The sequence below is a fragment of the Mustela nigripes genome, chromosome 18 (assembly GCF_022355385.1).
Source record: "Mustela nigripes isolate SB6536 chromosome 18, MUSNIG.SB6536, whole genome shotgun sequence".
Lineage (NCBI taxonomy): Eukaryota > Metazoa > Chordata > Mammalia > Carnivora > Mustelidae > Mustela > Mustela nigripes.
The window spans coordinates 37,065,821-37,129,811 of record NC_081574.1 but is presented as its reverse complement, the minus strand read 5'-3'; the positions used below and the strand labels follow the sequence as shown (position 1 = coordinate 37,129,811).

The following is a 63,991-nucleotide window of genomic DNA, read 5'->3' as shown; positions in this document are numbered from 1 at the left end:
CTGGAGCACTTCGAAACATCACCGCCGTCTAATGAGCTACAGCTTATCATTGCCCTCGTTTTACAGCAGAGGAAACTTGAGTCACAGAGAGTGTAACAGGACTAGGGAAATCGGCAAAGACAGAATATGAACTCAGGCAACCTGGCTGGCTTCGGAGTTCCTGTTCTTACCCACTATGCCCTGTGATCACTCTAAATAAAAGGTCGCCGAGTGAGTGGGAAGCTTCCAGAGCTGAGATGAGAGAAATGACAAGGAGCCAGGGTTATCACGGAGGCTTCCTGGAGGAGAGGTATTGAGGCTGGTGAGCAGAGCTTCAGCAGAAAGCAGACTGACGCCATCCGTGAGGGGAGGGCCTCGAACAAAGCAGGAAGCTGACGGGCACCGTGTGTTCGGAAGGCTTGGGGGAGACCAGCCTTCCCATAGAGAAGCCCAGGCAGGGATGAAAGAGTCGTGCCCTCTGGGGTGACAGCTGTTTTGGGCCACAGCAGCAGCAGAAGTCCTGGTGTTGCGCTGTGTGGCAAGGAGCCTAGCTCGGCCTTCCCATCAACGGAGAACCACTCAGAGTTGATATGACCTCAACCCCCTCCAGCTTCCTCCATAACCGTGTCACCTGCAGGGCCAGGGACAGCTCCCTGTCTGGGGACTGCTCTGTCAAGGCATGAGTTTCTGCCTTTCTCTGTCATTTCCTACCCCACCCAGGAGACTGTCCTCTCCTCTTCATTTCAGGGTGCTCCTTTCCCCCATCTGTCCCAAGGTCCTGCAGGCAGAATCCTGAGTGGCTAGTCATGGAAACATGGAGTGCTCACCCCAGGGTGGAGGAGAAGGAGGAGGCACCATGGGGGGGTGGGGGCTGGAGCCGTGTCTCTGTGAATTCCAGGCTGCAGAAAGTGGACTTCACTCTGCAGGCAGAGCTGCTGTTCTCCAGCCTAAGATACATAATATCCTAGGGAGAATGTACCTGTTTTGTTTTTTGTTTTGTTTTTTCCCAAGATCTCTTTTAAAAAAAAGAAAATCATCTTTTTGCCGCTGCAGAGGTTGTCCATCCCCAGGACATGGGGAGAGGAGCCAAAGGCACTTGACCGTAAGAGTTTGTAGACCAGAGCCAAAGAGGGACTGCTGTCCCTTGAGGCTGTGATCACGTCTGCTCCATCTCTGGGTCCCCAGGGCTGGCACTGACAGACATCATCAATGCATGTTGGTTGAACTAAAATGAAAAAGTGAAGGGCACCGCTCCCTTTTTTAGCACATGCCCTGGCTTATGTACTTGACCCCTTGCCCAGGTCCCAGGATCTACTCAAGGGGATTTCTCCCCAAGCAACCGCAGGCGTGGGAGCCTCCTGCCTCCTCTCTGAGGCCCAGAGCGCATGCACAGGAGGGTTTTCTGGGGGGCTCGTCCCCCTGGTTGGGGGATCCAGGCAGGCTTGAGCAGCCACCCCTGAGAGGGAGCCTCTGGGCTGGGGAGCGGGAGAAGGCTGGCTGGGGGTTCAGGAAGGTCAGGGGCTCTGCGCTCAGTCTTTCACTTCCTTACCTTGCTTGGGGAGGCTGCTTTGCCTGAATCCCACCCTGCCTCAGCCCCCGGGGCAGAACTCAGGAGCTGGGGGTTTTGCTGGGAGTTGGACCTTTAAATCCTAAGTAACCCCTTCTCTCTCTGTGTCCCTCAGGATCACACCTCGACACCCAACCCTTGAACTCCACACACTCTGCCATGCACACAGGAGGAGAGCTGGAGCGGAGGGCTCGGAAGTGGCGCATCTGTTCCTCTAGGCTAACGGCATGATCTCTGTAAGGGACTTCCTTTAGTCTCCTATTCGCATGAACGACTGACTGTAGACGCATGACCTATAGTCCTCAATCCTGCCTCTAGCAACGATGGATCTCTGTTGGGAATCAGGACAAACGTCTCAAGAAGGGGGGTGGGGAGAGAGAGGGATAGAAAACCAGCACGGGAGAGCGCGTGAACGCGAAAGTGAACAAGGGCTCTTTTTGTGCTTGGGGATGATCTATGTTTTAAAATCATTTTAATTTTGACTTGTTACAGGGTACTTTGTTTTCAACCTCATCTGTAGGAAATCCATGTGGGTTTCCTGGAAAGGAAAAAAAAAAGAAAGAAAAGAAAAGAAAACTAGGCACAAAATCAGTTCGGCACCTTAATCCCATGTCCTCATCTGCCAGTCTTCCCCACCGACACACACCTCCATTCCATTTGTGACCTGCCATCCCACTCCCCAGGGGGCCACTCCTCCCAGATCGTTCTACACATTCAGGACATGCGCATAGGCACACACACGCACACACAAGCACCTCTCCCCTCTCCTCAGTATAGACACAGATTTTACTGTGACGTCTGAAGCTGGATAGACTTTCCTGTGGACAAACTGGAATTTTTTTATGTTGTCTCTCTCTCTCTGCCAGTTTCAGTATTAATCATCTTCCAATGGAAAATCATTACCTTGAGAGTGCATTCGGGGTTCCTTGTGTTAGGGACTTAAGAATCTGAGGCGAGGACACCCCCCCCCCCAGGCTCAGCTGTAGGGCTCCAAGGGAGCCATGCCCCCTCTGAAAGGGTGTCCTCTCAGCTGGGGGCGGGCCGGTGGCTGCTGTCCCAGGATCGCACCAGCATGTTCAATAGAGAAGAGGTTTCCTATATCTTCAAGCACTTCTATCATAGTCTGTGTTCAAAGTGTAAACTGTACAGTTATCAGCCTTGTGTAAATGAAAAAACAATAAATACTATGCAAACCAATAGAAACACTTTAGCAGTATGTACAAAGCACTAACAGCTCAGCTCCTGAGGACTTCTCCAGGCTGCGGGAGAAGGAGCTACAGCCTGTCTTTCAGTGAAAGAGGAAGGAAGTGAGTAGGGCTAGTGAATGTATCTGCCAGTTCTTAGAAGTCAGCCACCCCCCCCCCCCCCCCAAAAAAAGGTCTCCCAGAGCCAACTTGGTGCTCTAAGTCCACGCAGCCCACAGGATGGGGGGCCAAGGCCCGACAGCCTCAGTGCCCCGACTCTGACCAAGCCCCTCTGCCCTACTCAGAGAGGCGGGCGAGGGCCCCACTCCCGACCACAGCGCAGGGAGGGCTTGCCGGGGAGAAGAGAGCAGCTGGCCACCTGGAGGCCCAGGCGAGGAAGGAGCTCCTCCTAGGCCAGGCCCTCGGTCAGGTCAGGAAGGAGGCCGGTGGCTGGCTGTTCCTCTGTTCCTCGCCTCGGTGCCACCAGGGGACAGCCTTAAAGTGACAGTGGCGCCTCCGGCAGAGCGAGGCCCGAATCAGCACAATCCGCCCAGCCCGGCCCGGCGGGCGGCCTCTAGGGCCAGGAGAGAGACCGACCGGCGGGCTCGGGTCGCTCGTGAGAGCCTTTGTTCCTGGACGTCCGGCCGCCTTCCTCCCCGGGGGCCGCGGACACATGAGACCTTCCGAGTAGCACAGAAGCCCCCCACGACCGCGCGCCGCGGCCCTGGTGCCCGTCACCAGCGCACTGCTCTCCCGGCGGAGGCCACGGGACCCGCGCGCCCGGGGGCGGCCTGGGCGGCCGGGCGGCTGGCGCTCCGCCTTCCGAGGGGCAGGCCGGGGCGCGGAGGCCAAGCGGGCGCCCAGGGCTGCGGCCCCGGCCCCCGCCCGAGCGCCGCGCTCCTCCGCGTCGGGCCGGGTCGGAGGGGCGCGCCTGCCGGAGCCGGCGCGCTCGGAAGGGAGTTGGGGGTCGGGGAGTGGGGCGCCGGGGGCGGGGGCGCGGCGCTCCGGAGTCCCGTCGCGGGAAGACAGGCGCAGGGCCCGCCTCCTCCCCTCCACCCCGCGCCGTCCCCCCAGGCCGCCGCCGCAGCCCACCGCACTAGCCCTCGTAGAGCCCCCGCGGGGCTCCCGCGGCTCCAGTCTATGCTTTGGCACCTTCCGCTGCGTCTGGCATGGCTGCTTGGCCCGCCGGCCCCAGGCCCTGGGCGGCATGGCTGCGCGCTCCAGTTGCTAGTAGGAGCTGTTAGAGGAGGAGTTTGGGGTCTCCACACGATGCCTAGAGAATGCTGCAGTCTGCACCTTAGACGCTTTTTAGAAGTTTTGGAATTACCTTGATTTTTTTAATTGTTATGAAAAATGACTCTTTTCTTGACTCTCCCCAATGCTCTGTTATTGGGAGGGAATCCCCCCAGCCAATCGGATGTATAGACCATTCTCCCTACACCAGCTGAACAAATGTCAAAATTAATAAAGAAATGGACTCACAGCACCGGACTCCATCTCTCCTTCCTGGCTCTGCCCTGGGGGAATGGGGGGGGGGGTGGGGTGGGGGCTGGGGCAGGAGTGAAGCTGGGGTTGGGGCCTGAAGGGGTCTGGAAGTGGGATCAGTCAGCAGGGAGGCCTGCATCGCCTGGGGGTGGGGGGCGCTTCTGGAAACCTGGGCAGTCCCTTCGTCAGACCACGCACCCTGGGAGAAGCTACCAAACCTCTGGGCTTGGTGGGAGATTTCTGTCTCCTAAGGATTACCGTGATGTGGGGGCAAGTCCAAGGTGGGTGGAGGAGGGCAACACACCTCAGGGTGCATGACTGACCCACAGCAGACACTAAGGGGGACCCCCCCAGTCCCCGCCCCTTGTGAAGGGCCTCCGTGCCCCTCAATGTCATTCAAAGTTCAAGAACTTCTGAGAAGATTGCCCTGTTCCTTCATAGTTCCTAACACCTCATGAGGCTGGTCACCCAGCTGGCCTAAGTTTTCTCATCTGTCAAATAGAGAAATGGATTAAACAATTGCTAAGGTCTCTTCCATATTTCATCCTGGGAATCCCAAATGTGAATGCCTTTGTCAAGCTTGGCATTAAATAGGAATCAAATCATTTGCTGCAGCTTTTCTTCCTCATAAGTTCCCATCCTTAGGGGCTGACCGAGTCATAGTCGCAGGATCCTCAACTGCATGGCCCAGGGGGGTTTCAAAAGCTCAGTTTCAGGATCACAGTTGCCTGGGGTGGGGTCAGGCGGCCAAATCAGAATTAAGTGTCCCAAACAATTGTGATGGGCAGCCTAGTAGCCCAGTCAACTCAGAGGTGTAAGATCCCTTTTTCCGGTTTTTAGTCTAAACTTCTAGAGAAATCATCTCCACAGCCTGTGTAAGGTCTTTCGTGCATTAACCTACCTCCTGTACACTACAGAGAACATGGCTCAGAGCAACCTGTTCCCCAGGAACATAACAGCCGCATGGGGAGAGGCAGGCTCTGTGTGAGAGGGGGGCCCTCCCCAAGTTCTGGGTCCAGATCTCCAACTAGAAGCCGAGGAGAAGGTCAGCGAAGGGCCCCTCTTTTCTCCCACCTGCCACACAGTGGGACCACAGCGTGTTGAGACTGCCGAGGAGCCCACAGCCTGCTCAGGAAAGACTTTGGAACTGCCCGGCAGAGGAGGGACAGAAGTCCGTCTGCCTGACAGTCCCTAATGTCCTGTCATTTTACATGTTCAGACCAGGGGCATGCTGGTTTCCACTTTAAAAAACAAAAACAAGAACTGCCCATACAAAATCAACAGAGTATTCCCCACAGCTTCCCTGTTTGTAAAGTGGAAGATGGCCCCCAGTAGAGCCTTGCATGTTGTAAAAATCCATTAGAAAGAAAGGCATATGGGTGTCCCACCATCAAATAATGACTGTGCACCAACCAAATGCCTGCCAGGGGGACCCACCACTGACTCAACAGCGGTCTCAGTCATCAGAGCTTTCCAACCCAGCTGCCGAGCCAGACAGAACATGGCCCTGGCTCCAGCAGAGGCACACATGATTCCTCGGAGGAGTTAGATGGAAGAACAGAGGGCATCAGGAAAGGCTGCTCAGAGGCAGAGGTGGGAAGAACACAGGCACAGCAGGGGCAGGCTCCACTCCCCCACCACACCCCACCTCCCACTCCCAGGCTCTCAGGCCAGGGGCAGAGATTCACATCCCCACCCCCCACCACCCTGGGCCAAAGCCCAGCCTCCCCACTTACCCATCCCAGCTCAGAGGAAGGAAGAGAAGCATCCACACTCAGACTCCATACTCCTCCGCTGGCTTGGGTACTGCACATAAAGGGGTCTGGGCACCCTGGGACAGTGCCTCCTGAGCCTGGCCTCCTCACCCTCAGGGGAGCAGCTGCAGGAGCTGTAACTTCCAGCTGCCTCGGGAGCCTCCGGGGGCCCCAGATACCCTCCTTTCCCTAGATGCTGCGCTTGGGGGACCAGGAGCCTGTAGACCCTCTGAGAAGGAACAGAGCTTCCAGAGCTCATCCTCTCTCTCTCTCTCTCTCTCTCTCTCTCTCACACACACACACACACACACACACACCCTGGCTGATTTTACAGTCAATCTTTCAAAGTGCAATTTGTCTTGGAAAAGCCAATGTGAGGCCTGTGTGGGTTTCGACCAATGGCGCCGCGCCTCTCACCGCTCAGCCAGTCTCGGGTCTGTATTCTAATGGGCCATATCTTTATCAGGGAAATGTTGCTTCCCTGAACTTAAAACTTCTCATGGAGGGTCCGCAGACTTACAGGCAGAGGAGGGGTCTGAGCTAAGGCTTGGGGAGCCACCCTTCTCCAGGAGGGACAGGGACAGAGCCAAGGGGCGCCGGCGAGGCCTCTCACCTGCTCCAGGAGCACCTGACTTCCGAGTCGCTGACGTAGGTGCTGGTCCCCCGGAGCCAGGGCCGGGCCGGATGCCTTAGGTAGGAGGGCAGTCTGGGGATCGGGCCGCTTTTGACCCTCCAAACCTGCCATGGGCTTCTGGGTCAGAGCTCGGGGTCTCTGGCTTTAGGGGGCCTGGATTTGGGCTTCTGACCTTCCCTCACCCTGACCCGAGGATCATGGAGTCCAACCTGCAGGGGACGTTCCTGCTGAACAACACTCCACTGGCTCAGTTCTCTGAGATGAAGGCCCCCGTGTGCCAGTACTCCGTGCAGAACTCCTTCTACAAGCTCAGCCCTCCGGGGCTGGGCCCCCAGCTGGCCGCCGGCACCCCCCACGGGATCACGGACATCCTGAGCAGGCCCGTGGCCACGCCGAACAGCAGCCTCCTCTCCAGCTACCCCCACGTGGCAGGCTTTGGTGGACTCAGCTCCCAGGGGGTCTACTATGGACCCCAGGTGGGGAATTTTCCCAAGGCTGGCAATGAGTACCCCACCCGGACCCGGAACTGCTGGGCGGACACGGGCCAGGACTGGCGAGGCGGGAGGCAGTGCAGCAACAGTGAGTACAGGGCAAGGCTCCGTCCCCCCCCCCCCCGGCCCCCAGGTCCTCCCCACCCCCACCACCCACAGGATCTGGGGAGGAGGAGGTGTGGGAAGCAAAGGGAAGGCTCCCAGGGCAGTCCTTACCTGCCATCCACCTCTCCTCAGCCACCTGGATCCAGGGCTCACGGGGGCACATGACTGAATACTCCCCTTCCGGATCCACCCCAGCTCTACCTGGACAGGTGTCTTGCCCCTCACTCCCCACCCTTACCAGCGGCCGCCTCAGCTGCTTTCCCTGAAAACCCGGGGGTCTCCTGGGCTGGAGAAGACCACATAACCCACATTTGCCCGATGTAGGGTCCACCTGGCCACCCAGGTTCCTTCTCCCACCCAGAACCCATGTCACATCTTCACCTAAAGTGGGCCAGTGCTGTTCCCTGTGAGAAGCGGCCCCAGCGTCACCTTCCCAGAGAGCCCATTCCTGCCCTGACACCATTTAGGGCCACGGCATGCACGGCGCCTCCATCTTGGCCCTGCCCGCCATCAAGGGGGCAGCTTCCCACCATCCTCCTCGGGCCTTATGGCAGCAGGAGCAGTGATGACCGCCCAGCCTCCACGAGCAGCTGCCGAGTCCAGTCAGACTTGGTCCTAGCTGTTGGAGAGGGGGGTGTCACCCTACCCTACCTTGCCCAAATCTGTTTTCAGAGAATGGGTGTGGGCACCCCAGGGCTCCAGGCAGGGCCCAGAGATGGTGGCAGGTCGTGCACGGGCAGGTGAGGCTCACCGGGGAGGCAGGGAAGTGACCGGAATTGCAGGAGTCATCCCCGTGCCAGGGAGGCCCAGCCAGGAGCAGGCCGGGGCAGAGGCGGAGGGCACTTCCGCTTCTCTCTGACCTCGGGGCTGCCCCACTGCAATAGGGGCAGTCCCCTATTTGGGGTTTCCCACCAAGGAAACCCCAAATCACGCCTGCCTCCCCATCTGCTGTGCTGCTCGGGGTGGTCACACTGCCTGACAGCACACCCCTCACTCAGCCTGAAGCATGGCGGGTTCCACGCAGGTGAAGACCTCCTCTCTGAGAACTGGTTTTGGGGGTGCTCTGGGCCTTGGTCTCTCTCACCTCCATCTCCCCCTCCCCGCCACCACACACACACTCTCTCCACACTCCTACTCTTCAATCCCAAGTGCACGGCCACACACAGGAAAGTATTTGAATTGACTCAAAGGGACAGAGGACTGCAGAGGACAGTCTTTTGGGAAGGTTCTGCCCCAACCAGTGCCTCAGTTTCCTACTCTGTAACATGAGGAGACAGAACATGAGCTGCTGGGCTGCACAGAACAAGGCCCAACAGGTGGGCCTTCGGCCTCCCCGGAGCCCTGCTGCCCTCCAGCCCTGCTCCTGCCTGAGCAGCTGTCCTAGCCAAGCAGGAGGCAGGGTCCTAGTTCTTTGTGGTTAGGGTCACATGACCTCTAGGCCTGGTGACAAGGGAGTGCAGTAACTTGGGGCCTAAAGCTCTGGTTTTGCCAGGAACCTGGAAAATGGGACCCCAAGAACAAGGGATTAGGCGGGGAAGGAACTCCCAGATCCCCGGGGCCCTGACTGTTGGTGGAAGGTCCCTAGTCTGTGTCTTGGTGAGAAAACTGAGAAGACCGAGAAGAGCCTCCTGGTGTTGTCCCTGGAGAGAAGGCAGCATCACTGAGTAGGAAAAACATTACAGAGTGAAGGAGCCCAGGGCAGGCTTCAAGCACCGTCTCCCCCTAAATAGCTCTTATCTGGGCCAGGTGCCCTCTCGGGGGTCCCTGTCCATCCAGACAGGGCAGAGATCACGGTCACTACTGTCTGAACGCCAGGAATGCTGCTTGTTAGCGGTGTCACAATGCCCCCACAATCTCAGTGGCTTCTCTGTAGGAGGGAGCTGGCCCCAAGGGAAATGCAGGATAGGGCTGGTACCCTACTCATCCTGCTAACCACACGTTTTCCTCCTCCTGCCAGCCCCAGATCCCCTGAGCGACAGCATCCACAAGAAAAAGCACACCCGGCCCACCTTCACGGGCCACCAGATCTTTGCCCTGGAGAAGACCTTTGAGCAGACCAAGTACTTGGCTGGCCCTGAGAGGGCACGGCTGGCATACTCACTGGGGATGACTGAGTCACAGGTCAAGGTGAGTTTCTGCAGGAGAAGGTGTCTGCCCTACAGGGAGCAGCCAGCCAGTGGAGGAAAGGCAGCTTTGCTCTCTGGTGGCGGTGGTGGGGGTAAGAGGGGCGACTCTGGCTCTCACTGGGAAGCTGTCCTGCTGTCTGGGCACGGCCTGCCCACCTCGCCCCAGAGACGGCAATAATGTCCATAACCCAAAAGATGGCTGTCAGTACTGCTATCTGTCTGTTGGGAGAACTTTGATTTCAGGAGCTCATTTAAAGCCTCCCAGCAACCTGGAGGTGGGGAGTCTTATCGCTCAGGGTCACCTGGCTGGTAAGTGCAGAGCTGGGGCTCAAAGCCAGATCTGTGCGACATCCACCTAATGCTTTCCCCTCCTCTGCACGGTGTTGGCCAGAAATTCCGAGGGCTGGTGGCGGCCTCTGGCCCGTATCAGGAGTCAGTCTCGGGGCCATATTGGAACTGAATTTATAGGCTTGTTGCACCAGCAGGCGGGAGGGGCCGGCCTTGGTTTGCCAATAAGGTGAAGATAACACCTCCTTCCAGGTCCATCCAAATGAAGCTCGGATGGGGTGCGGGGGTAGGCAGCCTCCACCCGGCAGGCAAGGGCGACAGCCACGGAGCCTGGAATCAGTGATGGGACTTCTCCCTCCAGGCTCCCAGATGCCATCCTGATGCTAGATCTCTCTTGAGACACTTTGGGTGGGCGGCCTCCCAAAAGAACGCTATGACCGAACTGCCCAGCTCTGTGACATGGTGACAGGTTCAAGGGTAGAAGATGGAAGCACGAGGGCGGGTTGGGACCACCTCTGGGCAGGGCCAGCATCACGAGCCACCTGCCCCCGCAGACTTCGGATCTGCTGAATGTGAGTGGAAGGAAGCGAGGGCCCCCTTCCATACTTTTCTGCTTCTTTAGGTACTTTTCTGCATTCTTCAACTATCTTAAGCAATGAAAATACGTTACTTTTATAATTGGGGGAAATTACTCATGAAGTTCAGGGAAGGTCCATGGAGCTGAAGAAGGGACGACCCTTGAGCACCTACTGAAGGCCCCACCTGGGCATTCCGGCATCTTCCATCCCAGTGCCCCGGGGGGCAAAAGAGAAGATCCACCGCGAGGAGGGTCTGGCTTAGCAGAAAGGGCTGCGGCACTGACCCGCGTTCGTTTTTACTTTACCCGCCACCTTCCGCCGCACAAACGGCGTGAGTATTACCACCCGGTCTATCACTGAGCCACTTACTTTACTATAAAAGTAAGGATCGACGGTCCTTGCCGCCCGGTGGGGTCACCCTCCTAAAGGGGGTCCCCGCGTGCGCTGTGGGCGCACCATCCTCAGCCTCCTTCTCCACCCAGGTGTGGTTCCAGAACCGAAGGACCAAGTGGCGGAAGAAGAGCGCCCTGGAGCCGTCGTCCTCCACGCCCCGGGCCCCGGGCGGCGCGGGAGCGGGCGGGGAGCGCGCCGCCTCGGAGAACGAGGACGACGAGTACAACAAGCCGCTGGACCCCGACTCGGACGACGAGAAGATCCGGCTGCTGCTCCGCAAGCACCGCGCCGCCTTCTCGGTGCTCAGCTTGGGCGCCCACAGCGTCTGACGCCCGCCCCCATCCCCGCCCCCGTCCCCGTCCCGGTCCCCGTCCCGGTCCCTGTGCCCCGGCTGCAGCCCCTCCGCTGCCCCGCACGGCGGAGGAGGAGGAGGTGGAGGCGGAGGCTGGGGGAGGGCGAGAGGGAGGAGGCCAAGGGGCGCGGGCCGGGGCGGCGGCGGTGGGGCCAGCCCCGCTGAGGGAGGAGGGAGTGGGGAGGGAGGTCCAAGCCGCGTAAGACGCGCCCCTGGGCCGACGATCCCGCTCCTCTGGGGCCCAGGCCTCGGCCTGCCCGCTCCGCAAACGCGTTGAGTGCACAGGTAGATGCAAATGACCAGGTTCTGCCACCAGGAAAGTGGCTGGGGGTTCCGGACGTGCCATTGGGATCCAGCTGCTGCAGGGGGCCCACCCCTCGGAGGAATTGATAGCCTACTGGGGGAAAAGGTCCATTTGGGGAAGTAGGTACCAGAAAGAACAGCTGCGGGGAGGGGGGGCAGAATAAAAGCACTAATGTTAATTGAACACCCCTACTAAATTCTCCCACGTGGAAGGCCTGAATGACCTTACTTGACCTCACAAGGAACTTTAAGAGGTAGGTATTATGCTTGTCGCCCAGATGAGGGAAGTAGGGCTCTGAAGGTACCTAAGCCAAGTCCCAGAAGTGGGAAGGTGACAAAACTGAGAGCGGATTCCAAGGCTCTCTCGTGCCAGGGCAGAGGTCTCCCTTCTGGTCTGGGAGCTGAGGACCAGGGTGCTGGGTCCGAGTGGGCTCTTGGCTGACCGCAGAAGAAAAGAGGGCATGTCCAGGTACCCTCCTCCGACCTTGGCGTAGGAGGGATCCCCCTGGAGGGTCCAGAACGAATGACAGAACCCGGGCTGGAGGAAATCCACCTCAGTGAGGGGAAGTGGGTCCCAGGGAAGGAGAAACGCTCCTGACACCCTAACTCCAGGGTCACAACTCGCTCAAGGGCCAAGTCCTCCCAGACCCCTTTCTTCCTCCATTCTGCCCTCAGCAGGGATTCCCCAGAAAGAGACAAGACAGCGTGTCCCCTCCCCACCCCACCACCCCCCCGCCACGTTCCGTTGGGCTGAGAAAAAGGGAGGTTGGAGGCAGAGAAAGATGAGAGGATCTGAGGGGCGGATGCTGCCTCCTCCAGAGCTGCCCACCTAGGGTTCCCTCCGTGCTGATACAATGGACAAGATTACCTGGAGAGAGGGGAGCTTGGCACAGCTGGAAGGGACCTCAGAACCCCCTGCTTTGCCAACTGGGGCCCACATAGGAAAGGGGAGGACCCTGCAGGGACGGGCCGCACCCAGGGCCTGCATGGACTCCTGCTCCAGGTCCGTCCTTTCCTTAGACTGCCCGCAGCCTGGCAGTGGGGGTGGTGCGTGCTGGACACTGGCTGGGTGGCATTTTTTAGCCCAGGTGACTCGTAGTGGCTGGCAGGTGGGAGGGGTGAGGGAGGCGGGTGAGGACTGGCAACCCAAAAGGGACGCAGCGTTTGCCCACCTTTACTGGCTTTGACAATATAAAGAATAAAAATAAAAGTCCCAGAAACTTCCCCATGGCTGCTGTGCTTCTGTGAAACTGGCTGAGGAATCCCAGCCATGGGGACTATGAGGGGCCCTGGCTGGGGGTGGGGGGTGGGCGCAGTGGGCAGGCTTCTCCACTCCCAGGATGGGCGGGTCTGAGCTTGAGCTCAGGGAGTCTGGGAACCTGGCTTCACACTGGTCAAGTTGAAATCTCATGGCTCAATGCCAGGCACTGTCATAGGTGCTGAGAAACCCAAGACTGGAACAGGGTTCCTGACCTCCAGGAATTGATAGCCTACTGGGGGAAAAGGTCCATTTGGGGAAGTAGGTACCAGAAAGAACAGCTGCGGGGAGGGGGGGCAGAATAAAAGCACTAATGTTAATTGAACACCCCTACTAAATTCTCCCACGTGGAAGGCCTGAATGACCTTACTTGACCTCACAAGGAACTTTAAGAGGTAGGTATTGTGCTTGTCGCCCAGATGAGGGAAGTAGGGCTCTGAAGGTACCTAAGCCAAGTCCCAGAAGTGGGAAGGTGACAAAACTGAGAGCGGATTCCAAGGCTCTCACGTCTTCTTGCTCCAGAAGCAGCTCCTCAAAGCCTTTTCTGTAAAATGAGAGGCAAAACAAGCTGTGATTTCAGAACCTTCCAACTTGAATGATCCTGGCAAACACCAGCATGGCCTGAGTTCCCTTTGCTGTCCCAGGTCCTCCAGTCCGTCCCTTAGGCCCCCAGGGTGGGAGAACTTGGCCCCGGGGAATCAGCCTGGAGTGGGAACAGGGCAGGAGGAAGACCCCAGCTTGTGCCTCTTGGAGACCGAGGCACCAAACTGTCCCCAGAGGACAGGAGTGACAGACAAGAAAACATGGAATGCTTTTAAGCTCTAACCCTCAACCAAACCGATGCCCACACTCAGTGTCCCTGGAGGTGAGGTGGGAGACAAGAAGGAGACAAGAAGACAGCTGGGAAGAACGGGGCGTCATCTCTGGAAACTCCTGGTCACAGGCGGTTTTTTTTTTTTTTTAATTTTTTTAAAAGATTTTATTTATTTATTTGACAGAGAGAAATCACAAGTAGGCAGAGAGGCAGGCAGAGAGAGAGAGGAGGAAGCAGGCTCCCCGCTGAGCAGAGAGCCTGATGCGGGACTCGATCCCAGGACCCTGAGATCATGACCTGAGCCGAAGGCAGCGGCTTAACCCACTGAGCCACCCAGGCGCCCCTCACAGGCGGTTTTGAGGAGCCCTCCACTGACACGTGGGACCTGCGGGGAGGTGGAGCGGGGGGGATGGAAGGGGCCTCAGCCAGGCTGGGGCAGGTGGGACAGCAGCCTGGGAGCTCCTGGGGAGTCACAACACAGTCCCCAAGATGAAAAACCTCCATGGGCCCTGGGAGCCGAGTGCGGCCTGGTGTCTCCCCGAGCACTTGGAGGAGAGCATGGAACCTGCGGGCTGGGAGGAGGCTGCTAACATGATCAGGTAGAGTCAGGAAGCAGGTATAGAAGAGGAGGCCAGTGACCGCCCCCAAACAGAGCTTGTCTCCGTCTTTTGTAAGTGTATTATAATCCCAACTGCTCTCTTAGAGCTGTGATTCCTGCATGTCTGATTCTAGTCATTTGGGGTCAGTATTAAATCAAGCCTGGGGGAAGTTTTTCCCTGGGGAGACATTTGCTGAGCTAAACAAAATCTTCTCCAGTCTCAAAGTTCTGGGACACCTGCCATTGGGACCTCTGGCTCCAAGACTCCACCCCTCCCCCCACCCCCCACCACCTGAGCACAGGCAGAGTTGGTGTCTCCCAGAGACCGCACCCACTGCAGGAGAAGAGCCTGAGGTGAATGTCCCAGATTCCTGAGGGTAATTGGAACAAGTCTGGTTCTCTGCAGATGGGCACCTGTGTGCATGTGTGTATGCGTGTGTGCACCTGTGTGCTTGTGTGCTTGTGTGCATGTGCGTGTGCTTGTGTGTTGCTGGGGAGAGCTCAAGGCTATGCCCTTCATCTCTCATACAGAAATCACAAGCCCTAGACATTTTATGCCTGGTTATCAAAGGGATTTCCTATACATCCTGAGTGCAGCAAAAATCCAAGTTATTTTGGCATTCCGTGCTTCTTGTGACTCCTCTCCTGCCGAATTGCAAACTTTTCAGGGATGAGACAAGAGGGAAGAAATCAAAGCCTGTGCTCCCAGTAGCCGTAGAGTCCTGCTCTGATGGGCAGCCCAGTAGGCTTGGACAGGCGCAGATTCTGCCACAGTCCCCATTATCGTGGCTGCCAGTGTTAGAAGGACACGAGACACGTCCGAGCTGGGCTGGGTGCGAGTCTGGGCGTGGCAGTGTTTTACCAGAGTAAGGATGGCCACATCCTGATGGTGACATTAAAGAGGAGACAGGGTATTGGAAATCCACTTCCAGCAGCCTTTCCCCATTACGCAGGTCCCTCTAGGGGTTGAAGCTGGACACCAGTTGACTCACTTGAGCCCTTTTCCTGCCACACAACATAGAGGACAGTGTTTGGTTCCATCCTGGCTCCACTGCCCTGTGGCCTGGGCTGGTCGTTCTGCTGCAGAGCCTCAGTGTACCCATCTTGGAGATAGGAATAATTACATAGACCTCGAGGGGGCTCAGTCAGATTAGAACTAATGAGACACCAGTGGGGTTATGGACTTTGGGGAGGGCATGTGCTATGGTGAGTGCTGTGAAGTGTGTAAACCTGGTGATTCACAGACCTGTACCCCTGGGGCTAAAAATACATTATATGTTTATAAAAAAATTTTAAAATTAAAAAAAAAAAAAGAACTAATGAGACACTCGGCCGGCTGCATCATTGAAGGACGGCTTTGAGGCTGTGAGTGAGTCCTCCTGTCACCAACTAGTAGCTGGGTCATGTGACCAAGCTAGTTAACCTCTTGAAATTCAGTCTCCTCATCTGTAAAATGGGGCTGACACCGCACTCCGCAAGACAGAGAAGGTGAAAGGAAATCTCTTAGAGTGAGCTGACCCGCGTGCGCACTAAAATATGAGAATGCTTCTGCTCTCTCCCTCCTCCTCAAGTTCTTGCCCTCAGGGAGTGTCAGAGCCAGACGGTTCTTCCCCGCCATGGACCAGCTCCCGGCTCCATCAGTGGTTTGGCCCCAGCAGTGTACCGGCTCTCCGCGCAGTTGTGGAGGGACTGGCACGTGTGACCCGGTTCCTTAACCTGTAAACTGCCTGAGGCTCAGGATCCCCCCAGTAGCTCTGGGTGCTACCAGACGTGGAGGGCTGCCTGTGGCCCGCAGATGTGTTTCTTCAAGGGCAGACTGTGCTTCCATAGAAATGTCAGCTGGGGCAGTGAGGGGTTCCCACAACTTCCAGGGGCACTTCCGCCTACCTGGGTTCCATGAGGCTGCCTGGCCCACCTTCCCCTGAGGCGTCTGGATCTGTCTCTTCTGCATGGAAGCCTTGCTACTCTGGCACCTGATTTGGGTCCCAGCAGTGGCCTCACCTGGGAACTTACTAGAAACACAGACCCGCAGGTTCCAGATCTGCATTTTAACCAGGTCCCCATCCAGCTCCCAGGCTTACCATTCACCATGCGACAGGGGCCAGAGGGGGTCTGGCTGTGTGAATGTGTGTGGGTAACCCTTCTCCTCTCAGAGCAGAATCTGGCCTCAATAAAACGTTGTTCATCTGATACCGTTGAGCATAAAGACAGTCATAGTGTTTGTGACCACAGAAACATTTTTAAAAGTCTCGAGGACAAGAAAGCAGCTACCTGTACTGCTCTCCCAGGTGGCCAGAAGCCCTGGGGTACAAGACCAGAGGAAGAGGCCCAGAGCCTAGATGCAGGGTAGCTCAAGTGTGTGCAACAGCCCACAAGGACAAAGAGGAAGCCCAGCGCATAGCCCTCTCCGGGCGTTTGGTAACCGGACTGAAAACCCGACATAGGTCAGAGGTATTTGAAGACAGTACTGTGGTTAGTGTTCACAATGATGTCCTAGAGATTGTCTCAGAAAGATTAAACCCTGTCCTTTGTCCTCTGCGTAAGGTGCCGGAAGAGCGTACTTTAGAAAGCTTTTCACTGGGAAATTATTTTGCTTAGAACAATTAACTCTCTGATGATGCTTGGATAAATGAAATGGTATCAAATAAAAGAAATGTGCTGTTCTATCAGATCATGTCGTTTCAACCTGGTTCAGAGGATGGATTGGGAGTTTATGGAGGAATTTAGTACAAACCTGTGGTGGGAAGGACTTCTTTCATTTAGGAGGCAGAGGTCATGGGAATGAGGCTAAGGGAACCCCTCTGATCACCTTGACTCCAGGCCAAGAGCTCTGGCATCAGGCCAGAATGCCAAAGAGGCATTCGTCTGTTCCTTATACGGCACAAGAAGAATCCAGCACCTTCTATGAAAGTGACTTCTTCCAAATGCTTTACTCACACCCACTCATTTGTCTTCCAAAAGCCATATAGGATTTAGTGTCCCCATTTTCCAGATGAAGAAACTGAGGTAGAGAAATGAACTGATATTAGTCTGACCCCAAGTCCATGGATATACAGTATTGATTCTGCTCGACTTCAGAGTCATGCTGTCCACTCACTGCACCAATTGCATCTACCACGTCTCCTTGCTTTTCACACACATTCATTAAATACTCACTGGGCCCTGCCTGGTTCCATAGACTTCTCTCATTTCATTTTCAGAAACATCCCACATAAAATAAGCACCAATATGATACCCATTTTATAGCCAAAGACACTGGGACACAGGTTAAGTAACCTGCCCTATGTCACACAGCTCAACCAATCTGACTTTGGAGCTTCTGCTTCTAACTACCCTAAAAGGGGAAAGAGAGAGGAATCATTTGAATGAGGGCTGGACTATGAACTGTTTAAAAAGAAAATCAGGATTATATGTATCAATAAATTAAGAATCCATGCTGTCAACATCTGGGGTCTGCTTTCTGCCTGGCACCATGCTTGTTCCTGGGCATCTGAACAGAGGACAAGCTGCATACCCTCCTGATGATCACAATCTAGAAGGAGACCAGCTGCCAAGAAAGAACAGGAACACAACACTATTGGTGCTGTAAGGAATGTCTTCACAAGGAACAGAGGGATCCCCGGGAGGCAGTGGTTAAGGATTAGAGAGGCCTTAATGAATGGCAATGTCCATTAACAAAAACGCAATTCCCTGTGGTTCCATGCGATACCACATCTCAACAAAAGCATTATATCCTGTGTCGTATAAGAAGGAGCACTATAGAATAAAGGCAACTTTCATTAGTAAGAATCCGTGTCTATGTGACCTAACCATTAGACTTTATAGGATTTGCTGGTTGCCTGGGTGGCTCAGTTGTTAAGCCTCTACCTTCAGCTCAGGTCATGATCCTAGAGCCCTGGGATGGAGCCCCGGGCTCCTTGCTCGGTGGGAAGCCTGCTTCTCCCTCTCCCTCTGCTGCTCCTCCTGCTTGTGTTCCCTCTATCACTGCATCTCTCTTTGTCAAATCAATAAATAATCTCAAAAAAAAAAAAAAAGAATTTATAGAGTTTGTATGAAAAGCGATGCCTGAAAGCTCCTATGAAACGGCCATACCATCCTCACTACGGCCTTCCGTACCCTTCCACAACATGCTTTCATTCGATTCTCCGATAGACTGGCCATCGGATGTTGGCCCCAGCTTGCGCATGAGGAAACTGAGATCTATGCAAGTTCAGAACTCCTTGTCTTGAAGTCCGGGCTGCGTCTCCTCCGCGGACGTGCAGAGACCTGAAAGGTACAGAGGACAGCAGAGGACCGGATCAAGTCCTCTAATCAAAGACACACGGATCAAACGCGGTGTAGCCCACGACTACAGCCGACTCCACGTTTCTCGGCCTGGTCTCTGCTGCTTTGCCATTGACCGCAGGTGGCTCCGGACGGAGCAGAGACGCCACAGCCGGAGGGGATGTTCAGAGGCAGTTGCCCCGGCTCGCCCGACCCGTGATTTCTCCGGCATCCGGATGCCCAGGGCCCCTCGGATCGGCGGGCTCCGTTGGGCAAGCGGGACAGGGCCCCAGGGCACCGGAGTGGACAAATTTGGCTAATAGTGACGTCAGAAGCCCGACTCGATGTAAACCCACAGTTCTGGCTCTCCCGGCCGGGCTCGGAGTTGTTCACAAGGGCCTGGATCGGGTTCCGCAGGGTTTCCTTCTTCCGCGGCTGCCCCAGACTCACACAGGGAAGGCAGCCGCGACGGAAGCAACGCAGCATGGGCTGTGGGTCTCCCAGTGAGGGAGGGCGAGAAGCCGGACGCTCCGGGCCTCCCGCTGCCCAGTCAGCCCTGTGGCTGTGATGCTCGCGAGAAGGTCCTTCAAGGGCTCCGGGGAGAGACCCTGCTCTGCAGACGCGCTAAACCCCCGCCGCTGTGTCTTGGAAACGAAAGTGACGCCGGCCTTGCCGGTCCCACACGGCTTCCGCTGGGGCCAGCACGCGGCCGGGGGAAGGAGCCAGCCCCAGCGGGGTCGTCGGCAGCGTGCGGGGTCACTGTGAAGTACTGCGCCTTGCTCGGGAAATGGCAGCGTCTACACTCGCTGAGAGTTGTCAAAGCGCGCAGCGCATGTCTGCGGCTTGGGCCGGCCTGGCCCCGACCCTTGCTACCTTGCGACCCTTCGGCTACCGCCGCCCTCATTTTCCTCAGGGTGGAAAAACAACCCTCCCGCCTCTTTTGATTGACTGAGTTTGGGCGGGCTGACCCCACCCCCCAGGAGGCATGAGTGACACTGTCCTGAGCCAAACATCGGAGACCACCTCTCCGGTCACGTGCTACGTTGGCTCTGGGATTGGTTCGGGGCTCAGCTGCAGCCAATGAGCAAAGACCGAGGTTGTGCTCGGGGCTCCCGTCCTACCTCTCCACGGGGCGCGCTTCCGGGTGCCGCGCAGCCTGGCCGCGGGGGGGCTGCGCCCGCCGGAGCAGGGAGCCAACCCCTGAGCGGTCCGGCTGGAGACGGAGGGAGAGCAGGGTTGCATGAGGGCCGCCGGTTCAGGCCAAACTCCTTCGGGCCCAGTGCGGTCCCAGCCCTTTCAGGACATAATACCCTTTTGTCTTGAGGCTGGTCGAATTGGGTTTCTGTCATTTATAACAGGAAGTACACGAACCACCCTGTTGTTTTCCTGCAGGCTGGTCCTGCCGGGGGCCTGCACCTGGGGTACACGGGCAGAGGGGGCCGCCCCGTGAGAATTCCCCAGCGTTCCTTCCCTCCCCCCCACACCGACCGCCGGCGGCTCCCCTTTTCCTCTCTCGACTTCCAGCTGCCCCCTCAGCTCAGATGGCCAGGCTGGAGGGACTGGACCCTCCTTAGTGACAGGACGGGGCTGCATTAAGCGATTCCTCCCCTCCTCGGTGTTGGTCAGTTCTGAGCCCTGCTCAGATTCCTGACGAGAGCAGCCCTGGCTCTCATGGGGGTGACACTTGAGCTCCTCGAGGGTCTGCGGCCGCGCGCTGCCTTGGCAGAGCTGGCTGGTCTACCCGAGCGGCCGGCGCCGTGAGGAAATCCACCTGCAGACCCTTCCCTCCTCATAGTGCATGGATTTGCAGCAGCCCTGACCGGAGGGCCTCGGTGCCTCCACAGCCTGCCACCACCATCCCCACCCCATCCACCTGGCTGTCCTGCCCAAGAAGGGTCAAGCCTTTAGGCTCCTTCTTGCCCTATTTAGGCTGTGCTGAGGCTGCAGAGTCGCAAACAGAAGCGGCTCAGATCAGGTCTAGTGACCATGTCAGTTACAGGAGTCTGCTCTCCTGGCGGCAGAGGGGGACATCCCCCTTGTCCTTACCCTCGTCCACCAGTGGTGACTCTTTAGAAGCTGATCTGGCCAATCGCATCTGTTGCTCTTCAGGCCCTGACCTTTGACACCCTCCCACCCCCCAGTGATGGCCCTCCCTCATCCCAGCGCAGATGGGAACCCCCCCCAACCCCACCAGAGCTTCAGGTGATAGGTGGGGGAGGGCCAACTGCAGCCCGGTGTTGGGGTGTTGAGAAGGTCTCCTTGTCAGTAGTAACCCCATGGGGGCAGGACCCAAAGAGCTCACATTCTTTAACCAATAATGCTTTCATCCTTGTTTCTTCCAGGAAAGGCCCCAGAGCCTGAACAGGGACGACAAGGACATTGGAAGTTGGGGGAGAGGCTGGCTCTCCTCGGTGTCGAGCCGTTTGCCAGCCTCTTCCTCCCAGAAGTCATGCCATTCAGAAACCCCTCATTAGGGCCTCTCTGAGCAGGCAAACAAACATCATTAATCTTGGCCAAGTGAGTGAAAGCACACTCACCTGTCCAAGCAAGAGAATTAATGTTGTGTCAATAGGAAATGAGTATTTACCTCTGGCCTTTATGTCTTCCCTTTGCTACAAAAAGCCCGGGGTGTACCTGCCCAAATGCAGGACCAAAGTCAGAGGAAAGAAAAAGAAAACCCCACAGCCCAGGGGCTGGCCTGGGACCAGGCTTGATGGGAGGCCAGGTGACAGAAGAGGCCTGGCTGGGAGTTCTCTGGTGCCGGGAAACTGTGGGAGATGTTGCCAGCCTCAGACAAGGTGAGTGGTGACCACAGTCACCACTGTGGGGCCAGAGATTGTCACTGGAGTGTGAGCCTTAAGGAGACAGGCACCCCTCACCCTGCATGGACAGACATGGCCTCGGGTGACTGTTTTGTCTCCAGTACACATGGCTGTGATCTCTCATGCCAGGCAGTCAGCGCTGTAGCTGCACAGGCTGAACGAGGTCTACGTTACTGGTCCAGGAGCTGCTGTTTACTGAATAGCTACTAAGTGCCAGATATTGTGTGTGGTGACTGACAGTGATTCTCTAAGAATCCTGCAAAAAGGTACCCTGCCTTTGTCTCAGAGATGATACTGCAGGCCAGAAAATCCAATAGGTTTACCTCAAGGCCACATAGAGGCAAGAAGTGGATTTGAGCCCAGGTCTGACCCTGAAGGCAGTGTTTCCCCCCAAGTAATGGTCACACACACTTTCACACCAGGAAGGATCCGCCCTCTGCGGGTGAGGTCAAGTGTAAAGACAGGAAGTCTCTGAGGAAGCCTTTGGGGTCATTCTGTGTTCCTCCTATCCCCAGGAATGCCTCACTGTTGGGGGATGGTGGGCCAGGGAGAGGCTGGGCTGGGCCGGCCAAGTTGAGAGTGCAAGGGTGTGTGCGTGCCTGTGTGCCCCAGGAAAAGAAACCAAACAAGCCGATAAGATCTCTCGTTTCCAGAGCAAAGCGCCAATTAAACACAGGGCAGATGTGAGCAAATAAAGCTGTGGCGTCCGGAGAGAAAATCAATACTAGATTATATGCCTGGCCCAATCATATACCAATTAATACAGAGCGGGTGGGGCTGGGTGCTGGGGGAGATAAGTCTGGCTGGCCAGCATGCAGCGGCTGACCGTGCCTGCCCCCAGAGTCCCGGCAACTTGGGGCTCCTGCCCTATTCCTCCTCAGGTGGGGGCTGCCAGCCCTGGTTCTGAGGGGCCTCGCCCAAAGGTTCGGGGGGGGGGGGGCTTGGGGGGGGGGGGGGGGGGGCGGGGGGGGGGGGGGGTGGGAAGAGCGGCCTTTAGTCCTGGGAGCAGAAGGAAGGAAGAAGGGCCTGGAGATGCTTTGGGAGGGCGGCACCCACTGGGAAGTCCCAGACAGCTCAGAACGTGCACTTGGGCTGCTGGATGTTTCGTTTGCCACATAAAAAATTAGGCGCTTGCTTCTGGAGAGTGATAGAAAGTCAGGCAAAAATGGCAACACCAGAAACCAAATTTCTACCCCCCAAGAAATGATACTGGAGCCCCTGGTTATTCTGTCCATGTTTTTATTTAATTCAGAAAGTACAGCCAAGCCGTTAATACTTTTCAAGAGGGGTGATAAAAGATAAATGGCCAAGGGTTTGCAACACAGGGCCAGGTGACCGTGGGGATGGAGCTGTCCCGAACATTCTGTGGAAAGGCTTCAGGTTCATTGCCAGGATGCGAGGGACAAGACAGTGTGACACACAGCCACCTGCCAACAGAGTTCTCCAAGTTTAGCAGGCCCCCTGCCCTAGGGAGGTGGCTTCGGCAACATCAGAAGGACACATCAAAGGTGCCGATGTCCCAGGGAGAGGAAATCTGGCTGTAGGTTGGGTGCCCTGCTGCAGGGACAGTTACAGACCATGAATTCCTGCCCTTGTGGGGGTCAGGGCACTTGGTCGCAGAACCAGTGCATCCTTCCACCACAACTGCCCAGCACTCTTGGAGAAAGGAGACCGAGCTGTGTGCGAAACAGAAAACAAATGTGGAAGGAAAGGTGGTAAATCGGTGCGGAAAAGGGCACCTGCTTCCATTTCCCCCATGGAAGCCTCTCTGGCCAGTTCCCTCTTGTTACCCTGAATACTCCCAGACGCAGGCCCCCAAGGCAGAAAGTCCTCTGCAGGTGGGAGCCCTGGGGGCCAAAGACTGTTGCATGCCCAAGAAAAACGAAATTTGCTAGCCGAATATTTTTTAGACATTTTGCAAGATGCACGGCCTCCCTGACAATTTTTAATGTACTAACTGCCTGGTCCAGTGAGCTGATTAATTGGTGCTGGAGAGATCAATAAAAAACAGAAAATTAAAACAATTTTAAAGTGATTAAGTAGTTTAACACCTGTCTCCCGTCACGTCAGCGCAAGAAGAAAAATAAAGCAGGTGTCGAAGGGGCCTCCTGAAGCAAGAGAAAACAGCGCCTGCCTCGCAGGAATGACAAATCACGGCTGGTGGATCAATCTGAGTGCAGGCGGTCCTTCCCCAAGCCTGGTGCAGCAGCGGTGGGAACTGGAGACCCCGGGAGGCCGGGCACCTCCCCCGGCTGCTCGCTCCTTCAGAACCACTCCTTAGCGAGGAAAACAGAGCAGAAGGGAGCATGAGGAGCCGAGGGCCATCTTGGCCTGGAATTCTGGATGGGATGAGATGGGAAGGCACCTGCTAACCTTCTCCTGACCTCACTTCCAGCCAGTCAGAGCTGAGTCTGTGCTATGTGGAGGGGTTCAAAGGCAATGCAAATGCATTTGGGGAGCTGTGGGGTCAAGGGAGGGAAACCCGTGGTCATAGCTCTCTAGGATTACCAAATCCTCCAATCTGGAAGCTTCAGGTCTCCCCCACTTCCTCTCCCAGCCTCCACTCCCCCCAGGCCTCTACTGCGCCTGGCTCTATCCACAAGTGCGCAGCTATGTTATGATGGCTCAGAAGCCCCTTGTGACTCCTCTGTGCCAGCCTCACACCCGCGCCCCCCAGCCAGCAGCTGCAGTGGAAGCTGCCCAGCAGCGAGTCACCCTGGGTTAGAGTTTAATGTACTGGATTCTGCATCACTGGAAGTAAACTCATGGAACTCAAGAAGCCCTAAGATGATTCTTCCCCAACTTCCCCATGGGAGTCCTTAAAACAGAGTCCAAAGAACATGGACAGGGGAAGTGAAGTGAGGGGCAATTAACAAAGGCTAACCCCTAAGTGATACATTTCACAGGTCTCCTGTTTTACCTTGAAAGTGGACTTGAGTCTTGCACACATAAAGTACAGAATATACTTAATGTTACTCGTGTTCTAGACAGCTAGATGCATGCTGCTCTGTGGCTTTCCTGCCCGGCACACCACTACACCTCCCCGGGGGTTGGGGTGAGGCTCAAGCCTTAGGCACAGGCTCTGAGCTACTTGGAAGGGGGAACTGGGCTCCTTGGCCAGCCTCCTGAGTGTGGAGTCAGAATGGGCCACAGCCCTGAAAACCTGCATTCATACTCACCTGCCTGGTGGGATGGTCACACATTTATTTTCTGCTCTCCAGCCTCCTGTTCACCTTTGAGGTTCCCTTGAAGCTTTTCCCGCCAAGACCAGGACTGAATAGGAACTCCAAGCAACCTTGCAGTGGGTTTAAGACAGTACATTTTAAAAGCATTTAAAAACGCGATTTAGACATTAAATAACCGAAAATGTTTAAAAACATTAAAGCCCTCACCTGGACTTCTTATTAGTAGTCCCTCCTTTGTACATCTTCCAGTTATCACCTGTCACACTGAACAGGGAGGGAAAAGGAGTCACAGAAGTATCCTGGATATGACCAGGGTCAGAGAGTTCCAACCGCGAGCTTTAATAAAAGCATTTCACAAGCCACATTTCCCCCCTTTCTCCTACGTCTGTCTGGGCTGGGAGTTCTGCTTCTGTATTCAGTGTTTGGGCCTCTGCGTACACAATCTGCGTGGGGCCCTATTGGTCTCAACAAGAAGTTGTCGACCCTTTACTGCAAATTGTATGCCAATGCCAATCTCTCAAGAGAAGACCTCCAGTCTTCGGCGATTGGCCCACTTTAAAAAATCATCCATACAGCCAGATCTCTACGTAAAATATAAACGGTCTCTTGGTGTTTCCTGCCACAAGATGGGACCTGGGAGACCTGGGATGGAAGCTAAAGGGTCCTGTCACCCAACTTTTCTCATGGGTCCCCAGTGCCGGCTTGTTGGGGTGGTCTGCTCAGGGGTGCAGCTCTCCACCAGAAAGGCTGGAGGGTGGGGTGGCCTGTGGGACCGTGCAGGCTCTGTGCCGCCCCTGGGTGTGCGCGCGTAGCCCGGCCAAGGTACCTCACTGCTCTCAGAAGCAAACAAAGTTCTTGACGCGGCGCCCTCTGGCCTGCGGCTGCTCCCTGTAGGGTAAGGATCAGACTGACGAAGATAAAGTTTCCCCGGGCCCAAGTTCCAAAGTCGGCTGTTTTGTTTCTGTTAAAATGCAATTGTTTTTCTCTGGAGTGTGCGGTGACTGCTCGGCGTCAGGAAGATGTATGAAAGCCTCCACTTCAATTCAGCATCCCTTTTCTCCCAGACAAACACGGTCGGATTTTAATAAATCAAAGAGCCACACTGTTTAATAAAAATTTATTGACTTACAAGTGATTATTTATCAAAAGACCATTAATAGCAGGTACTGAAATGATGTGTTACTGGGTGGTGCTGGGGAGACTAATAGGAAATCAATGCAGCTGGCCGGCCGGAATGCATATGAGAAGCCCACCCCCCCGACGGCTGGCGCAACTGCACCGGCAAAATACACCAGACGCCACCCCTGCTGCAATGAAAAGTCCCCCCTTTTTATTTATCGTTTACAAATGAAATGATCAATACTTTTAATCTAGAGCAAAATTTATTAACTTTCCCATCGGAGAGAGACATATTGACTGGGGGGAGAGGGGGGTGTTAGCGCCATGGAAGATGGATGGCCGCTTGGTCGTCTCTTAGCCTGTCCAAGAGCCAGTGTGCGTGCAGCTGCCCTTCCGGCCGGCGGGTCCCAGGCCACACAGCGTGCGTGCAATGGGAGAAATCGAGTCTGGCTGCCTGAGAGGTACAGCGGGCCCAGGGGACACGTACCACGGCGGACTCGCTCTCGCTGGTGTGTCACGGACGTGGAAGCAGCAATCCCAGAGGCCACGGTGTTTTTGGGCGATTCCCAAAAGGAACGGCGGGATCTCCAGACCCAGAACAGTTCTGCAGGACAGCAGGGCTCCCAGCTGCTGTTGGCGGGCTGCTGCCCCCAAGGGCTGGGCACGCAGGGCTCCGTGGGGCACTCGGTGCCCCCTCACAGCTAGCCTCTTCTCACCTGGGCAGGGCAGCAGCAGGGAGCCAGGGCTGACGCGGTCCAGAACCAGGCTCAAGAGCTAGTTCTACTGTTGGAAGGCCATCATCTCTAACTGCTCCATCAAGCCAAGCCTGCTGAGCTCTGGCCTGGCCCACAGCCGTCTACCGAGCTTCCTCTGACAGGGGAATCTCACTAGCCTTTCAAGAAAATTCCTTCTCTAACTAGCTGGACCAAAGATACCTCATGGTTGAGTGGAAACAGCTTTCCGAGATCCACATTCAAATCCACCCGGCCCCCCTTCACCTGAAACCTGGAAGCCCCCCCTTCATACAGGGACACCGTCTGGCGGAGTGTTCACTAGCTCTATGTTCTGGAGGAACAAAATGCATCCAAATCAGATCTGAACCAGATGACCTGGGAAATGAGAGCTAAAGTTAAAACCATGGTTTTAAAACTTACAGACATGGAAAGAGGTTTGGAGGCCATCTAGCCCAAGTCCTTAATTGTGGGTCAGGGAATGGAGAGAGAAAGTCAAAACAGCAAGTGAGTAGCCGGTTTAGAAGTGGGATTAGAGGTTGGCCAGGGCTCATCCCACCAACTGATGCCATTGGTTTTATTCCAGAACCATCCTCACTGCTGCTAGATCCTGAGTCTTCTGTACTTGGCTTTGCTTTACATGATTGTGTGGTTGGTCCTGCGTGTTGTAAGGCTTTACCACCCAAAACCTGTCCAGCTATCCCAAACCAAGCATCTGACTTAGGGGTAATGGGGGGCCCGCAGGTCCCCAATTTAAAAAGGTGGTGTAGTTTGATGAGTCTCCATACTTTAAACATGAACCAAATAAAAATTTTAGAAATTACTTTTCTGGTGGGGGGGCATAATTCACATCTCTTCTCTTTGTAAAACAGTACAATAACCCTTGCTTAGTTTCCACAAGTATTTCTTTACACAGTAGTTGATTCTAACCCAGGCTCTTGCAATACTCTGCTAGGTAACCGACAGGCATATTTTTAATATTTTTAGTTTTTTCACATTCTTTTCAGCATATTTATGAAAATCATGATGTAAACGTACTAAACAACAGAGAGCTTTTTAAAAAAGAACTTTTAAAAAAAGGGAACTTGAGCCTCGAAAACTGATTTTTAAAGATCATTCCGGATGGTTTTTAAACACTATATTGTCTCCTCTAAAAGCTGAAAACCACTGTTCACTCTTTGTAAAACCAGTTCTTAAGAGGCTGTTCCTTAACAGTCAAAACAGGGTTTTTATTGGAAAGAAAAATTGTTTCTCACTGGTTAGCAACAGGCCAGGTGAGAGCAAACGGGAGGCCAGTAAGGGAGGTCAAGGAACAGGAAGCAGTCAGGGCGGGGAAGACAAAGTGCTATCAAGTCAGGTCTCAGGAGCAGGGCTGCCCTCCTGCCTCAGCCCCCTGCACAGGCCCAGGGCAGCCTGGGAGAGGCGACGCTTACGGCGGCTGGTGCACATCCTGACAGGTGTCACAGCTGTGCCTTGCTGGATCCAGCGGCAGGAGTGGGAAGGGTTGGACGGATGGGCAGAGGGGGAGCGAGGTGGGGGCGTGAGACTGGTACACCCTGAGAGCCAGAACTGGTGTGGGTTGCTTGGCTTGGGATCCGCCTTCACAGTGACTGCAGCTGGGCACAGGAGACCCAGGAAGCTCCCAGCTTTCCTCCGGCTGTGTGGAAGCCCACGGTGCACCACCTGCCCATCCTGTCCCCTCACTAACCCTTCCAGAGCCTCTGTTCCTACCTTGCTGCTTCCCACAGTCCTTACATCTAGACTGCCCTATCCTTGTCCTCAACAAATGGCACCTCTTCACACGCCTCTTATCCCAGGCACCCATCAGTGGAGAACTCCACACCTGTCTGTGCTGGAAATTCTAAGCGCGTCAGAGAGACAGGCAAACATCTGATAGGCGGAGTAGCTTCTTCTGAACGGTACTATTCCTCATTCCAGAAGCCAAATGGATTCCCGACAGTCTCGGGGTTATGGTCAAGTCAGAGGACTGTAACTCTATGAAGCATGTTGCTTAGGGCTACTTATACGGGAAAAGAGTGAAGGGAAAACCCCTCAATTAATTGACCATCAGAGACAATTTTATTTACTCACAAAAACAAACTCAAAGCCCTTTGCAGCAGCTCTGAGTTCAGACCTTTCCTGCCACGTTTCATGGACCTATACTTTTAACACTGAGCAACTTGTCCTTCAAAGTAGCACTTCGATCCCCACAACAACCCTGTGAGGTAGGTATGACCACCTTCCCCTCCTGATCCAGGTAACAGATGGGGAAACTGAGGCACAAGTTAGCAGAGAGCAAGTCACACGGGAGTTCAGGATTAGCACTGGAGTCTGAACACAAAATGACTCTTGGTTCCCACCACGCCTTAGTCACTGGTCCACCTTGCTTCCTGCCACCCCCTTTGGTGATCCTGTGCTTCTGCTTGTGGGGAGGAGCACAGGATTTAAAACCCCATTTTGCCAAAAGCCCCCGCAGACAACAGTTTTCCTTTCACCCAGTCTGCAGAGCTCCGAGGCTCGGGGCGGCGGTTTGGGCTGAAGCAAGTCACACTGCCTTCTCTCCTCAGAAGCGGAGGGGGGGGGGCTTTCCTCAGCAAAGTCCCTGGCATATGGCATCTGTAACAGACTGACACCCTAACGTCCTGAACACGGGCACGTGGCCAAGGCTTCCCAACCACTCAGCCCCACACGTGCACAGGTGGAGAGCTGACTTTAATGGCATTCCTCCAATGGACTTAGTGTAAAAGAAACAAGAAGGCATCTCGTCCTGGGCAGCAACCCCCGGCAGTGCCCACTGCAGACGGTGCACCCAGGGACAGTTCTAAAGCAGCTGGAGTCCTGGGATCCAGAGCGGCCTGAAGAGCCCCGGAGTTGGAAAGGATGCAGCAGTGGGGGCAGCAGGGGCAGCGGCGGCAGCAACTCCAGCTGGCTCGCGGGTCAGGGTCTGCGAGCAGTGGCTCCCGCCAGCGCAAGGCGCGGGCTCAGGACCGGCTCCTGTCCTCGTGGTTCCCAACGATCATCTTGCTGTACAGTTTCTGCTGCTCCTCTTTGAACGTGTCTTTTACCTTCTCCCTCTTCAGACCACCATCCCTGATGAGAGAGAAGTCTGGTGTCACAGCAAAGAAGGCCTCCTCTCCACCCTTAGATCACAGCCCCTCGCTGCTCAAAACCCCAGAAGAACCCTTCAGAAACAAAAGCACTCCATGGCTCTCTCCCTCCTGGGGTGACCTCATATACTGACCTGGCCCTCCCCAATTTTACCACTTCTGACTTAAATCTTTCACTCCTGCCCTGGGGTCAGAAGTTGGTACTCACGTTCAGGGTACTTTGTCATTGCTCAAACCTACCTACCTAGGGGTTTACAATGCTTTCTACTCAAACGTTCACTCTCACCTTACTGAAGATAAAGGAGGCATTCTGGCATCATGGAAGGTGAGCCAGCTTTAAGAACGACTAAAACTGTAATGAATCTGTAAATCTGATCTGTGAAATGAAGTCTGTAAAATTCAGACCCAGAGATTCATGCCAACAATGAACATAAGGAGAACTGTGAGTCCTTACTTCTTCTGTGCTTGAGGGATGGTGCTGGAGAGGAATCCAAGTCACGCCCATACTCCTGTACTCACGGCCCCGGCGAGACTTCCCTCTGCTATCCCCACACTGGGATTTGTTTCCTCAAAGTCCCATTCCTACCTGACACCCCGACTGCTCGCCTTCATGTTAGAATTAGCATCACCTACCTTCAGTGACTAACAGAAACTCCAGTCCCTTTTCAGGATTTCTGCTACACCTGGACTTCCCCTTTGAGGTACGATGAAGCCCGCCCCCATCGCTGGACAGACCTGACACCCAATGCTCTTACATGTGCGATACCCTTTATGATCCACAGCAAAAGGCTCTCTTTTAAAGGGAGCCCCACTTGTCTTCCTGGGGCCCTGCGGCCAGGAAGTGTGGACTGACACTCCAGTTCGAGCAGCCTGTCAGACCTGAGTTCAGAATCTGGCTCCACTGATTACTCGGCGACTCTGGAAAACAGTCACCTGACCTCTTTGAGCTCTGGTGTCTCACTTGTGAAATGGGAGGGACAATCCCCATCCCGCATGGGTCTACGGCGAGGGCGGAGGAGGCCGTCCTCTCCGGCGCCAGCGGCACGGAGCCTGGCTCACAACGAGAGCTGGAGGAACGTGAGCTTTTTTAAAAGGCCATACCTGAGAATCCCCATGTCAGTTTAAAATTTGAATCTCTACATTCTTTTCCCTAAATGCCCACTTTAGTCAAGTGCCTAACAGAGCTGACCTTTGCGCTTCAAACAAAGGGTCCCGGAGGGTGGATGATCCCCCGAGCCAGCACTGCTCGCAACTCAGCCCATTATTCGGAGTGTCACTATCTCATACTCCAGTGTGCAGGGCCCCACCTATGACCCACGGGCCAAACCTAGCCTCACACCTGCCCTGAGAACATTTTACTGGGACCCAGCCACGCTCATGTGTTTCTGTATGCTGTCCGGCTGCTATCACTCTGCAGGGGCAGATTAAAGCAGCTGCAACAGCGGCCACACGATACACAAAGCCTAAAATATTTACCGACTCTTCACAGGGAGAGTCTGCCAACACCTGCTCTAGTAGGTTAACAAACTAAATGTAATAAATGAAACTTCCGCTTTTCTAAGGATGGCCCAGTTTTACCAAATATTCAAGATCAGAGGGACCAGTTAATGCAGCTTCCAGATCAGCATCCAGTCACCCCCACCTAAAGAGATAAGGACTGTCTGGGTGCCCTGGCAGATGGATACAAACCCCAGAAGGCACGAAGAATCAACTGCTTCAGGCCCAGCATTCTGGGCTCTGTGTCTCTAAGTGCATGGGGCACTTCTGAGCTGGAACTAGGAGAAAGCAGTCACACTGCTCATTCTCCAAGGCTGATGAGCTTAATTTTCCACACCAGGGAGAGGAGGATTCTTTGTAAAAGGAGTCAACAATTCAGCATCTACTTCAGAAATTCACATCCTGCTCGACTCTGCCAATAAAACCTGGCTCTGACTCACCACAGCAGGTCCACAAGCCCCCCCTGCCTGGCAATGGCGGATTTCACCCTATTGGCAAACTGGACGGCATCTTCATCTGTCTGTAAGAAAGCATAAATGAGACTACTCAACACAGGCTGGCGTCACACAGAAGGAAGCGAAGACCTGTGCATGGTGTCAGGGTGAGGACCTACCTCTCTGGTCATGGGAGGCAGGTACCAAACGCTGCAGACAATGGCCCAGCTGGTCATCATTCTCAGCAGGTATGTTACCATCCCGTATTTGCTGCTGTTCCAGAAGGCGTCACCAAATTGAGGGTCATACTGAAAAGCAGTGGAAAACTGGATGGTAAGAAGTCCGCAATTCTAACAAAACATGGGTGTCGACAGCAACTTGCGTGACTGCTCACCTGGGGCAGCATCAGTTCCAAAAAGCAGCTCCCAGACCCCCTCCATGAACACCTCTGAAGCCATTCTATGCTCGCGCAGTTCTGAACTCTAGCAACATGAGCCCCCCAAATGAACTCAAGATTTTGCTCCAGGTCACGAGGGAGGACTCCCCTACCTGCTTTTCTCAAAGAAGTGAGCCCCCTCTTTGACCCATTTCATGTCTTCCTCACTCACAGATTTAATTCTTTTTTTTTTTAAAGATTTTATTTATTTGACAGAGATCAAAAGTAGGCAGAGAGGCAGACAGAAAGAGACGGGGAAGCAGGCTCCCCGCTGAGCAGAGAGCCTGATACGGGGCTCAATCCAAGGACCCTGAGATCATGACCTGAGCAGAAGGCAGAGGCTTTAACCCACTGAGCGACCCAGGTGCCCACAGATGTAATTCTTAAAACATGTTCAAGCATATCCCAAACCAAAGAGAACAGGGTAAGATACTCTCATACCTCCATTCCCCAGATTTAACCTTTAGAACATTCCACCACAAGGCTTTGCCTATCGCCAACACTGCGTCGCTCACTCATCCCTGCTGCTACATGTACCTCACTCAAAGGCACCAACTTGTTAGTATTTCTGGTGCCCCTGACCAAGGAGAAAACGACAAAACTTCTGAGAGGCTTCTGTGACGACACCACTAACAAAGCTGACCGTGCGAGCAGGAGGCTCTGCTCTGACCGTGTCGCTGGCATTCCTCCTTGGCAAACGCGCGCACAACAGCTCCCGAGGTCTCCGCCACGCAGGTGCCGCGCTTCCCGCCAAGCAGCAGACCCACCACACTGTCCTTTGCCAGTGACTCTAATGGAAGCAGAGGCTGTACGTCAGTGGCATTCTGTGGGAAATGTGGCTGAAGCTGTGACCTGCAGTGTCACCCAACAGAAGAGAAGCTGAAGCAGCCGGTAAGCAAGGCGGGGGGAAAGGTGCTGGAGGAAGTTATGCAAGAAGCAACAAAAAGAACAGAGTCCTGGAGGAGAACACCTGGACGGAGTGTCCTGCAACCGCCAGCAAACGTCCGAAGTGCCACCACAGACATGACCTCAGGCTGTGACTGTAACGCAAAGAGAAGGACCAGAGTGTGGAAATGGGAAGAGACGATGAGTGAGTGACGCAGTGTTGGCGATAGGCAGAGTGATGGCGCAGGAGCAGGCTGCCGCTGGCGTCAGAAACGCTCACAGGCTTGGTGAGCCTCTCAGGCTGCTCCTCTCCCCGTGGAGCAGCCTGAGAGGAACCCCGGCGGGGATGCTGCAGGAGCCCCACGTGAGGGGTCGGGGCTGGGCGCGAACCGCAGGCCTTGCAGGCTCCTCAAGCCTAGATTTTATGATTCTCGAATAGAGACATGGACCTGACTACGCAGGAACGAAGACATTTAGACTGAATTTCGGACTAAATGAAGAAATTTAGATTCAACTATTACATAATAGCAAAGGGAAACTGGGGAGAAGAATGAGTTTTAAATAGAAACTAATGCCCATGTTTTGAAGAGGTGTTATCTCTGATAAAGCACTGTATGAATAAACTAGCTGACATCGTACGTGAGAGCCCTTCGTTTAGAGCGGAATCTCTGTTCCACGCTGAGAGAAAAATGAGGCAACTCAAAATCATGATAAGTTTCTCAAAATCAAATAATGGCTTAATTTCGGTGGAAATATAACAGCCTTGAAACTGCTAAGGTTATCTAATTTTGGTTACCAATGAAGGCTTCATAAAAACTAGCAAAGTTGTTGTAGAGAAGTTCTTAATCCTGCATGGGTTTTAATAAATCTGGACAGAATGAAATTACATGTAAAACTGACGGGACTTTTTGTCTGGAGAGGAGCCATAACTGTCCTAAGAGTCCATGTCTCAAAACTGTTTAAGACCCACTGCTCCACAGCAGGGCTCCCCAAGTGTTGTTCCCACCAGCCCATCCGTAGCACCCAGGAACGGGTCAGACACGCAAGTTGGGAAAGAGCCAGTAGTCTGTGTTTTCCTAGTCCCGCCAGGTGACACTGATACAGCTACAAAGAACTGATGTTCTGGAGTGAACACTGAGAAAGGGCTCTTCTCGTAATGTTTTTAATGCACATGGACAGGGAGCACTGGACACTGAATGCAAGATGGGATGCAGGTGACACGGACAGCAGTCCCCAGGCTCCCCTCCTCCGGCAGACACTGCTACCAGACTGCTTGCTTTCTTGCTGTTCTGGTAGACAGCACCCTCGACAGGTGGCTTGGGGAGTGCGATCCCATGGATCAGTCAGTTCTCCAGCCACTATGCATCTGGCACTCCTGTCCCAGCACTCTGCCTCCCTGGTAGAGGGGAGCGCGGGTGGGAAGCACTGGCTTTCCCAAGAGAAACACCCTGCCTCCCTTGCACTGTGCTAAGTGACGCTGATTCTTTCAACAGAAAGCTCTGCACATGGCACGCAGACCCCGTGAGAGGATGGACACTAAATGCTAAGTATAACGAGCACACACGTCCTTGCTGTTCTACCTAGCTGCGATCTCAGCTTAAGCACTAAACACACCCACAACAGCCTGTGCTGTGTAGACATAACAACGTGAGTAATAACATTCTTTTAGAAACAGCATGATGGGGGCGCCTGGGTGGCTCAGTGAGTTAAGCCTCTGCCTTCGGCTCAGGTCATGATCCCGGGGTCCGGATTGGGCTGTCTGCTCAGCAGGGAGCCTGCTTCCTCCTCTCTCTCTGCCTGCCTCTCTGCCTGCTTGTGATCTCTCTCTGTCAAATAAATAAATAAAATCTTAAAAAAAAAAAAAAAAGAAAAAAAAAGAAACAGCATGATGTCTGCCTTTGTAAAACCAGATGGATGTAAAGGCGGAGAGAGGAAGAAAAGAGGAAAATGACTGACCGAATCCCATCTTCCTAGTAAGTTTGAAGTACAAGCTCCGAAAAGTGGGGGACAGCCTAGACAAGCTCTTAATGTATTTCATCTTTATCAGTGGCTCCTGGTATTTACAGTGATACCAAAGCCCAAAGCTGTGCGGCTGCTTCTTCTTTCAGTATTAGGACATATCCACAGCCACACGTGCTCACCTCTCCACCAAACGTACACATCCAGCAGGGCCACACCCCTGCTCCCCGCAGCACGCCCCTCTGTAGCGGAGTACCTTACAGAGGCTTACAGAGTGGTCGTAAGTGGGGGACAACATGCGAGCTTGTGATCTGGTTGACGGTCCTCATTTGGACACTCCTGTCCCTTCTACCCCAGCGGATTCTGAACCATGAACATGTCCCTTCTCTTCCTCTGGAACACTCTGCCCACACTATCCTGGCCCAAGCCGCCCCACGGGAGGATCAACCTGCTGACTGCTGACGCCACCTTCTTCCTCCCCTTTCTCTTGCCGCGCCCCATCCACAGCAGATGCGACAATGACCCCATGCGCCCTCAGAGGTCTTGTACCTTGATAGCAACAGGGTAAACTGTGGCTCCAATTTCAAAACTTCCCTTTTTGAACATCATCACTGATGTATTATTGATGCAGGTTCCTAAAACACAGAAGAGAGTAAAATGCGATTTCTTTTGGTCCTTCACCTCAGAGTTTAGGAGTAAGAACTAAATATAGTAAGAAAAAGTCTTCAAATAGGATAATCTCCCTAGCTTAGGAATGAACACTTAACAGGGATAAGCAAAACACTATACTGTTTCTCATTCTGCTATTACAAGATCACTTTCCCCAATTAACACACCCAGCCTCAATAAAAGGCCAGAGCCACTGAGCAGACTTGGGAGGTCTCAGGAAGAATCTAGAAGAAGTTGAGACCCCACTGACAGATTACAGAAGGGATTCCTGTACTGGGAAGGTCGCACTTTGGCACTCCCAGTCCAAATGCTGCACTTCCCAGAGTTTTTAAGCCCCACCTGAACATCCGTCAGTGAAAACAGATAACCCCAGCCAGGGTTGAGGGACTTCGTTCTGAGGCAACAGCAGAGTCACCATCCTGCATGGCCTCCCCACCCTCCCACAAAGAAACCCTCTGCAGGGCCCCACCCCTTCTTACCCTCTGGGAAGATGAGGATGGGTAGCTTGCTTTTATCCTGCACATGCTCAGTCAGTCTTTGGAAGTGAAAAAGAACACAGAGGCTCAGACAGCTTTACATCCATCATCACCAAAATGTACTTATAAATATGCTACATGGATGTCACACAAACCACAAATGTGATGATCTTTGACAAACCCCAGTCTGAATCTCATAAAGACAAAACATATAAAGACAGGGAAAACCAGATGACTGCAGTTTAACTCATACAGCTGTTCAGTGAAGTATTAAGGTCTATGTAGAGGACACTGCTCAGACCTGGGACAACCTAAAGGACGTGCCTGCGACAGGGCCTTGCTAACAGCACCCTCAAGAAGCACTTGTCACTGGACTTCTGGACAGCCACGTTGGATTGAATGTGCAGTCCACCTGGCTTAATACTGTTCCTGAGCGAAGCGGTAAAGGGAATCTGGGGCAGGCTCGTCTGTCCCTGAAGAAGATGGTCCCAACTAAGCCTTCATTCCTCTCAGTTTCCGCAAAGCTCTTACCATTATGTACATCAACTCTATCTTTTCCCGCTGCCTTAAGTTTGTTTTTATTTGTGATAATGAATTCATCCCGAGATTTCAAATAGCATTAAAAGTTCACATGTGGTTCATTACAATGAGTAATAAATAAAAAAGGTTAAGAGAGATTACAAACTTGACAAATAATACCAAGACTTCGATACTTCTTCTATTCCATATTTTAGGGAAAAAACGTTTTATTATGAAAGCAGTGAGGACTCAGTGTAGAAGACACTACGATTCTACCGTGGAGGGATAACAACCCCTAAAGCGCATACATCCTAACTGATCACAGAGAGCAACAGGCATTTTGTGGATTTACCTCTTAGCCACCAGGTGGCGATCTTTCACTTCAGAGCGTTCAAACCAGACGTGCGGGCAGGCCTTCACCATGGCTCTCTGGATCACACCCATGAGTCCCCCGTGCACTTGACCCACCTAATCTCACACAGAGGAATAACCGGGAGTGAAGCCACTCTCACACGCAATCCCCACTATGTGGAGACAGCCCCAGATCCCAAAAGGAAAGTATCCCAACCTCTCACCCTCTAACATTTTACTGAAAACATTAATTTTCTCACTATTAAGAAAGCATTATTAGACTCTGAATCTTTAATTTTGCCTTTTATTTAGTGATATCAAAGATACATCATTAAAAACATAGCTGAAAACCCGAAAAAAAAAAATAATGAAGCTGAGTAATACCTCGTGTAAAAAAGTGCTTTTCCTGGGCAGATTCTCTAATGCCCTTGAACCCAGTCCTTTCAAATCCCCCTTCCCTGTCCGTCACCCCCTTCCATGGTCTGCCTCAACACCCAAAGGCTAACCTCCAACCGCGCTCTTCGTTATCAACCTACTCAGAAGACCTCCTATCAAAGTCCCATGGAGTTCTCAAAGCAACAGAAAGAGGCAACAGTCTTACATGTTCCCATGTTTATTTTCTTCAGGAAGAGCTCTCTGAAGGGTCCAGAAACATCCCAGCCCTGAGCATGCTTAAGGTCTTACTTGCCCAGGAAAGCAACAGAGAAAGGTCTTACCATGGCGTAATAGCCATCGCTGGCCAAAATGATGACATCGATTGGAGAGGTGTGATTGGCCACGCAGATGCCACCGTTTCTGGGCCTGTTTTCTCTGTGTTTAGAAAGAATGCAAAAGCAATAAAACCCATGTGAAACAACTGATCTGGAACTCAGCCCTTACTTCACCCACCTTATGGGCTCCGGGAACTCAGAAGAGCCCTCACTGGTGAGGTGCAGGTGAGCCGTGGTTGGCCAGTGCCAGTTCCCCATGTCACACAAAGTGCCCTCACCTGTCGTGGTAGGTAATGATGGCTGTCAGGGCTCGCACGCAGATCCGATAACACATTAAGTGAACGTGTTTACTCAGGAACTCCTTAAACCTGGTACGACAGGACACAGATTTTTTTACTTTACACACAGGAAGTCGGGAGAAGTTACAGACTGGAACAATGCAACCATCCCTGCCTACAGCCCTTTAGGACTGCAGGCTATTTTTAAAAACATTAGTGCATATGGTAAAACTCTACAGTGCACGAGTGTCTTTATGCCTACATATGAGGAAACAGAGAAATGACAAGAATTGCTTCAATTTACCGAAGTGACTCGGTTTAGAATTTATACAGCCCTCAAATTTCCAGCAAAGATAAGCCTCCTTGATTATTTTACTTCCAGTCAATGCCTAAAGGCAGAGCAAAGGACAGAGTCTCTAACCTCACCAGCCCGGGGAAGAGAGCTGGCCCTAGAACTTCTAGAAGGAACAAATTTCTCTTAAAACAACAATAACAACAACACAAGGGGCATCTAGGTGGCTCAGTGGGTTAAGCCTCTGCCTTTGGCCCAGGTCATGATCTCGGGTCCTGGAATCAAGCCCTGCATGGGGTTCTCTGCTCGGCAGGGAGCCTGCTTCCCCCACTTCTCTGCCTGCCTCTCTGCCTAGTTGTGATCTCTGTCAAATAAATAAATAAAATCTTAAAAAACACACACACACACAAAAAGCCCTACCTATATTTCTTTTCCTTTTACCAATTTATCAACACAGTAGAATGCTCAGAACTAAATGACATGCCGTTAAATCTGTTGACCCTCGACTCCACAGTTGGGAGGTTCCTCCCTTGTCTTAGAGGAATAAGAGTATGAGCGTTAGAGGGTAAAGAGCAAAGTCACAGATCAAGACTGGTGAAAAATAACAATGCTGACGCCACTGTTATCACTGGGTTATCTTATCTACCTAAGATGCTGCAGGTCTGCCTGTGCCCAGAGGAGTAGTGTGGGGGGAGCCACAACTGCGGAGCTAAGTGCCCTCCAGAAATGGACTCTCGCAAACAACTCACCTCCCATTTGGCAGGTATCCCACCACGGTGGTGCCTACCACCAGAAGGCTAATCCCAGTAAAAGCAAGAGCTATCCTGTAAGAAGAAGACATGTGAATACACAGCAAACAAACCCTTGCACTACAGATAGACTGGAACGTGTGACAATGAAAGTCGACATCACGAAAACCACCCCCAAAACCATCAGATCACCTAGGATCCAGGTAAGAGTTTCATCTAGAAATGAGAGGCCCAGCATACCCAGATATCATTTTAACTCCAAACTGACAGTAGGCTATGGATTTGGCTCTCGGCGGACGCTATCTCCCCCAACATCAGGCAGCCAGAAGGATGGAAAAGCCTGCTGTTGGCTGCTCTGCCCCCAGGCACCTGCTGTCCTGCTGTCTTACCCTTCCCTTTGGCTCCACACCCTGGCGAAAGCAGAGCTTCTCTGTGGAGCAACAGGAAGTAGAGCCTGAAGGTACCGGCAGCCAGCAAGGTGTACTCAGAATAGCACATGGTACAGAAATCCTGAGAGTTCAATATTGCCTCTGTATTAGAGAGGCAAGCTTGCAGGAAAGACCTGGTCATGTCCAGGGAGGAATGGCCAGAAAGTACACCACATTCCCTGTCCCTGTGTTTAGGCCAACTAGACGAGCATTTTAGGAAACCCCACGATTTCTGTCTGATTTGCAGAGAATCCAAGGGCCTTTAAAAGATCACCCCCAGTGGACCCTTCTAAGAGTCGGATGGTCTCCCTCCCAAGAGACTGCCAGCGACAGAATCAAACTCTGCTCCTTTCGGAAGGGGGAAAGCAAAGCAGAGTGACACAGGGAGGTCAGCCACACCTCGGGCTTAGGCAGCCGCCGCTCAAGCCTTTTGTCCCCGTCAGGCCTGCGCTCACCTGAGTGGCAGAAGAAAGCAATAGCGAATCAGCACTCCTAAGCCCCACAAGACAGTGAGCCGAAGGCTGATGTACTGGAAGTTATAGTTGGTCCTGCTCAGCAGGTTCCAGGACTCCAACTCCTCTGCTGAGAACCTCTTTGTCACCTCATCATCCATGATGGTCTCCATTCCCTTCCGGCAAAAGTAGAAAATGTCGGAGAGCTCAAACTCTGGAGTGTTATCCAGAGCCTTACTACTACCACTTCGACGGATTTCTTTGATCTCTTCTTCTAGCGAAGTGGGATCTTTTGCAATGATTCCTGTAACAGAGAACACCCGTGTCAAGCAACATGCTGGGAGGAAGCATGTTAAAAATATTCAGAGTCCAGTGGCACCTGGTGGCTCTGTGAGTCAAGCAGCCAACTCTTTAGTTTCAGCTCAGGTTACGATTTCAGGATCCCTCGTCAGTCTCTGTGCTCATCATGGAGTCTGCTTCTCCCTCTCCCTCTGGTCCTCCCCCTGCTCACACTCTGTCTCTCAAGTAAATAAATAAATAAATGAATAAAAGTCTCTAAAATATACAGAGTCCATATACTCCCTTTGATAGAGTGAAGAGTATGTGTGGAATTAAAAGCACTTAGGAACATAGGTCAAAGGGATTGTGAGATAAGGAGAAAGAGCCAGCCCTACCATTGGTATAGGGCTTGTAAAGCTGGTGGTTCTTCTCCTTGGCGCCTCTCTCCATCCTCAAGGTGGCCCACTGTAGGGAGAAAGGACAACACAGAGAATGAGATCCTTCTTCATACAGCAACGCACTCCATATCCATTCTGGGAAAGCCTCAATCCCAGTCACTTGAGATCAGACTCTAGCTGAGAAAGCACCCACTCTACAAGGAAAGTCAAAGCTTCAGCTTCTAGAGCCATCTCCCTCCTTGATGACAAGCAACAGAAGATGAGACACCTAGAGTAGAGGCCTGGAGACTCCAGAAGCTTGGGTAAATTTCTCAGGCCTAGGTTCTCTCCGCCTACATCTGTCTTCAGGGCACCTAAGGAGTCCACAAGCTGGCAGCACACAGACCTCGTGTTTCTCTCACTGCTACACAGCAGCTATTCTCAAACAGCAGAACCAAGCATCCTTTAAGCAACCGCCCACCACCTGACGCTGCCTACCTCCCCAATTATTCCAGAAGCAACAATTTAAATAATATATATGTCTAGACTGTCCATCCAGCTCTGAGCAGCCTTGTAATAGAACGACCCCCCCCCCCAACCTGATACAGAAGGGCTTAGTGTTAAACAAAAATACACAAAAACACCATTTGGAGATTAAAAAAAAAAAATCTAATTGGACACTAATGCTAAGTCCCTTAAGCAACTCATCCCAACTCATCTTTTCTATCTATAAAATAGGACTGATAGTATGTCAACCTCCTGCTTCATGGGGTCGCTTAAGATCAAATGAGACCATATATGTGACAGAACTTGGGAAACTGTAAAACGCCCTAACTGTCCTCACTGTGACTGAAATAATGATGGCCTCTACAAGACATCTAGAAAAGAAGCCTCCCTTCCTTACCATATGTCTACCTGTAGGAAGCGAGCCAGGGTCTCACCCACTACCCCTAAGTTCAGGTGAAAACGCACTCGTTTATCCCTAACTGAAGTATGTTATCACAGTATAGAGAGTGAAGTCCATGGCAAGTCGAAGAAACAGAACAGATATTTTAAAAGGCATCTTTTCAAACTTGTTTCCACAGTTATGCAAGGTGAGGGAGAACCCTGTCATCCCGTGACGCAGCAAAACCCACAGAGCCCGAAGCATTTGGTATATACTCTGCTGGCAGAGCCTCAAGTACCAGCAGACGGCTCTGGGTGGTCTGGCAGAGCCAAAAGCAGGATGTGAGTTTTTCATCAGTGATCTGACCTCATCTGGAAATTTCTTCAGACACCACTGTCTAGAAAAAACACAGCTTAGAGTCACTCAGAAGGGGTCTAAGGCAAGAAAACCCACAGCCCATTTTCTATACTTCAGATATTTAGCGCTGATGTTTTCTGGCTCTACGCATGGATGATCTCTTCTAGAAGAAAATGTAAACAAAACTCCTACAATGGAGGAAGGGAGACTCCACCTGGGAATTCCATCTAGGGAAGAGGTGAACTGGTGACCAGGGAGACAAGAGGATCTAGCAAGGCTGCATACAGACACAGGCCTCTCAGCTGGAGTTTGCGGGTTTCCATTCTGGTCAAGTCTGCAACCACAGTCAGAACCAGAAAAACCTGGTTCCATACTGACAATTTTGAAACTCAGAGGAGGGTGCCATATATGACGTCCAGCCTCTGAGCACTAGAATTGAAGTCTGTGAGGACTGCTTCACTCTGCAAAACTCAAGATGGCTGTGGTGTTTGAACTGGAAAGGTACAGGTTAAATGAGCCCCTCCATCTCCTAGCTCTATCACAGAGCTGTCATCAACATCGCCTTACCCTCCCTTTTCCACACTTCAGGGATGTTACAAAATGCTTCTGTGTTTAGGAGAGAAGTGCCCAGTCACAAGGCTGGAGGGACCTGGCTGTTAGCTGGGAAGAGCCTGTTCAGGAGGAGAGGCTGATGGGTGAACCGGCAAGCCACGGCCCGATGCAGAAGACCGAAGAAAAGGGGGCCGCCCATGAGCAGCGTCTGGTTAACTCCACAGCCGGCTTCCCTGAGTGGTCACTTGCAGAGCTAGAGCGTTCAGACATGCAGAACAATATGGAGAAGCCTAGGTTCAGAGCTCATTCCCATAAACCTCCTCTCCTCCCCCTGACGTGAGATGCCATTTACCGAGCTACTGAGCATCAGATTACTACATTACTCCAGTCGCAGCCTCTCCCAGACAAGAAGAGACCATTTAAGGGCATTAACACTGCTGCACTCTTAGGTAACATCAAAGCCAAGGCAGACCTTGGCAGGTGAAAGGTAGGCCCAGCTCCCAGAAAGGCAGAGGGTGCAATGGTGTACTTTTGCTAGTTATCCATTCTATTGAACACTACAATTTAGGAATTAACCAGAAGTCACAGACTTCGCAACCTAATCTCAGCAGAATCCACCTCCTTTTCAGTCAGCCCCGCCACACTGTCCCATGAACTAACCATATACATCCCAAAGAACAAGACCCTTAGAAAATTCAGGCTCCCATCATCCAGCACGTCTAGTCCCCTGCAAACACCACCTCTTTTAGCAACTCTCTCTTCTCTCCCTGCTTCAGCTGTAACCTCTAAGTAGCAACTAGCAAATGTGCAAATCTTAACTTCACTGAAGTGCCAACCCCACATTCCCGATCGCCTGCTGGGCATCTCCCCATGCAACTCCAACCAGCCCTCACGAGCATGCTGCAAATGAAAAACAGCATACCTCCTCCCAACCCCGATAGTGCTCCCCTCCCTCTGGCCCACCTCTTGTGGCAGTGGGATCACTATCCCTCTAGTCATCCAAGCTTTCGAGTTTCCCATCTGTCACCAAGTCCTATTGATCCTGCCCTGAAAGGGCACTCTTTCCCAGCTGCCTCCTGGGTGATGGAGTCACATTCGCCCCCTAGCTTATTCTCTTGCCTGTATTAATGCCATGGCAATTCAATGGCTCTTTCCTCCCTTCAAGCCACCCAACACATGCTGCCAGTCTGATCATGTCACTTCCTTGCTCAAAGTTTCAATGGCTTTTCAATGCCTAGAGAAACATTTGCGTTATAATTGACCTCTCCCTTCTGTGTACCCAATGTTTTTGCTCCACTAAGCTATGTACAGTCTCTAAGCCTCTAATTAAGTAAGTCCCTAATTAAAGTAAGTCTCTGAAGTACAGTCTCTAAGTAAGACTGTACTTTCTTATCTGCACTTCTGGAATGGCTTTTCCTTTTTAAGATTCCAGTTCAAATGCCAACTCTGCTATGAAATGTTACCTACCCAATTCCTGTGGCATTCGTCCTTCCCAGTGTATATGAATTAGCAACCAATTGTGTATTAGTTATATATGCGTATACTTGTCTTTCTTACAAGACTGTAAAACCTGAGGAACAGGAGCCAGAAGCAACCTGTGTTCTCACTCCAGCAATCTGATAGAGGGTCTTGCACTTAGCAGGCAGTCGCTACTTTCTACTTTAACTCCCAGGGTTTCTCTCCATCAAGGTCTCCATGTGAAAAGCGAAGAGCGGAAAGGATACAACCTACAACTACTTCCCACCACCTTCCCTGCCAGAGTCATACTCTCACCTTCTTCAGTTCATCCGCTCAGCTCATCAGGGTTATGTCAAAGTCACCCCTTTTCACTGGGGTCGGGAGGACATGCCTGATTGACAGGACTGCTTTCACTAGAAGCGTATGAAGCATATGGCTTCTACTCTGCAGATGAAGCAGCACACGGGAAAGTCTAACGACTTAGGTCAAGTTTCAGAGCTCATCAAAGAGCCCTGGATTTCAAGCTAAGGGCCACTAACTCAAAAACTCATGCCCATCCCACTACACACTCCCACTGTACAGCCCTCTTCAGTTTCCTCACAACCACCACTGGCTTTCTAGGACTCTCCATCGGCCACTTCCGCTCTAGAGTCTCATGTTTACAATTGCTGTAATGTTTACAATGGTCTCTGACCTGACCCAATCAAGCCCTTGCACATGAGGCAAAATCACCCAGGTCATTTCTTTCCACCTCTCGGTTTCCAGGCTTCCTACTTTCTCTTTCTTCAAACCATTCTCAACTCAATGGAAAGCCACTTCCAGGACTTGTACCCCAGTAATACCATCATTACTATATTGAGGGTAAATGTGAAGCACCAACATTAAGAAAACAACACTTGTAAAGAACACTGCTGCTCTTTGCGCACAAAAACCTTCTGCAACTCAGCACCAGACAGGACCTACACTCAGTCGATGAAGTCTTCCAGGAAAGCGAACCGAGAAGACACCCACCTACCTTCTCCCCTTGGCAGGGATACCGGGATTCATTTTTATACAAGGATGCGCTGATTATGGGAAACTAGCTATTAAGCCAGGGCTTGCTTAGTTCTGCCAAAGCACAAGTCCAGGTACTGCATGGACCAACAGGATATGCATTATGAAGATTACTTATTAAAAATGGCCAATAAAATCCCCAAAGAAAATACAAATACAAAATTAGATATATACACTATTAACATAACCATTAAATATGTATGCCGTTGTCAAATACTGAAAGGTAATACATGTACAAAAATGTTAAGGTATTAGAAGCTATGTAAACATGAATGAATGTTTAAAATTCTTTAACATTATATTACTTGTCTGATTATCTATTGCTACATAACAAACTACCCCCTAGCTCAGAGGCCTAAAACACCACCACCACTTATTTTGTTCATGAAGCTGCAAACTGCATGAGGTTTGCCATCAGCTAGGTGGCTAGAAGACTAAGGACTGGGGTCCTTTGTGGACTGCTCGCTCCTGCATGTAGCACTTGATGTTGGCTGTCAGGGCATTCCTGGGGCTGTGAGTTGGAATACGGAACATGTGGCCCGGGCTTCCTCACAACACAGCCGCTGGGTGCCAGGGGCAAGCACCCCAACAAGCAGAAGTTATACTGCCATTTCTAACCTAATCTCACCTATTACACAGTAAAATTCATGTCCATTACGTTCTGCTTGTTAGAATTAAGTCATAAAGTAGGACCCCCTATCCAAGAGGAAGTCAATCAGACTCCACCTTTTGATGGCAGACCTCAGAATCACTTGGGGAGTTTTGAAAATATACCCATCTAGACCAATTAAGTTAGGATGTCTGGGGAGATTCTACTGCTCCCAAATAAGTACTTTTAAAATGCTTCCCCAGGTAGTTCATATGTAGTGGGGGACAGTCCCACAGAATTACGGTGCTCTCTGAGCTTTCCTCCAGCTCCAAAATTATACACAGCAGTCTGATTTAGAAAGGATAGAGAGGCTAAAAAAGGTAAAATAAGTCTATTAAAAAACACCCACATATGTAGAAGTAAAATGCTTGACAATAATAATTTAAAGGATATTAGAAGAAATGGAATTAATATTGCTAGAATTTAAAACAAAACAAAACAGGACAAAAACACCCACAAGTGGGGCTCCTGGGTGGCTCAGTTAGTTGAGCATCTGCTTTCAGCTCAGGTCATGATACCAGGCTCCCGGGACTGAGTTGACTGGGCTCCTTGCTCAGCAGGGAGGTACCTGCTTCTCCCCCTGCCTGATGCTCTTCCTGCTTGTGCTCTGACAGATAAATAAAATCTTCTAAAAAAAAATTAAAATAAGGGGCACCTGGGTGGCTCAGTTCTTAAGCGTCTGCCTTCGGCTCATGTCATAATCCCAGGGTTCTGGGAATGAGCCCCACATGAGGCTCCCTGCTCTGCAGGAAGCCTGCTTCTCCCTCTCCCACTCCCCCTGCTTGCATTCCCTCTCTTGCTGTCTCTAATAAATAAATAAAATCTTTTTTTAAAAACTTAAAAAAATAAAATAAAACCAGTTGGGCCAAATCCAACTTGAGTCTAATACTAATCCTGATAGCATTCAGTTCTTAACTGTCCATTAAGGTCAGCTCAGAACAGTAACAGAGTCCGCAAAGACCAGACATTCCTGCAGAGCCACCTACAACCTTGCTGGAACGGGATCCGTCCTTTCTAGCTCACCCCCGACTCTAGCTTATGCGCCAAGTTGTAATTATCCACGCGGCTCAAAAGGACAGTGCCCAGAGTACCCAGAATCCTTTCGGTGCCTGACAGACGCATCTCTAGGAAATAGAAGTACAAATCCAGTTCTTGAAATCCTAAATCTTGAGGTCAAAAATGGGTACATACATAAATATACACACATATACCCAAATCACTTCTAAATCACTGTGCCTTAAACTAGCAATTTTCGAGGCGTGATCAGCAAAGAAAATTCTCTGATGGCCCAAGATTACCTATCCCAAGGATCAACCCAACCATATATATTTAATGAATTTCAGCTATGTAATTATAATCCATATTAAATGTTACAAAAATATACATTTAGAAATACAGTCATAATTAGAAGGATTTTAGTTGACTAAACTTTAAAATATTAACTTGAGGAGATATATTCAAAATGGAAGAGAGAATATACATGGATGCTAGGCCTTCTGTGGCCCAAAGTGATGCAAGTTAGAAAATGTTAGCTACTGCGGAATAACTCAAAGGCTAATGCTATGATTTCTATGTTTTAAAAATAAAGATTTCCATAGATCTGTGAGTTAGCCACTTGCTTCTAAACTTGAATGAAAGCTAGCCATCACTCAGTGTTGTCTCCTGAAAAGTTTACCAGCTGTTCTACTGCCCCTCTACTGGTTTTTCACAGTGGCAAAAGGGCCACAGTATTAACGAGTATTAAGTTATATGGCCCACAGGAATCCTGGGCTCTAATGAAGATTTTCTTGGACTGAAATATAAGAAAATCACATTTCCTGATTAATTAAAATAAATACTACACATAAGCAAAGTAGCGGGTCCAAAGACCGACTAGGTCGCCACTTCTCAAACTTCAGCGTGCACATCCATCACCTGGATCTTGCGGAAATGCAGATTCTAATTTAGCAGGTGTGGAGTGGGCCCAAACTTCCATTTCTAACCTGCTCTTAGGTGAAACTCAAGCTGTATCCATACTACTCTCCAAGAAGCAAGTAACTAGATAACCTCAGAGACCATCTGCAGGGCTCAAAAATCAAACAATCGACAACAGTACTCAGACACAAACACGTACACTCTAGCAGCACTACTGACAATAGCCAGAAGGTACAAACATGCCAAGCCACCTCCCCTGGTGCAGGAATGGATAAACAAACCATGGTACAGAAACACAGTGGAATATTATTCAGCCATTAAAAAAACAGAAGTACTGGAATACATTATAATGTGGATGAATCTCAAAAAGACGTTAACTAGAAGAAGGCAACCACAAGAGAGGGCAACCACAAGAGAGCACATCTGCTAGAACTCCACGAATACGGACTGTCCAGCACAGGCAAATCCAGAGCTGGAACATAAACTCATGGTGGCTGGAGCATGGGACAATGGAGGACAGTTGCTTCATGGGTGTGGGGTTTCCCCTGCAGAGATGAAGGTGTCAGGGAACTCAGCAGAGGTGATGGCTGTACAACACTGTGAATGTAATAAATGCCACTCTTACATGTGACAGAACATTCTTACAGGAGTATTAAATACCAAAGCCCAATATTCAATAATACCCAATAAAAAACAGTTACCACTATAAAGTAACATTTCTAGAACTCAATCATTCAGTCTCTGTTTTCTCACTGACAAAATGTAGATACCCTATCCACTGAAGAATTATAAGGAACCAAAGGAAAATGAATGAATTTATTCTGAACCATAAGATACTATATGAACAAATAACTTCTTAAATTTTTTGTTTTCTCAAATTATATATGGTCTCAGCTATGAAAAAGAATACCTGAGGATTTGGTGACAACTGAAAACAGATACTGCTAATAAAGTACCAACTTTCTGGATAGATATTAAAAGTCCTGTGGCAAAGATCAACTTCCAGAAATAGTTCCTTTACACTGTGGACTGTTTTGTTGAGGGTATCATTAGCTACTTCTGACATATGTTAAGAAGTTAATTGTCCTCCTGTATCTTTAAGAAAATCAAACAATTCATCAAATGCCCTGCCCCGTTATCTTTCATCTGAAATGCAGGAACCTATTTAAAATATTTAAGTCTAAAAAGAGAAAAAAGTCTCTCCCAAACCTATTAGTGAGGGAATATGTGAGCAGCAGCTCTGTGTTTCATTATTTGCTACATAAGATAAGGCAGAGTCTGGCAATGATTTTTTCTTAAATGCTAAGCCCCTCTCTTTGAAGGTATGGAGTTATGGAATAGGTTCTTTTGCTTGGAAGAATCAAGCATACATACAAGTACCTTACCTTGGAAAGAAAAGGTCTGTTAAATGCTTTCACAGGTACACATTTCTCTGTATGCAATAAAGAGATAATCTTTCAAATAAGAAAAAAACTTTGCTGGGGCACCTGGGTGGCTCAGTCCATTAAACATCTACTCTGGCTCAGGTCATGATCCCAGAGTCCTGGGATTGAGCCCCACATTGCGGAGGGTGGGGGGTATCCCTGCTCAGCGGTGAGTCTGCTTCTCCCTCTCCCTCTGCCTGCTGCTCTGCCTACTTGTGCCTCTTTCTCTCCATCAAAAAGATAAATAAATAACCTTAAAGAAAGGGACGCCTGGGTGGCTCAGTTGGTTGGACGACTGCCTTTGGCTCAGGTCATGATCCTAGAGTCCCGGGATCGAGTCCCGCATCGGACTCCCAGCTCCATGGGGAGTCTGCTTCTCTCTCTGACCTTCTCCTCGTTCATGCTCTCTCTCAATTAAATAAATAAAATCTTTTTTTTTTTTTAAGATTTTATTTATTTATTTGACAGACAGAGATCACAAGTAGGCAGAGAGGCAGGCAGAGAGAGAGAGAGAGGGAAGCAGGCTTCCTGCGGAGCAGAGAGCCCGATGCGGGGCTCGATCCCAGGACCCTGAGATCATGACCCGAGCCGAAGGCAGCAGCCCAAACCACTGAGCCACCCAGGCGCCCCTAAATAAATAAAATCTTAAAAATAAATAAAAAACCTTAAAGAAAAAAAAAAAAAAAAAAAGAAAGAAAAACTCTTTACTAATAACAGTATTTCTCCCCTCCTCTGTGAAGCAACCATTTGTAAATAGTAAAACTTACCGCAAAGATTTTTAACAAAGTTTTCATGTAGAGCTTTCGGATGCCAAAGGAGACCCCAAAAATGGCAGGGACTATGATGAAAACGAGGAGGAGGGTGAAGAGGACAGTCAGGGAGATGCCCAGAAGGTTGACAATCAGGCTATCAAAAGGCAGCAACAGGAACATGGTGGAGGATCCAGGCAAGGCCAGTGCCCTCCCCCGAGAACAAACCACCGTCTTCCGATGGTCCCGTCAGACAGCACCAGCCTGGGAAAGAAAGCAAGTCCCCATAGGATAGCAAACCCCGTTCCAAGTCACATTATTTGACTGCCTACAGGCAGAAGGACAGTAAAAAAGGCCACAGGAGGCAGCCCGAAAATGCCAGCTCTCCCAGAATTGATGGACTTTGGAAGTGAATGAGGCAGGACCAATCTTCAGTACAAGCATCCGAGTCCAGGCAGAGATTGTGTGAAAGTGCGTAGTGAGGGAGGGACCTCTGCTCTGCTACTTCCCGCTCCTTCCAGAAGTTTTACTTTTTCTTTCCTGCTCAAGAGCATTTAACAGATAAATCTGTCCTGAAGATCTGTCATTGCCAGAAGTACCAAGAAGAGTTCAACTTGGTGCCAGAATAATCCTGATAACTTTTGTGGGGGCGGGGGGGTGGGGTGACTGCTGGCTCTTCACACAGAAGGCTACCGAACTTGAATATGTGGAAATTAAATAATTATTTTACTTAAAACTCCTTCATAAGCTGAAAACTGTGTTCATTGTAGAGAGTTCACATCTGGCCCCATTCTTCCTCTCGAGAGGCTCCTGGTGCGTGCTGCTTCCAGGACCCTCCAACTTGGAGAGCTACAGTCTTTGCCAGCAGGACACAGATGCTGGCACAGAATGTCTCATGCTGCCTGCGTTGAGTGTAACTCCAGACGTGTCTGGCATTGGTTTCCTCTGGATATTCTTCTCCCTAAGGCCCCCTTCTCAGCAGTGACCTGGGTTCTTGGCAAGAAGTTGCTTACATGCTGCCAAAGCTGGGGGTGGAAACAGAAACACCATCAGTCACACAAATCAAGAGGAGAAACATCAATATGCTTTGGAGGTGGGGGGGCCTGTTGTAGAGTAAGCCTAGAGTCATTGCCAGCTTCTCGAGTCATCAAGGTCAAAGGGAGCAGGCACAGCAACAGGTGGCAGACGCAAATGCAGAAAGCAAATGGAGATGTTTCATATGGCTTTAATTCCAACAAATAATCTGTGGCCAACTTTCTGAAGAGAAAATATATGGATATATGCCACATTTTAGAAGTCTGGACAAAAGATACACCATGTATGGATATATACCACGTTTCATTTATACTACAGAAGGAGACCGCCCTCCTACTTGTCCTCAGCTCCCCAGAGTCCTTGTCTGCAGACGCAACCATGTTACCAGCTTCATATTTTTCCCAAGGTATTCTGTGCTGAGGAGGAAATCATAGCTTGCTTTTCTGCTTACCCCTCACCCTGACAACAATAATGACGCCACATTCTGCACACTGTTCTTCAACTCGTGTTTCAGTTTGTGTCTTCAGCTTACCGTGTCTTGGACGAATACTCCATCAGCACATGCAGAGCTCCCTCACTCTCTCCAGGTGCACAGTTCTCAACTTTAAGACTATATGTACCAGAGGGGCACGTGGGTGGCTCAGTTGGTTAAGTGAGCAACCCTGGTTTCGGCTCCGGTTGTGATCTTAGGGTCATGGGACTGAACACTGCAACAGAGTCTATGCTTAGCAGGGATTCTGCTTAAGAGTCTCTCTCCCTCTGACCCTCCCCATTTGCATGGATGCCTGCACTCTACTCTCTAACAAATAAATTAATTAAAAAAAAAAAAAAGAGAAGAAGTAAGGCAGAAAGACTGTACCATAAGTCAGTTAACTGGTTTCCTGAGGTTGAACACCAATGTTTCCACTTTTTTGTTATTTAAGTAATGTAATGAACAACCCTGTGCATACGTGATTTAGCATACAAAATGCACATGGAAATATAAATATATTTTCAGGATAAAGTCTAGAAATGGAATTGCAGGGGAAAAGGAAACACAGTTATAATTTTATAAGATGTTATCACACTTTCTACATGTTGATTAAACTCCAGCTGTCTATCTCCCACACTGGTCACTCTTTTTTGTTTTAAAGACTATTTTCCTTAGAACAGTTTGGGTTTCACAGCAAAACTAAATGGAAGATAGATTTCCCACATACCCCCATCCCTAACATGACTAACATATGTATAGTCACCCCATTATCAAGAGCTGCACCAGAAGGGTACATTTGTTACAAGTGTTGACAAACCTATACTGACACATCAGAGTCACCCAAAGTCCACAGCTTACATCAGGGCTCACCCTTGGTGCTGCACATTTTAGAAGTCTGGACAAAAGTAAAATGACATGTATCCACCAGGATAGTATCGTTTAGTATTTTCATTGCCCTAAAAATCCCCTGGGCTCTGATTATTCATTCCCCCCTTTCCTGAGGCCCTACCCTGGCCACCACTGCTCTTTTACTGTCTGGGTAGTTTTGCCTTTTCCCGAATGTCTTACAATTGGGAGTCGAATTTTCAGATTGGCTTTTTCCACTTAATACAGCCACTCATGAACTCCACTATTTTAAATATCTTACAAAAGCATTTCAATTTTATATTACTTATCCCTAACCACAAGTTACCAATGCAAGTCCTGCACTTGGGAAAGTCCTTTCAAATCTCTGGCAAACACTGCAGCTTCACACCAATCATCTTCTGGCTCAGTTCCTACACATTCAGAAGGTCAAGAAATTGAACAAATAAGTAGGTTACTACCTTTACCTTAAATTTTGTCCAGTGACTTTTTAGAACTCTTAGAGGCCTTTCATAGGTTCTTTTATAACCTGCCAACGGTATTACTTCCATTTTATCAATTAGGAAATGAAGACAGAGAGAGACAGATCTAGTTCTTCAGACTCCTAACCCAGTACTGCTCCCATTACATACCCACATATTTCATGATTAAATCAAAAGGACAAAGTATTTCGTGGCACTGAGTCACAAACAGTAGTTCCTGTTTTGGATCCTCCAGTTCTTCCACATTCACATGGTCACCACCACTGCTAACTTTTACCGCATGCTAACAACACCACAGAGCCTGAGCTCACATGGCAAACATTTTCCATATCTGACCTCACCTAAGTCTCACAACCCTATGGTGGAGTTTTACTACCACTGCTATCTGACACAGGGCAAAACCGAGGCTTAGAGGATTAAGTATGTTACCCAGAATGACACGGCTACTAAGTAGCAGAGCAGGAATCTGGAGCAGGGGCTCTGTCTCAGTCCCTGCTCTTTAATCAGTATGCCCTCCTAGCTCTCAAACTACCCTGGAATAAATTAACACTTCCTTTGTGCCAGGCCTGGTCTACAGAACTTTCTGTGGTCAGGGAAAAACCACAAGGCCAAACTGGATTCATGTATCAGAATTTGGTGTTCTCAGAATCCCAGGTACAAACCTGCTCTTTTATATAAACTGGCCAAACTGACTCCACATGCCAGATTTCTAACAACAACCCAGCAGAGGTTGAGGAAATTAGAAATATTCCTGATTAATTTGCTGAGTCACTGTATTCTTTAAACCTAATTCCTCGGGGCGCCTGAGTGGCTCAGTGGGTTAAAGCCTCTGCCTTCAGCTCAGGTCATGATCTCAGGGTCCTGGGATCGAGCCCCGCATCGGGCTCTTTGCTCAGCAGGGAGCCTGCTTTCCTTCCTCTCTCTGCCTGCCTCTCTGCCTACTTGTGATCTCTCTCTGTCAAATAAATAAAAATAAAATATTTAAAAAAAAAATAAATAAACCTAATTCCTGCCTAAGTGTAGGGCCACATCTCTTTCCCTCTTCGGTCCCTGTCTCCCTTGTCCAGCATTCCCCTGGGAAAGCAGCAGCAAAATCCCTCCGTCCCACTGGCCATGGTTACCCTGAGTTTCATGGACACAAGGTGACAGACACTAGGGTCACTGTGACTTCCCATCCAAGAGTTTAGATCTCTTTTCTTTGAATCACAATCAACTGACAATTCCCAAGGTTATTCTGGGTTCATGTCCCCAAACATTGAACACATTTAGCAATAAACTAATTTCTTCACTTAGTTCAAGGGTTGGAGAACCAGGGCCTGTGGGGCAAATCTGGCTTTGGCCTGTTTTTCTAAGACTCGCAAGCTAGGAATGGTTTTTGTATCTTTAAAGAATTGTAAAAAAACAAAGAATAATTTGTGACAGAGACCACGGCCAGCAAAGCCTAAAATACTTCCTATCTGACCCTAGAGTTTGCCAACCCATGACCCAGCCACTCTTTTCCCCCTGACCCAGAGGCACTCCCCTCTATGGTCCTGCCCACCCCTTGAGCTCATGTTTGTGAGTGCCAGACTTCAGAACAAAGAGAATAGTCACTTAGCCAAACAAGTTATCTGGCCAACGCTGAACAATCCTCACATAAATTCTTAGAAGTAAAGAGAAAAAGCAAGCAAACTGCAGTTATCAAACAGAGTTCCCAACATCTTGCTGGATTAGCAGAGCAGCCACTGAAACCAGAAGACTGCTGTCTTAGGCCCCTTTAACACAAACTTTGATATCTGGAAATAATATCAGAAAATTAGTCATGGCAGAGCTCGACCACACCACAATTTCCAGATAATTGTGGATAAATTATCTGGATAATTTCACTTAGAATAATCTCACTTAGGAAAGGCTATCCCTTTGCTTCAAATAAATATGACTCCATAACCATGAGGTAGTATTTGCTCATTTCTCTTAATTTCCACAGCTTTCAGCCAAACTCACACAGAGTTATTTGCACCAAAGTACCCCTAACAGCCCAAAGGGTCCAGAGAAAAACCCAAGAACCAAGTAGTTATGAGCCTCTCAGAAGACACAACCCACCACTAGCTAAACTCTTCAGCCCACTGAATGGCAAATGGGGCCTTTAGGCTTTAGGCCCCCAAATGACCCAATTTCTAGTGTTCCTCAGTTCTCAGAGTGACAAGTTCATTCATTCAACATATATTCACTGGGCACATAATATATGCCACACATTAGGTCAGGTGGTATTTAGAGGTGAGCAAATATGCCTAGAAACAGGTGTTAAGCAAATAAGCATACACAAAATTTCACACTTTGATGATTGTTAGCAAGAAAAACAGGATCCTGGAAGAGAAAATAACAGAGGGAACTTCATTTATATCAGCTCATTTAAACCAATTCTGACCCAATCACAAGACAAGGACATTTATGATTCTAACTACAGAACCAAATACAGCTGACCCTTGAACAGCAATACAGGTATGAATTGTGCAGGTCCACTTACATATGGATTTTTTGGAAAAATATAGTGCCATAAATGTATTTTCTCTTATGATTTTATTTAAAGATTTTATTTATTTATTTGACAGAGAGATCACAAGTAGGCAGAGAGGCAGGCAGAGAGGGGGAAGCAGGCTCCCTGCTGAGCAGAGACCCGGATGTGGGGCTCAATCCCAAGACCCTGAGATCATGACCTGAGCCAAAGGCAGAGGCTTAACCCACAGAGCCACCGAGGCCCTCCCACTTCCTTATGATTTTTTAAAAATGTTATTTATTTGAGACAGAATCTGTGCATGCACACGCGAGAGAGGGAGCAGAGGGGGAGGGAGAGGAAAAGGGAGAGAATCTCAAGCAGACTCCATGCTCAGGGCAGAGCCCAGAGCAGGGCTAGATCTTACAACTCTGAGATCATTACCCGAGCATAAACCAAGAGCTGGGGGTAGAGGTGGGGCGGCTGGGTGGCTCAGTCGTTGGGTGTCTGACTTTGGCTTGTGTCATGATCCCAGGGTCCTGGGATCAAGCCCCACATCAGGCTCCTTCTCCCACTCCCCCTGCTTGTATTCCCTCTCTCTGTCAAATAAATAAATACAATCTTTAAAAAAAAGAAAAGAAAAGAAAAGAAAAGAAAAGAAAAGAAAAGAAAAGAAACTAAAAGACGGACACTTAACAAACCAAATGAGCCACCCAGGCTCCCCTCATTATGATTTACCGTGGGACAACCATGACCTAAGCCAAAGGCAGCTGCTTCACGACTGAGCCACCCAGGCCCCCGGGCCATCAGAATTTTAATACACACAACCTCAGCTCCAGAAATTCTACCTCTAAAAATGTATCTTAAATTAGATTAAAAAAAGATAAATCAGAGGGGTGCCTGGATGGCTTAGTCAGCTGACCATTCAACTCCTGATTTTGGCTCAGGTCATGATCTCAGGGTCATGATCTCCACCGTGGGTGTGGAGCCTGCTTAAGATTCTCTCTCTTCTTCTCTCTGGCCCCCTCCTGCTTGCATACTCTCTCTCTAAACAAAAAACAAAGAAACAAAAAAACCTCATAGATTAGAGCAGTAGTTTTCAACCAGGAGCCATTTGCCCCCTAACCTCTCCCTCAACACTCTCCCCACCATTTGGTAATGTCTGCAGACCTTTTAGTTGTCAGGACTTGGGACCGAGAGCTACCGGCAATGAGTACAAAGACGACAGGATATTGCTAAACATCCTGTAATACGTAGGTCACCTCTGGCAGCGAAGAATTACTCGGCCCCAAATGACAAGGGTGCTGAGGCTGAGAAACCCTGTACTGATGCATATATAAGATGATGTGTGTGCACATTTTCTGACTGCAGCACTGTCTATAATAGCCAAGGAAACATCACCGGCCACAATCAACAGAAGATACAATGGAATGCTATTCATCTGTTAAATGAAAAAAGAATTTACTTGTGCACTGATAAACAATCTACCAGTTAGATGCCAAACAATGCCCCCAGTAAATACCAACTGAGAGGGAGGAAAAGGAAAAATATATACAGTTTATATGTATTTGCAAAGATACAGATCTCTGGAAAGATACAAAAATGGCTATAGTTGCTGCCTCTAGGAGTGTAAGGGAGAGGTCACTTTATCTTTTTGCTACCTTTAAAATCTTATTTACCATTTTGAATAGGTAACAGTGCTGAGTGAACTGAATGTCAAGTGTATCAGAGTAGTGGAGTAGAAGAAATTTGCTTGAATGGAAAGCCCTTGCTTCGGAGGAAGTATACAGTGTTTCCAAGGGAACAGGGCAGCACTCAGAGCTACTAGGCTGAAGTGAATCTGAAGCGCTAAAAAAACCAAGACTAAAGACAGAGCTGACATCGATCCTAGATAAAATAAATGGTTCAAGACCAAGTCAAGATACAGTAAGCTAAAGGATAACTCAACTCACCAGAAAGAAGACAGTAATACAGTCAGTTCTGGGGTCTTCGTCTTAACTAAGTCACTGACCTTACATAACTTTCCCCTTGCCTACAAAGGACTAACCCAACTTGGAACCGGGTAATAAGAAACCTGGTACCAAGATCCCCCAAAGCAACATGAAGTCTCCAGAGCTGGAAAAGAAAAAAACAGACAAAGGTCACAGGATATTTGGTTCTGGGGTCAATCAGCCTAAGAAAGGACAATTTGACTTACTGGAGTTTTAAGACCCACGACATTTCATTACCTGACCTGAGTGCTGCTCTGAGAGCTCCACATATGTAATTGGAAGCAACTTTCTGGACTTTTATTTACTTTTTAACTTTTTTCTGTCTGGCTTATTTCACTCAGCATAATTACTCTGAGAGTCCTTCATGTTGCTGCACAGGTCACGAGTTCATTCCTTTTTACTGCTGAGCGGGAGTCCAATGTATAGGTACACCACATTCGCGTACGCATTCACCTACTGACCAACAACTGGACTGTTCCAGTTTGGAACTGTTACGAATAAAGCTGCTATCTATAAGTCTTTACACAGACAAACAGTTTAATTTCTCTTGGGTAAATAAATACCTAGGAGTGTACTGATGGGAGCCTAAAGCAGGTGTATGTTTACCTGCCAAACTGCTTTCTTTCTTTTCTTTCAACGATTTTATTTATCTGTCAGAGAAAGCGCAGAAGCCCGGGGAGTGGCAGGCAGAGGGTGAAGCGGGCTTCCTGTTGAGCAAGGAGCCCAGGCAGGACTCTGCCGGACTGGATCTCAGCAGCCCAGGGTGGTGAACTGAGCCTAAGGCAGACTTAACTGAGCCTCCAAGGCATCCCGCCAAACTGCTTTCTAAAGGGTTGTACCAACATTTTGCATCCTCACCAGCAAAGTACACAAGTTCTATTCGCTCTACAACCTCACCACCACTTGACAGGATCAGTCTTTTTAATTTTAGACACACGAATTGATGTGAAGTGGCAGCTCATAGTTTTAATTTGCATTTCCCCAGTGACCAATGATACTGAATATCTTTTGTGCTTATTCACTATCTGTCTATCTTCTTTGGTGAAGTGTTCAAATCTTTACCCATTTTTTATTAGGTTATTTTATTAGTTTTGCTACTGGTTGTTTTTTAAAAATCAAGCTCCCCACCCCACCCCCAACTAAATAGTGTTATTTTAAAATGAGAGAGCATTATTCCTGGCCTATACACTTTAAAATGGTCAAGATGGTTAGAGAGAGAGAGAGAGAAGATTGATCCCACAGACCCCCCCCCCCAAAAAAGGACAAGAAAGCATTTCATCACAAAGGTACAAAATTTGTGGACCATCAGACTTCTCTATTCAACTTGCTACAAACTTGAAGCAATCCTAATTATGCAGAGAAAAATCACTAAGACATGAAACAAAAAAAAAACAATGATCACAACCACAAACTATTGTAACCTCAGAATTGAGTATTACTAAGAACCTAAAATCCTCCTTTATCTTTATGCTCAGCTGACAGTGACTCCGTGTTGTCCAACACAGCAGCCACTAATCACATATAACTCGTGAGCACCTGAAATGTGGGTAGTCCAAATTGAAATATGTTGTAAATGTAAATAAGATACACACTGGATTTAAATGTTCTGTGAAAAACTAAATGTAAAAGACCTCATTAATAATCTGTATCTTGATTACACATTTAAGTGACATTCTGGATAATTTGGGTTAAATAAAATACATGATTAAAATTATTTTCATGTTTCTTTGTACTTTTTTAAAAGTGGCTCTTACATGGGACGCCTGGGTGGCTCAGCTGGTTAAGCGTCTGCCTTCAGCTCAGGTCATGGTCCCACCATTCTGGGATCCAGTCCCACCATCAGGCTCCTTGCTCAGCAAGGAACCGGCTTCTTTCTCTGCCTGCCACTCCCTCTGCTTGTGCGTGTGCGAGCGCTTGACTGTGCTCTCTCTCTGACAAATAAATAAAATCTTTGAGGAAAAAAAATTTTTTAAAAAAAGTAGAGTGCCCAAAGAAACAAGACGATGCCGTGACTGGGTGGCAGATGCATGGGTATGCATATTTTAAAGGAGAGAGAGTACCTTTAAAGGAGTTAGAAGCTTTAGAACATTCCTACAAATTCTAAAATTCAGTGCTCTTCAAAATGTAAAATTATACATACGATGTGTTCTCTATTTCTATTAGTTAACACTGATCAAATATGTTTATTATTTATTTATTTATTTGACAGAGAGACACAGCAAGAGAGGGAACACAAGCAGGGGAGCAGGACAGGGAGAAGCAAGCTTCCTGCTGAGCGGAGAGGCCAATGCAGGGCTCCGATTCCAGGACCCTGGACTGGAATCATGACCTGAGTTGAAGGCAGATGCTTAAAGACTGAGCCACCCAGGCGTCCCTATTTATTTTTATTTAAAGGGGCTCCACACCCAGAGCAGAGCCCAATGCAGGGTTCAAACTCAGGATCCCAAGATCAAGAGTCGGATGCTTAACCAACTAAGCCACCCAGGTGCCCCAGATCTGAAGCGTTTAAAGAAGACCCTAAAAATAAAATATGTGCATTAATAACAAACATAAATATTTTTTCCCTCCGCATTCCTCTGCTGTGTCAAGAAAATGGTCCCATAGAGGAGCTTAGAATTGGAACTCAGGAGTCTCCTTAGTTAAGAGCTCAGGCACAACTTTGTTACTACCTGGTCTGTACATCATTCAGCTTCCCTGGATTTCAATTTCCTCACCAGTTTTTTTGGAATTTTAATTCAAAAGGTCAACAAAAACTTACTATGTTCCTCCTTTTTACAAAGCATCATTCTAATATTGCAGATCTTGGGCTTCTAGTTTATTTGACAGAGAGAGAAATCACAAGCAGGCAGGGAGGCAGGCAGAGAGAGGAGGAAGCAGGCTCTCTGCAGAGAAGAGAGCCGGATGCGGGGCTTGATCCCAGGATGCTGGGATCATGACCCGAGCCGAAGGCAGAGGCTCTAACCCACTGAGCCACCCAGGCACCCCGGGCTTCTAGTTTAAAAGAAGGTGCAATGCACACTCAAAGAGTGCCCAAAGAAACAAGACGATGCCGTGACTGGGTGGCAGATGCATGGGTATGCATATTTTAAAGGAGAGAGAGTACCTTTAAAGGAGTTAGAAGCTTTAGAACATTCCTACAAATTCTAAAATTCAGTGCTCTTCAAGCTATCCTAAGTATTCTGTAGTTTAGTGATACATGGAATTGATGATACTTGATCAAGTCCTCCTTGAGCACAATGATGCAGAAAGAAGTAAATGCCTAGCCATAATGAGGTTCTATTTTATTTGAAGAAACAATTTTGTAGTACAGTTCAATCAGGATCAGATAATCTCTGGCTTCTATCTCCAGAAAGATTTTTAATAAAAGGTAACATTTTGTGATGTTCATACAGATATGAGAAGTGGTTTATTCTTCAGCAGAAACTAGCTACAAGGTTATAATCCTAGCTAACCACTGTACTCTTTCTGATACCACAAACACACACACAAACCCACCCGAGGGGTACCCGGGTGACTCAGTCGGTTAAGTGCTGACTCTTGATTTTTGTTTCAGGTCATGATCTCAGGGTCCTGACGGTAAGGCTCTGTACTTTGTGTGGAGCCTGCTTAAGATTCTTTCCCTCCCCTTCCTCCTCCCTCTCTCCACCCTCCCTCTCTAAAAACAACAAAAACCCCACAAAACCCACACAAAATCATAAAAGTTCTCCCTGCATCCATGTCTGTAGGGTAATGATTTACCAAGACACCCCAATGCTGTTCTCTCAGCACTTAGTTTCATAAGCTGAATGCATGGGACGACCCCTGTATTTAAATCACAAGCTAACAAAAGTAAATCTTGAAAATAATTTACAAACACTTTGTCACATCATATAAACACAACTTAAAAGCAAACTCAATGAACTCTATATACAGAAATTCCTTTGCTCACAGTATTCCTTGGAGGTAAAATATCCTCTCCAATTTTAAGGGTGAAGACTCTTAAACTTCACAGCACAAAGTGTGCTAAGAAATACATACTATGGTTTTGTTAAAAACGAAAACAAAAAAAGGAGAAAAAAAAGAAATGAAAGCAAACACCTAATCCATGTTACATCTAGCTGAGGATTTTTATCTTTTAATGTCAAGAAAGGATGTTTCATAGAAAGGTTCTATTGTTCTGCTATCAAGAGCAAAACCAGGAGTGTATGCCAAATCATTCATTTCCCTTAGCTGCTCTTTCTGAAATAGCTGTGAATGTTATCTCCATCTTTTCAAGTTCGTAATTATTCTCAGCTGGTATTCCCCTTCTAAGGTCACACTTTTCCCATGTTTACTAAAACTGGGATTAGAATTTCTCATTTGTCCCATATATGACATAAGAAATATTTTAAGACATATCCCCTAATTTCATTATTCCAGAAATTGATGGAAAAGTTCCTATTAACCCATCCAAACCTTTCATTGTTAGAGCCCTTCCACACACTTCCCTTTCCTAAAAGAAACAACATAAAGGCAGTATTAGGAGAAAGAAGAGTGAATGTGGAGTTGGGCAAGGTTTCCAGCCTCAGTTGGACTCTTATTCCTAGTGATCCGGACAAGTCACCAAACCCTTAGGACCCTGAGGGTGCATCAAAAGTGAAAAAGGAAGATGACCTGGAAGTTCTCACTGACATCTGACAGACTTTTTCTTTCAACCTGTCCTCTAGTACCTTGATCATTTTAGGTGCTCTCTTCCCGCCCTTCTTCAATGTTATTACAGATTTCTTAAAGAAATTCGAATAGTAGACTTTGTCCCAGAAAAGTACGTTATGACTTTACACAGTACGATCTTTATTTTGAATCTCAAGCTACTGTTGACATCAAGGACTTATCCCAGAGCTTAGAGGAGGGGGAAATGGATGGGAGAGGCTTAACCTGAAAATCAGTCGTTGAGGCTGGATGCTGCTACATGCTGGCTTACTATTTTATCTCTTTTTGTATATCTGAATCTCCATAATACAAGGTTGGCAGAAAGGGGAAAAACAAACACAAACCACTATCAAGTGAGGAAAGAATACCAGACTGGCATTTATGATGCCTGTTATGATCATGACTATGTCTTTGGCACAGGGATAACCGCTTTCCCACCATCTCCCTTGGGTTGGGACAGTATCTACAGGAGATGAAACTGAGCAGAGGCACGCAGGGTTCAGTCAAAATTAAGGAAAATGAGCCAAAAAGGAAATGCTCTCAAGGAGGTTATCGCTGGGCAGACCCGTGGCCCCGCCGGCAGGAGCGGTGCAGTATGGAGCTTATTTCTAGAGCGATGCATGTGTTCCGCGGAGTCGATTTTCCCTAACTTCGAAACTGCCGAAGTTAAAACCCTCCATGAACCAGAAGGGAGAACATCAACAAGACCCTCTGGAAGGACGCCTTGCAGGGCGCCGTATCGAGACGGGAAGGCGAAGGGTTTCGGGGTTAAATTCAAGAAAAAAAATGGGTTCCTCTGGAGAAGCAGCGAGGCCCCTCTACATCCCAGGGAAGCCGAAGGACAGAAAGAAATTACAGGTGAAGCGCCTCCTCGTGATCCCCGGTGCCCCCTCGGCCGTCCCAAGCTCCCCGCCTCCACGCTCGGGGACGACGCGCGGCGGAGCACCCGGGATGCGGGAGAAGCGCGGGGCGCCCGTGCGGCGCGGGGCCCCCGTGCGGCGCGGGGCCACCCTGAGCAGGGAGTGGCAGGAGCGCCCGGCACCGGCCTCCGGGAGTGCGGGGCGCGGGGCTCCGGCCGCTGCGGCGGGACCGGAGCGCGGCGGAGCCGGAGCGCGGCGGGACCGAGCGCGGCGCGGCTAACGCTCGCCGGGGAGGGGCGCGGACGGTTCCACTGCGGCCGAGGGGCGGACCGCTCCGACAGGCCGGGAAACCCCGGGAAGCGGCGATGGTGTCTCCTGACGCCGGAGCGGCGCAGGGAGGGGGTTCCCAGCCCGCAGGCCGCTCGCGGGGTGCCTGGCCCCGAACCCCCCGGCCCGCAGTCGGCTCCCCTGGGGCCTGTGACCTTCAGGCCGGCGGGAACCCGGTCATACTCACCGGCCGTGAGGCTCCGAATCTCCCAATCCCTCCGCGGACGATCCCTCCCGCCCTTGGCCACCGCCGCCGGCCGAGGCGTGCGTAAAGACGTGCGCGCGCCCGCCCTTTGTCTACGCCGCTTTGACGTGACCCCTCGCGTCCCATCCCCACCCCTCCCTCCGTTTAATCTCTCGCCCGGCGCCGGGCGCGCGCCGGGCGGGGACCCCCCCCCCCGCGGGGCGGGGCGCCGCGGCCCCCGCCCCCGGGCGGGCGCGCCTAGGACGGATCGAGGCGCCCCCTGGCGGGCGAGGAGCCGGTACCTCGGGCAGGCCGGGCGCCGCAGAGGCTGATACTGTGCTTCCAGGGCGCTGGGCTCCTGCCCCTCACCGTGGCGCGCGTCCCGGGGATTCCTGCTCTGATAAGGTGGGGCGCTCCCTAAAGAGGGGTCTCCACGTTTCTGAGCTGTGCCCGGGCCCGAATACGGGGTACTTCCCCCAGCGTACACTCGTGTAGGTTCTAGAGAGGGTGGGATCAGTCCGGATCAGCGAGAAAGGCTTGAGTCCCTAAATTATCTTGTCATCTTGGGGCAGCTGTGAGCGCGCAGTGAGATACAGTTCTGCACGTAAAGAACCTAGCTCAAGGCCTGGCGCGTTCAAGAAACATTAGCTGCCATCACGTCGCCGTCGCTGACACCACCGTCACCACCATCTTCGAAACCACCCTCATCATCGCCGAGTCTCATTGGTCTTGCTAATGAAGCCAGGGAGTGCGGGGGGTTTGTGGAACTTTCCAATGGATCTCTTGCTGAAGTCCAGCTGGTGACTGCCGGAGTTTGCCTGTGTATTTCTCACCAGCACTTCAGGCTTCAAACGCCTAACCCAAGAACCCAAGTTTATCATCTTCCCTCAAATGGATTCTCCTTAGGAAAAAAATCAGCCCTTCCCCTTGTTCGTTCTTTCTTTCTTTCTTTCTTTCTTTCTTTCTTTCTTTCTTTCTTTGACAGAGAGAGATGACAAGCAGGCAGAGAGAGGCAGGCAGAGAGAGAGGAGGAAGCAGGCTCCCTGCTGAGCAGAGAGCCCGATGCGGGGCGGGGCTCGATCCCAAGACCCTGCGATCATGACCTGAGCGGAAGGCAGCGGCTTCAGCCCACTGAGCTACCCAGGCGCCCCTTCCCTTGTTCTTGAAAGACATTTTCACCTCCAATACCAAGCCTTCCCACCCAACCCCCAGTTTATTCTACATGCTAGTGTCAGATTGCCATTCCATGCTAAATAACTTGATAATAAATTTTCAGGGCAAGGTCCACATACTTTGGCCTCAAAATCTATAAGAATAACGGCTCTGGGGGCGCCTGGGTGGCTCGATGGGTTAAGCTTCTGCCTTCTACTCAGGTCCTGATCTCAAGGTCCTGGGATCCAGCCTCACATGGAGCTCTCTGCTCGGCAGGAAACCTGCTTCCCTGTCTCTCTGCCTGCCTCTCTGCCTACTTATGATCTCTGTGTGTGTGTCAAATAAAATCTTAAAAAAAAAAAAAAAGAATGATGGCTCTATTCCAGAACACTGGGCCACTCATCCCTACTCATCACCACACCTGCTTGGGACTTACTCCATATTTTAAACTCAATCATTTATTCATTTATTTTAAACTCAATCATTTATTCATTTAACAGATCTTCACGGAGCC

The 63,991-nt window shown here is 50.3% G+C and overlaps 3 protein-coding genes across 19 annotated transcripts in view; 2 read left to right on the top strand and 1 right to left on the bottom strand.

The window, feature by feature from the left end:
- Positions 1-4,213, top strand: part of ANK1 (ankyrin 1) — a 208,955-nt gene extending 204,742 nt beyond the window's left edge. For 16 of the 17 annotated variants that reach the window (XM_059384549.1, XM_059384547.1, XM_059384546.1 and 13 more), the window contains one exon: positions 1,662-2,028. In XM_059384549.1, the coding sequence (XP_059240532.1) occupies positions 1,662-1,688 (27 nt within the window). In that variant the 3' untranslated portion in view covers positions 1,689-2,028. The other variant, XR_009401161.1, reaches the window with a different exon arrangement.
- Positions 4,214-6,800: 2,587 nt separating this feature from the next.
- NKX6-3 (NK6 homeobox 3) lies at positions 6,801-10,913 on the top strand. The gene is made up of 3 exons (XM_059384384.1): positions 6,801-7,182; positions 9,157-9,326; positions 10,674-10,913. The coding sequence occupies exons 1-3, from the start codon at positions 6,801-6,803 to the stop codon at positions 10,911-10,913; spliced, it is 792 nt and encodes a 263-aa protein (XP_059240367.1).
- A 17,172-nt stretch (positions 10,914-28,085) lies between these two features.
- GPAT4 (glycerol-3-phosphate acyltransferase 4) lies at positions 28,086-62,436 on the bottom strand. The gene is made up of 13 exons (XM_059384430.1): positions 62,329-62,436; positions 48,988-49,994; positions 39,946-40,015; positions 39,275-39,575; positions 38,392-38,466; positions 37,351-37,440; positions 37,079-37,172; positions 36,364-36,479; positions 35,496-35,551; positions 34,897-34,982; positions 31,247-31,375; positions 31,074-31,153; positions 28,086-29,119 (listed from the first exon to the last, which is right to left on the bottom strand). The coding sequence occupies exons 2-13, from the start codon at positions 49,150-49,152 to the stop codon at positions 29,011-29,013; spliced, it is 1,371 nt and encodes a 456-aa protein (XP_059240413.1). The 5' UTR covers positions 49,153-49,994; positions 62,329-62,436; the 3' UTR covers positions 28,086-29,010.
- Positions 62,437-63,991: the final 1,555 nt, after the last annotated feature.

Bases quoted from the DNA above. Each gene is read 5' to 3' on its own strand.
- NKX6-3 (XM_059384384.1), top strand. From the start codon at position 6,801: ATGGAGTCCAACCTGCAGGGGACGTTCCTGCTGAACAACACTCCACTG. The intron at 7,183-9,156 runs GTGAGTACAGGG...TCCTCCTGCCAG, and splicing joins CGGGAGGCAGTGCAGCAACA to CCCCAGATCCCCTGAGCGAC. The intron at 9,327-10,673 runs GTGAGTTTCTGC...TTCTCCACCCAG, and splicing joins TGACTGAGTCACAGGTCAAG to GTGTGGTTCCAGAACCGAAG.
- GPAT4 (XM_059384430.1), bottom strand. From the start codon at position 49,152: ATGTTCCTGTTGCTGCCTTTTGATAGCCTGATTGTCAACCTTCTGGGC. The intron at 35,552-36,363 runs GTAAATCCACAA...TCACTTCCAAAG, and splicing joins CGCCACCTGGTGGCTAAGAG to ACTGACTGAGCATGTGCAGG. The intron at 31,154-31,246 runs GTAGGTCCTCAC...GCTTTCTTACAG, and splicing joins TGCCTCCCATGACCAGAGAG to ACAGATGAAGATGCCGTCCA.